Genomic DNA, 70,565 nt, shown 5'->3' on the forward strand with positions numbered 1-70,565 from the left:
TCGGACTCAGGTCCCGCCCGGGGTCTTCGTGCAAGAAATTCTCCAGCCGAGCATCTCGGCGGATCAAATAGAAGAATGCAACATCATAGATCAACCCGAGTCAGACTCTGATGACTGGAGACAACCGATTATTAAGTATATAAAGAATGAAGAAGAACCAGATGACAAGAACTCGGCAGAGCGCATTGCCAGACAATCAGCTCACTATACACTCATTGGGGAGGTATTATACAGGAGGGGCGCGTCAGGCGTCCTCATGAAGTGCGTTCTCCCGTCCACCGGGAAGCAACTTCTGGAGGAAATCCACGCAGGGCAGTGTGGAGTACATGCAGCATCCAGAACACTAGTCGGGAAGGTTTTCAGGTCAGGATTCTATTGGCCGACGGCGAAGAACGATGCAGCCGAGTTAGTTCAGAGATGCGAAGCTTGCCAGTACCTGTCAAAGCAACAACACATGCCAGCGCAGCAGCTACAGACCATACCAGTAACTTGGCCTTTCGCGTGCTGGGGATTGGATATGATTGGACCTTTCAAGAAAGCTCAAGGAGGATACACCCATATACTGGTGGCAATTGACAAATTCACTAAATGGATAGAGTTTCAACCCATTGCCTCTTTAACCTCTGCTAAAGCCGTGGAATTCATACAAAGCATAATATTCAGATTCGGGATACCAAACAGTATCATCACTGACTTGGGATCCAACTTCACCAGTTCAGAATTCTTTGACTTCTGCGAGCAAAAAAGCATTCAGATCAAGTATGCATCTGTAGCCCATCCGAGAGCCAACGGGCAGGTTGAGCGAGCCAACGGAATGATATTGGAGGCACTCAGGAAAAGGGTCTTTGATAAGAACGAAAAATTCACAGGAAAATGGATAAGAGAATTGCCTTATGTTGTCTGGAGCTTGAGAACCCAACCTAGCCGGGCCCTGCATGGAAACACTCCTTTCTTCATGGTCTATGGGTCGGAGGCAGTGCTACCTGCTGATCTCAAGTTTGGGGCGCCAAGAGTGATCTTCGAAAGCATAGCAGAGGCCGAAGCCACCAGGCTGGAGGATATTGATGTACTTGAGGAGGAACGACTGAATGCAGTAATCCAATCAGCACGATACCAGCAGACTCTAAGGCGCTACCACGACAAAGCTGTGCGGCAACGTTTCTTTTCGATAGGAGACCTCGTCCTCCGCCGAATTCTAACAGGGGAGGGACGGCACAAGTTATCACCCTTATGGGAAGGGCCATTCATAGTAGCAGAGGTCACTCGGCCCGGATCGTATCGCCTCACCCAGATGGATGGCACAGAAGTTGGGAACTCCTGGAACATAGAGCACCTCCGAAAGTTTTACCCCTAGCTGTATTTCAAAACAGCCGGGGCGACCATGTATTCTGTATAATGGAAATACGTCATCAATAAAGAGAAGATTTCAAAGGCACTTGACTCGTTTACGATTGACTTGCACGCTTACTTAACTCGGGGTGACCACTATGCCCTACAAACGGAGCAATCGACTTAAGTCGGCAACGACTTAAGGCGGTGCAACATGCTCATGCTTACTTAACTCGGGGTGACCACTATGCCCTACAAACGGAGCAATCGACTTAAGTCGGCAACGACTTAAGGCGGTGCAACATGCTCACGCTTACTTAACTCGGGGTGACCACTATGCCCTACAAACGGAGCAATCGACTTAAGTCGGCAACGACTTAAGGCGGTGCAACATGCTCACGCTTACTTAACTTGGGGTGACCACTATGCCCTACAAACGGAGCAATCGACTTAAGTCGGCAACGACTTAAGGCGGTGCAACATGCTCACGCTTACTTAACTTGGGGTGACCACTACGCCCTACAAACGGAGCAATCGACTTAAGTCGGCAACGACTTAAGGCGGTGCAACATGCTCACGCTTACTTAACTCGGGGTGACCACTATGCCCTACAAACGGAGCAATCGACTTAAGTCGGCAACGACTTAAGGCGGTGCAACATGCTCACGCTTACTTAACCTAGGGTGACCACTATACCCTACTAACGGAGCTATCGGCTAAAGTCAGTAGTGGCTCAAGCCGGTGCAGTTTACTCGCGCTTGCGCAACCCAAGGGATGACTTCCATATCCCGAAAACAAACTTCATAATCATCAGGCAGAGTTACCACAAATTCGCAATTCGGATACAATAAGAGAGTGATGATGTCATTCGAATGATAAGTCGATAACCTCTAACGAGTACTTGATCATGCTAACCGCGCGCTAGTAGCACGCGAAATGTTTCTTTATTTTCCAATGTCTTTCTCAGGGACGACTGACGAAGAAGGGCGATTCGAAGAATCGGGGGCAGCGTTCACATCGGCTCTTATATCTTCGGGGACAACCACGCCGGGTCTTCTCATCAGGATTCGTCCCGCACGAATGGCCTTGTCCAGGGCTTTATCGCGCTGAGCTTTGAAAGTGACAGCAGTTTCTTCGGCAACTCTAGTAGCCAGCTGAGCAGCTTCTAACTCCTGAGCAATGGATTTCTTAGAAGCTCGGAGTCCCTTGATGGTGGCATCCTTTGCTGATAGCAACTGTGTAAGGCGTGTCACTTCGTCCGAAGATTCTTGCAGCTGACGACGCTGATTGTCCAGTTCTTCCATCGTAAAACGGTGGCTCCTTTCCAAGATGGTCAGCGAGTTGCTGGAATCTTGGTACAATCTGTCCAGGTTGTCACGAGAAGCAGCAAGGATGCGTTTTTCTTCCTACAAGCAAAAATCAACTCATTCAGAATCCAAAAGCATGACAAGACGAAGCACGGTTTCGCAAGTTACCTTTTCAGAGTCAAGCTGAGCATGAAGAGAAGAACTTAGAGCGTTGGCGTCATCCAAAGCCGCAGAGACCTGACTCAATTCAATTTGGCTCTGAGAATACTTCTCCTCGGAGTCAGCGCACCGTCGAGCCATCTCAGCTTGATCTTGGGAATGTTTTTCTTCAAGAACTGTAATCTGCCGAGTCATCCCTATCAAGAGGTATTCAAACGAAATGAGGTCAGAAGGTAAAACAATCCACTAACAAGAACAAAGAAGAAGAAGAAAGGACACTAACCAGCATTATCTGCCTCCAACTCGGATACACGACGACGAAGCAACACCGGATTCCAATGCTCAAGAGATGAAGCCACTTCCGGGATGGAAGCACCCTGCGACTTTAGCTGGCTGGCCATTCCATCCACCAAAGCCTGATAAGAAGAGTGGATGAACATAATGACAACAATTCATGCAACATAAAGATCAAACTAAAGCATAGCACAGCACCTGGAAGTTGGAGAAGAGCGAAGGGATCCCCAAGTCAGGAGGAATCAGCTGGTAACCAGGTGACAGACCACCACCTGAAGCAGCTCGCAGCAGACCAGCAGGAACGAGCTCAGTACATTCAACAGATCCTAACGCCAGACCAGTGGGGGTGCTGCCCTCTAAAGCGACCCCCTGATCCGGAGTTTGGGCCACCACCATACCGCCAGAGTGCGGAGGTGAACCTGCATGAACATCCATGGAAGTGCTGGAAGGAGACCTCGCTCGGACATCCTCGGGGGCTGGGTCGAAGTTGGCACTGCCCACTTGAGCCGGATCATCCCCGGCAACACCCTCGGGGGCTGGGCAGTGACTTGTACTCCTCACCCGAGCTAAGTCTTCCCCGGCGACATCCTCAGGGGCTGGGCACGTGTTAGCACTATTCAAGGGATCCAAGCTATCTGCCGTAACCACCTCTAAGGTTGACGGGCCTTCAGCTACTTCCATGGGATCAGGACAATCCAAGTCAGCATCCCGACCCTCGAGATCATGCTCTAAGGTCGACGAGGCACGGGATGACCTCAACCCAGCATCTGGCACGGCTGCACGAGTCTCTGTTGCATCAACATCCACAGGTTCTGTCAGCAAATCCTCTGGGACCATATCCTCTAGAGTTTGATCAAAATTGGCCATGGACAGCTCTTGCAGACCAATAAGGGCAGACAAGGCAGGAGAAGGAACTCCACTACTTCCACCGCTAGCGACGAACTGCCGACTGTTTTTCCGAGTTAGTGGAGTTTCATTTTCTTCCTCCTCATCTTCCACAGTAACAGCACAAACAGCATCCTCATTGGGGTCAGCAGCAGGCGGAGCACACCCATTGGGATCAATGTCAGCAAGGCCAGTTGCAGTCATTTCTTCAGCAGCAGGAGCTAAGGTACTGGCGTCCTCGTCAAAGCTGGATACTCGCCGGAGGCGTCTTCTCTTCTTCTTCTGCTCATCAGCAGAAGGCTCGGGCTGACTGGTTCGGCTGGGGCGCCTCGGGCGAGTACTGACAGGTTTCGGGACATCCAAGGTTGCATCAACCGCTGGAAGGGGCACCACTGCCAATGTACCATCAGGAGCAGCATCAGATGAATCCTCAGCTAGCAGATCAAGCATGTCATTTATGTCTGCATCACTAGGGTTCAGGGGCACTTCAAAATAAATCTGCCGTTCATCATCAGGTATCTCCCCGAGCGAAGCAACCAAAGTACGGACCTCTTCAGCGGAGGGTCGCACTCTAAGACCCAAATTGCTATCAGTCACGGGCGGATTGGACACAAAAAGGGTGGAAGCTTTGGGAGAAGGTAGGTTCCAAGCCGAGTATGCCACTGGAGCACCAACGTTTGAAACTTTACCCCTGAGGATCATCTCAAGTCGGCTTACCAAGTCAACAGAAGGAATTCTCCTATTGGTAACTCGGGTTGAGTCGGCCAGCCCTCGATAAAGATATGCCGGATAGGCCCTGTCTTTCAGCGGCTGAATGTTTTTGAAAACAAAATCTGTGACCACAGCTTCGGCAGTCAGACATCTCTTTCAGTAACCCGACTTCAGTAAGCAACACGCCTGCCTCGGCCACTTCTTGATCCGTGGGAGACTCAGTCCAACTCGGAGTACGAACGTCTGGCTGTCTCCCTGACCGGGAGGGGAGAGAATTTCCATAATTGTCAACTATAAACCACTCCAGACGCCAACCTTTAATGCTGTCTTTGAGGGGTATCTCGAGATACTCGGTCTTCCGCCCACGACGCATTTCCAAACTGGCACCTCCAACCAACTGATGTTGCCCCCCGGCCATCCCAGGACGGCAGTGATACAGATACTTCCATAAACCAAAATGCGGCAGCACGCCGAGATAAGCTTCGCAAAGGTGAACGAAAATAGAGATTTGGAGAATGGAATTCGGGTTCAAATGAGTCAGGTTGATGTGATAAAAATCAAGGAGGCCACGGAAAAAAGGAGAGATGGGGAGACCGAGGCCGCGGAGAAGGAAAGGAGCATAAACTACTGACTCGTGGGTATCTTCGGTTGGGACAGTAGTCCCGTGGCAAACCCGCCAAGAACAGAGTTCCCTCGGAGGAAGAACCCCGATGGAGACGAGGCGGAGAAGCTCAGCTTCAGAAATTACAGACATGTGGTTACCTGCGAAGGGTAACTGACTGTTGGGGTCGATTGCGGGGATCACTGCAGCAGACGAGTTCGCAGTTTTCCTCTTGGGCGCCATCTTGCTTCTCACGGGCGGACAGAGTAAGAGGCGAGTGGCAGAGAAGATTCAGATGCGGAAATGCAAGAACTAGGGCACGGAAAGCAAAGGCGGCTAAAAGCGCAACTCTTATGGGATATTCTTAAGCCAGATACCGTTTCAAAAAGTGCCCAGTCATCACCCGGCGGCTATTTCTGAAACCTCAGCATGCCACGTGGACATCCGGCAGTTATTTCCGAAAAAGCCGACGTGCCACTTCGTCACTCGGATATTATCCTCAAAATAACCCGCGCGCCTGGCTATTACTCGGCGTTGCCTCTAAAACGCTGAACTCATGTTCAATTGCTCGGCATTACTTCTAAAATGCCGACACCGACCTTCAAATCACTCAGCGTTGCCTCTAAAACGTTGACCCTGTATTCTATCGCTCGACATTACTTCTAAAAATGCCGACGCCGACCTTCAATCATTCGGCGTTGCCTCTAAAACGCTGAACTCATGTCCAATTGCTCGGCATTACTTCTAAAATGCCGACGCCGACCTTCAATCACTCGGCGTTGACTCTAAAACGTTGGTTCTGTGTTCTATCGCTCGGCATTACTTCTAAAACGCTGACGCTGACCTTCAATCACTCGGCGTGGCCTCTAACACGCCGACCTCGTGTTCAATCGCTCGACGTTACTTCTAAAACGCCGACGCCGACCTCCAATCACTCGGCGTTGCCTCCAAAACGCTGAACTTGTATTCTATCGCTCGGCATTACTTCTAAAATGCCGACGCCGACCTTCAGTCACCCGGCGTGGTCTCTAAAACGCCGATCTCGTGTTCGATTGCTCGGTGTTACTTCTAAAACGCTGATGTCAACTTTCAATCGCTCGGCGTTGCTTCTAAAACGCCGATACCAACTACAATATTACCCGGCAGCTACTTCTGGAAGCGTCAATGTGATGCGCAAGTTATTCATCTACTATATCAAAAAGAACCAGTTCAACAATCAGAGAAAGCAAATCATCGAGATGGGGCCAACGACAGTTTTTCATTAAGGGGAAGTTAATAAGTTTACAAACCAACTCTTCGCGAGTTGGTGCTTCCCTACTTCTACTCTACATTACTACTACTACTAAACTACACTATACTACTCTACATTACTACTACATTATTCTAACTATACTAATATTTAAAGACCAGTGGCGTTTAGCCACTAGCCCTGTCGCCGCTGCCCTTGCCGCCGCCGCCTCTGGTGCTGCCCACGCTGCTGCTGCCCTTGGTGCCGCCCTCGTCGCCGCTGCCTCCGCCGCCGTTGCCGCCATCACCGTCGCCGTCGCCTCCGTCGTCGTCACCTTCGCCCTCGCCGCCGTCCGAGTCCTCCTCGTCCGAGGAGAACTCAGACTCATCCGAGCCCTCGAGCCCGGAGCGCTCGACGGCCCGGATGTACGTCCAGACCTCCGCCGCAAGCCCCTGGGAGTCGTCTGAGTCATCAGACGACTCACGCAGGGGGATGGGAGCCGGAGACCCCTCGGACTCAGAGGAGAACTCCTCCTCTGAATATTCCAAGTCACCAAACTCCTCCGATGGAGGAGTCGGCTCACGCTTGCGCTTGTTGTTCTTGCCCATGGTGGAAGCAGACAGAAGGGAGGAGAAGAAGGCAGTAAAGAGCAGCGAAGAGATGTGAAAAAACCAGAGAAGCAAAGGTGTTATTTATAGAAGGGAAAGGCAACCGCTCACTCCTAACCGCGGTCACTGAACAGTCGTAAGGCATTCAATAAGCACTCCCACCCATCTGAAGACACGTCAGACGGCGGACGCCGTTTCATGCAACACCACACCCATTGGGACTCCAGTCAACAGCGCAAAGGATATGATTACACTAGCCGTCCCATCGCATTACTACTCAGAAGCAGCCGGCTAAAACACTCAGCGTACCAAGCCGTCCCTTGCCCACACCCATTGGGGGGGGACGCCCAGGAATTATCAGTATATTTTTCAAAACGGTCACGTCCGTGCAGGGCATGCAGTGAATACCTCAAGACAAAAATGAGATATCAGTAAGGATCAGAGGAAAACCAAATATAGCCAGCAAAGTACAAGATATGGCCGATAGAAGTGACATGAAGACTAGACGGAGAACGTCCGTCAAACGTCCAATCAGTCGCAGAAACAAATAAATTGCACTACCTAGCAAGATATGGACGGATTGCAAACTCGGCTGCTAAAGACAAAATATACGCTGATCTCTGCAGCAAAATATTGATGACATAATGCTGACCTCCAAAGCATAATGCAAAATAGCTTCATGCCAGTTTCCACAAACGAAAGGAAGACCTTCGAATGGATTATCCTTAAAAAATCCATTTGAAGGTCGGGGGCTACACCCATTGGGTGCACCTCCGGTGCACCCCATGGATTATCATTCCAAACCAAGATAGTGCCGACTTCTAAGGCGTGGGACAAGATTAAAAAGACCAATCCTCAACCGAGGTGCAGCATTATAAATGGAGATAGTTCCTGGGAAGGACCTTTGAGTGGATTACCTTCTAAAATCTACTCAAAGGTCGGGGGCTACACCCATTGGGTGCACCTCCGGTGCACCCAATGAAGTCCAGAATCTTATAATCCAAAATGCCGACCTCTAAGGCACCAGCACAAAACTAAACTTTTGTCGAACGAGTGATCAGAGCAAGAGAAGACAGCAGGTAATCATTTTTTGGACCTTGGATCTTTGAGTTGATTACCTCTAAATCAACCCAAAGATCGGGGGCTTGTGGGGGATAGATATCCCCTGGGTCCACTAAAGAAGTAAAAGGCCTCACGAAAGGCCCAAGGGCCCAATAATTCGTAAGGTCATTCTTTCGTGGGCCAAGGGAAAGACAACCAACGAAGAAGAGAAGACGTGAGACTGGATTGTGCAAACCCGGACGGCCCACAACGTCGAACGAATGAATCGCAACAGAGACCCGACTTTCCCGCGCTGAAGCCCCCATGCAACGGAGCCATGCGAGGATAAGTCGGCGAGGGTTACGTAGGGATAAACTCAAGAGGTTCACTATCTTTTAGCTACTTGTTGTTATCATACCACATGTACTGCCCCACGGTCGAGTATATAAGGCCTAGGGGGCACCCCTTCAGAACGATCGACCCTATTTTACTTAGCCACCCACGTAAACTCTCTGCGCCCTCTATCCAGAGACCCCTCTTATAAACAACACTCACATACTCACCAGGACGTAGGGTATTACGCACCTCTAAGCGGCCCGAACCTGCAAATCTTGTCCATTGTCCCTCGTGCGATCGGCACGAACCATTTTGCTACAGTCGTCGACACCGTCCTACTCCTAAAAACACCTTGAGGGGCAACCCCGGGTGTGCGGTCGGACCCCAAACACCGACAGAAAGGGTTGAAAGAGACCCGGTCTTTGTGACCACCTCAACGGGGACTAGGTTCTTTGGAACCGAATCTCGGTAAAACAAATCACCGTGTCATCCACTTTATTTTCTTGGTTGATTTGTTTTTCGCTCTCTCTCGGACTTAACTTTTATTCTAACGCTAACCCCAGCTTGAAGTGTGCTTAAAGTTTGTGAATTTTAGTTTCTGCCTATCGCCCCCCTCTAATTGACTTTCATTATCCAATGATCTGAATCCTTGATTTTGATGATGTGTGTATGTCTGTGTACAATTTGTTTGGTGGATTTAGTAGAGGTTAGTATGAGATGATTTGGCATTTTGGCTGGGCGTGTTTTGTAAAGTTTAAACTGGTGGATTATATAGTGGTATAGATTAATAGATGGATCTAAACAAACTTCTGCTAAAAATAGTAGATATTAGCTATCAACTAGCCAATTTTAGTGGCAACAAATCAAACGTTCTTCATTTTTTGCTAAAGTATTAGCTTAACCCCTTTATATTAAATTCAAATGAATTAATTAATAGCAACTAGGAGGCTAAAGTCATTTTTTAACTCTTCGATCTTATTCTCTATTGTTTTTAAAATTACAAGTTGTTCTAACTTTTTCTACATATATTGTTGGTACGTGTTCAGATATACACTACGTCAAGGTACATAATAAAAACTATAATAATTTAATGAAATACAGTGATTTACAATTTAAAATAGGATTAGCTAGTTAATAGCTCATAGCTATTATTAGCTAGTTTGACTAACAAGGTAGGATAGCTGTTAATGAGTTATATATTGTCTAATTATTAACTAGACTATTACTTGAGATCGTTTACAGCCATACGACCTATGGATCAAACCTGGCCTAATTAATTTGTGATAAATAAATAAATTAATGCAGTTGGACATAATACCATACAAATAGGGATACAAGGCTGGTTAACCATAAATCCACAAATAAATTAAACTATTTTTGTGGGTTATCTACAAACCCATAAAAATTTAATCTATTTGTGAATTCACACATAACCCACCTTATATTACTATATACAATCTTACCTTGTACTTTCTCCATTGTTTATTTGTCACGTTTTAGTTAAAAATAAACTAGCGGACAACAAATATTCAAAGTAATTACCTTTATAACCAAATCATATGTGTTGTTTCTTTCAAATCAAAATCGTGCATAATATCATTCTTATACATTGAGCGGCAACACATGAGTGAAAACTCAACAACATCTATCTACTAATTTATATGATGGCATAGACTAATCTAGTCTCAATCTATAAACTAGATGATTTCTATATTCGCTAACTATTAAGATATCAATTATAAAACCACAAAAAATATTGCAAATTAAACAAATTTGAACTTTATGGCAGGTCCTCAATTTAAGAGCCTATTTGACAGTACTTCGGCTCTGACGCAGGAGGAAAGGTAGAGTCTTGGCAAACACATTTTTTTAAATAAATGGCTTACTTTGAAAAGTACATAAAAGCTAGAGCCATTTTTATACTACGGTAAATAAGCTATAAATAGTAGCTACACCGATTCTAGCTCTGGCATTTTAATACAGGAAGATGGCTCTAGCTCTAAGATATGTTGTTTTTATCAAATGATTTGCCAAATACCTTCAACTCTAAAAAAAGTTGATTTTCGGAGAAATCTAGAACCATAAATGTTTTTAGAGCCCTGCCAAACAGACTCTAAGATCCTAAGACGTACGCTTCTACAAACATGTACGTTGTTGTTCTCCTTTCTATTTGGTACAGCTTAACTTTACTGGTAAAACAGTTTATCTCATCTTTGAGTAAAAAAAGAGCTTTACGAATGAAGATGAATGTGTCTTGATGAACCCTTTGGTAAAGCAGCTTGTTTCATTAGATAAAAAAACGATCGCAATGCTCTTTCAATTTTTTCTCTTCTTTTCTTTCGTATTTCTTCGCATCTCTCCTTGTCCTTTCCGGCCGCCTCATCCATCCATTCCACGCGCACGCGGCACGCCTCCGTGTCACTAGCTCTTCGGCCATCTAGCACCTTCGCTTGGCCCGATGTGGCCCTCCACACCCATCATAAAATGACAAGTACGCTCCTCTTCGACATACGTGGCCCTTCGATCAGTCTGACGAGAGTGCCCCTCTGGCCCTCTCTGACGTTTGTGCTCCGACGAATGTGTGTGAGTGACTGCATGACATGTCGGAACACAAAGTTGATTTATCTCGGATTGATGATAAGTAATTATCAACAGTTAGCACTTTAGGATAGTCACTAGATTGATCAAAATGTTAGATTATACTTGTGTAAACATATCGGTGGGCTTATGATGTGCAGATGTGGAGCACAAAGACGGTGGTTGACGGTTGAGGTGAAAATCATGCGGGCTCGTACTGATGGACTGAGAGCGAGTGCTAGATCTGATAGACCGGAGCAGCCGAGTGACTAGTCGTGGTGACTGACACCTGGAACACGTACTCGCACGAGGACATGGTGGAGTGCACCGTGTTGCCGGTGTGGTTGAGGACTGGCGGGACACGCGTCTGGTCATGGAGGACGCGCACGCAGTGCGGTACTCACGATGGGTTTGGTGGCTTAGGCCTCAAAACCAACCAGCGCTACGGATGACAGGTTTTCTTGACTTTAGGCCTTAAAACTCAGCGGTGGCAGTTCCGGAGGGAGCCAGTGGCGACACGTGGCATGATCGCGGAGGGCACGTCAAGGCGAAGCAACTCCGTGTGAAGAAGGTGGTTGTCGTATCGAAATCTTTGGAGTTGGTCCATTTCGCCCCGATGGAGGAGATAGGCTTTATGTAAATAGGGCTAGTTTAGAAAATGTAGATAGTCTTTTATAAATAGAGGGATGTGCTATTTAGCTAGTACTACCTCTATTCTCGAATATTTGTCGTCTGCTAGTTCATTTTTAACTAAAACTTGACAAATAAAAAAACAGAGGGTGTATCTCTTGGCTGCATTTGTTTTGGCTTAGTGTTTTAGTGCTCTTATATCTTCATCTTTAAACTGCTCTAGTTTAGCTAGAGGTCCACAACGATTTTGTACTTCGACTGTGTTCTTGATCTTCAAGTTTAATCAGAGGAAGGGTCGCCGGTCCGGCCCATAGCGTTCTTCAACTTCAAATCTCAGTTTGTTCTCTTGCTGGAATTTCTAAAGCCTTATGTTTTTTGTTTATCCCTTTCCCTTCTCTTATGGTCTTGTGGGGAACCTTTGAGTTCTTTTGATAAGGGTTATGTCTGGGGTTGATTTGTGGAGAAGTGGACTCTTTGGATCACTATGTACGCTCATACGATGTAGTTCTTGGTCGTGATCCGAGTAGATTTCTCTTTGAGTTCGTTTTAAGAAAACCCCATCCATCTTCGGTTTTCTGATCTGCGATTTGATTTCTTATTTGTTCGGGTTCATACTTCAACAGAGAACTTTTTGAAGCCCGCGCAAACTTTCTGTCAAATTCAAGATCATTTTGGGCATTTTTCTTGCCCGACACTGTTGCCCATGTGCACGATGTTGCTAGATTTTAGGGCGACACTTCTGTTCGAACTTTATAGTGATTTTGACTCTGATATTTTCTAGAAAGTTAGGTCTGTAGTTCTTAGGGCTTTTGGTGCATACAAATGACATTGGTTTGTGTTGCACTTTGATCTGCTGCTCTGGCTTTCTAGAGGGCTTTTGGGTTGAACTTTAGAATCAAAGTCACGTACTTATAGGACGAGAATTTTTAGTGGCTCTCATTCATCACCTCTAGTCACCTCATCGTTCCTACACATTACAACTCCGTTCATCTTCACCTATGACTCGGTGAGTAGGCTCCTACTCTCGGGCCTCCTACAACGTCACCTCTTGTTACACAATCTTTTGGGTATGTGTGGGGATAAGACAAGAATTTGGAAGAAAATTCCGGACTCTATATTAGAACCATGGATTCGAGCTCCGGTTTTCCAATTTTTTCTTTAGGATTCGTTTTTTCCTTGATTTTGAGGAATTATAATCTAACCAATGGAGTAGGGTATTTTTTAGAATGTGACAATCTATAACTTTCCAAAGTTTATATATAAATCTATCTCAAATTTATGGGGTAAGAGATAGAAATTGATTCTATAGATTTACATGCTACTTTTCTAATGTACAACTTATGATACACTCTTGTACTTACTTCTTTATAGTATAAATGTAATGTATAAATATCTCTCTCATATGATTTAGGATAATATACAAATAAATTGTATATACAAATATATTAACTTAATTAGTTTGTGTCTACATTCTGATTGTTAGAATGGAATTCAATTCCAACCAAACAAATGGGACCTTAGAGAAATCAAATTCTCGAGTCAAGCCACCTACCCCATACATCGTCTACACAAATTGCTTGTGCAATGTCAGATGAGTTACTAACCATGTGTCAGGAAATTGATAAACCTAAGGTGAGGTGATGTATGCTCGTATAATGCAGCTAGCTTATATCATAAACCCTATGTCATGAAATTGATGAATTAGTTTAGTTTCTTAGTGAACGTGCTCACAAAGGTGAACATCGTAGCGCGACGATGACACAGAGTTATATGGGTATGGTGGTAGCGACTAGTGAGGGTACAAGGTCGTCGATTTATCTCTTGGTTCTACATCGATTTATTTCTCAACCTTACTTGATACCTTTAGAGGTCTAGGGCAGCTGCCCCTTGTCCTCTCTACAGGTCAGATCTGTATGAGATATATTTCTAGGAAATTACTATGTAAAAACTATTGTCATCGACCCGTTTAGCCGTTTGTAGAGAAAATACAAGAATATCTATTTAGACCTTACTTTGTCTAAAATTCTTTAACTAGGGATAAAACATATACTTATATAAATATCATGTTTTTGTCCATTTCTTAGGTGGTGAATAAATAGGATATAGATTCTACTATGCAAATTCTTATTCTTGTTTTAGTATTGAGATTTTAAAAGAGAAACCTCTAATTTATCTTATATCTTTTCAAATAGTAGATTTAAAATTTGGATTTAGATACACATATAGATTCAATTTTTTCACTTTTTTGTAGGAAACAAATAATACATAAACCAATTAATGCACAATTTTAATTTTATTTGAAATAATATGCTTGATAACATAAAAAGATCAACATTAAATTTCATACAAATATTTTTAAAATATTAAACTTGTCCTAATAATTTAGATATCTACTTTTATCCTATCTTTAACTACGCCTTCCTCTGTTCTAAATTATAAAAATAAACTAGTGTCGTGATTATTTAGTTATAATGTATATTTAAGCACGAAATAAAAATATATATATATAAAAGTAAAGTGTTTATGCTTAAAGTAAGAAGTCAAAAAGTTTTATAATAATTTGGACGGCTGGAGTATTTATGATCCGTTCTCGTATGCCTATTTTTGTACGAAATCCACCTCACAAGCCACGGTCAGTACCTAGAAAATTCGTCACCACGTCGGTGGATGAGTAGTACCCCGCCCGTGGCCCACGTGTGCACGCAAAGGAGACAGGGAGAATCGAGTCTCTATCAGTTTTTTTTTATTTTGATCATAGTCTTTTTAAAGAAAAATTATATTTCTTTCTATTCTAACACACTGTCCAGATATGTGTGCGGTCTAAACATGTGCGTACTGCGAAACGCTTAGATCTATTTCTCTCTTCCATTTCTGCTAGACATTGTTTATGAGTTATGATAAACCATCTCAGCCCAACATAACAGTAAGCCAAGCCACACGTATCACTCTTACATATGATTCTTTTTGGGATAGCTCTACCTCCTGGAAATTTGTGGAGTTGGTGGAGCAGATCATTATATGCTCCAGAAAAACGTGGAGCTAAACCTGTAAGCCTTTAGAAGACATTTAGATAAGTCAATTTATTTATTATTTAGATTAAAAATATTTTTAAAACTATTTAAATTGATATTATAAACTACAACTTCACACTATAGCTGGAACCTGAAGCCATCCTAAATATTTTTAAAACTATCCTGGCACGATTTTTCTCCTCCTGCGTAGGTTTCACTCGTCAATGGCTTGTAAAATCATGACAATATTGCCTTAAGCATACCACAATGCGCCTACGGCTATCTCTAGCAGCTATCCTATTATATCTCTAATCATATCCCTATTTCAAACTTCACTCTACAAACAGTGTCATCTATAGTGTAAATTCCTTATTTTACACAATTTGCAATGGACAAGCTAATCTTAGGCAAGTGTGAAAAAAATATATGGCAATTTTTAGCACTTACACATACAACAAAACATGCCCTACTTCCACGCAGGGCCCTATAGAACCACAAATGGTCCCACGTGTCGCGTTTTTCGTGCTGTAAGACTGGCTGCAACGTAGTCCACAGGGCGCCCCTCCACTACTCCTGTCCGTGTTTAGGGTCACGCTTTCGGTGCAATGGCTACCGCTAAGACCTCCCATACATGCTACAATACACGGGGATTACACAGTGCTACGCTAGATTTGGACGATCTGCAGCCAACCCACTGCCCTCGAACGTCACGCACGATGTAGTTTTTAGTGGAGGAATAAATGGTAATAGATGATGAATAAGTACGGAAAATAATGCTTAATGATTGGAGTGGGATATATGGGGATAATTTAGATGAAATTGTTGCGGGAGATAAAAAAGTAGGGGATGGAATCTTTGTGACGTGATGTAAAACTGGGATATAGGGGGAGAAATTTAGGGAACTGTTGCGGACAGTCTAACATCGTGGACATGAGTGACCATTCCTCTAGTTGGGCGGACCCCCCTCGGCCGCCTGGTCGTGCATTGCTCTGGTCCTCCTGCCGCCACGTCGCCTGTGGTACCGCCGAACACAAACCCTATCCCAAGTCCTAACCTAGTTGTTGCTGCTTACTCCTCTCAGTCGTGGTCTCGTGCCCTACTTATCCCTTTGCGTGCCAACGAGGCCCTGCGTCCCTGAACTAGGGTTTAGGCCCCAGGTCCATGGAATTCAGGGCAGATGGCTTCGGGTGGCCGCCACCGCAAGGCAATGTCGCCGAATCATTGCCGCCGCCGATGGGAGACCGCGGGGAGGTCGCCTCGTCCCACTTCGATTCGTCTCGTGCCCTAAGGTGAGCCCCTGGGACTTCCTTCCTATACTTTCGTATCGGAATGATGCCATCTCGTGGGCATTCTGGCAAAATTTAGGTTCACTATCTTCATCAATTTTGAGTCTTGTGACTGTTTTTAGTTGAGTAGACGTCATTGAAGTTGCTGGAATTATTATACTAGGAACCTTCATAGATCTGACATGCTCTGTTCTGCATCCGTGTACCTTCTACTGTTCTTGCAAGTTTCTTATGAGCTTTGGCTTGGGCCACTTATGATTTTTGTTTGTCGCACAGCTGGCCTCTTAAGGGTCTCTAGGCATTTGTTTGTCTAAGTTGGAACTTAGGGCATGTTTGGTTTGTGGCTAAACGTGTCATACTTTGCCTAAGGTTAATCGTTCGAATTGAATAACTAACCTTAGGCAGAAAAGTTAGGCAAAATGTGGCAATTGAGGTAACGAACCAAACATGCCTTTAATTCAACAACAACATGAAAAAATTAGTCGATATTTTGCATTAACTAACAATATGCCAGAGAATGCTCAGTTCATCTAGCTTGACTTCGCTGATACCATCAGGTAGGAGGGCAACACAGTGGTGTCAAAGTTTTTTTTTATATAACTTTCATTATTTTTTTAAAGATGGAGCTTGGAATGATGAAGAAGAAAATACATGCTTGTGGGAAGCCACACATTTGAAGTTTTCATGATTCATGATATTATACAAGCTGAGTGCCCGTGCGTTGCAACGAGAATATATAATACCAGTATACTACGATAACTTATATACAAAATGTGTGTTATACTGTTATGAGAAAATATTTCATAATCAATTTATGATCCTAGCCATACGTAAATTTTGTTATTTTAATCTAGTTGTTTCACCACTACATTGCAACCATCAGTATCATGCAGACTTCGATATATGACACGATTTGTATGGTCTCATCATTGGAGAGCACGTTCCACACATGCCGGAAGAAATTTCCTCGTACATCGTTAGTCATCAGACACGCACCACCATACGCTCTTGCTTAAACAAAAAGGCAAGTGTGTGTTTGCGAAGAGAATTAAAGGCATGCCGGCACAAAAGCTACCCTGACGGTGGCGAGGATGACGAATTGGTCACTGTTGTTGATCCTCCTCTGCGTCACCTCCGGCGCCAAGATGACAAAACAATCCTCGATATATTAGTCGTCGAACGCGCGCGACATGACGAGTACTGATGACTCTTGGTTGGGCTGCCAAACGAAGTGCACCCCAGACTCATCAGCGAGGTAGTACCCTTGGTCGTTGCACCACCGGATGCGCTACTCCATACATACATCATGTTCGAGGACAATCACACAACGTCAGCAACGTCCATCGTCCCAGCGCACAAGAATTCATGTCCGGTCAGTAGCGACTTACGTGGCAGGTTGGGCTTCAGGTGGACGATGAGCTGGACGGCGTGATGGCGTCGTCGTCGGATGCGGTGTCTAGAACAACCCGAGAGTCGTCAACGTTGGTGACAACCATGAGGCCCCCCTGCTTAACGATGGACAGCGCGGTGCAGCTGTTTTGGACCGCGTCCAAGAGGCGGCTTCGCGGGAGCTTGTCGTACATAGCGGCGCATGCGACCATGTAGGACTGCTTCTTGAGGTCGAACTAAAAGTCGTCAAGCTTCTTCTCGTCATCGATGAGCGACGCCAACGCGAGCGCCTATTGCTCATGATGTTTGTTCGGGGTTTGAAGTAAGAAACATAGATTCATGCTTGGCGTTGGTTTATGAAAATGACTCACAAGTCTGATCCATGGGAAAATTATTACGAAGAATAAATGTCACGCATGCAAAAAAGAGAATTTAAGTATAAAATATTATTCAAATAAAAGAAATTGCATGCAAAGCTCTTATTTAAATAATATTACCTCCATCCAAAAATATAATTAAAGAATCTCGGTGATACTTAACTACTACTACGCATTGTGCAAGGGTAGCAAGTGATCTTGGTGAGAGATGTAGTAGATGTTTTCCTGTCATAGATACAGACATAAACACACATGTGGTGTAGCGGTAGCTACTCTTTTGCTTGAGAGGTCACAAGTTCAAATCCCCTTGAGAACATGCGTTTTTTTTAAATTTTAGCTAGACGTGGGCTGTACGGGGGAATGAGAATGGGCTTTATGGGGAGGGGGAATGAGAACGACAGAACATAGAATGATGACAGAACAAGGATTGTGAATGGTGGCAGAACACGGAATGACAGACTACTCTTGCAGCCTTAATAAGTACTAGAGATATATTGTTATTTGGTCAAACTCTGTCAAGGACATCTTTAAATCTGTATGTTGGTTTTGATGGCTTTTGATTCGAGTTTTTGTTTCTTTAAGTGCCACTTATTTGTGGTGGATAACTTTCTGAAATTCATTGAAGTGGAAAAAATGGATATGATCTTTAGCTTAGTGTGAATTAACAAAAAAATGTGTTTATTTGTGTATTTCTTGCTTTCTGTTTGGTAAAATTATTGTGGTGGTTCTCATGTATCTGCTTCTTTGTAACAGATTGATGAGAGAGCTTGACACAAATGTCACAGAAGATTTGACTATGTTGATGCCAAATTTGTTGTCATGTTTGAAGCATGATGATCCTGCGATTGTTAAGCAAGCTATAGCCAATGGAACAAATTTATTTGTTGTTGTATTATAAGAGATGAAACTACATGTGGTTATTTGCAAACAGATATTTATTAATGAATAAATCCACTATTGTTGTAACTACATATTATTGTGACGTTACTATGGTCATTGGATGAAGCTACTTGTTTATATTAATTGTGACGGGAGCGTCTCATAAAGTCCATCCGATTGGAAAACTATGCTACAAGAAATGCCTATTTGCTAACATAAAACCTAGTTTTCAAACAAAGAGTTTTAGCTCCAAACGACAAGCATTTTGTTGCAATGTATGTTCTAGTTGACTTATTATTGAAAACAATGTAAAATCTAGCACTTTGTTGGTTTTACCTGTTTCTACTTTGTTAGTTCATGAAGAAAAAGAACAAACACTGATTATCATAAAGTGCTGCTGATGAAAGCACTTTTGCTTGTTCTCGATTTTCAGCATGTCTGAGTGCAGGCATCTTCTGTAATCACCAAAGAATCGAAGATCAAAGACTTATTGTGCTACCATTAAAAGATCAAACATTTCAGTTATTTGCAACGAGTTACTATCCAATGATCAAAACCTCCAAATCCTTGTGAACTAAGTGTGGGAAACTTACCTCTTTACTATATTTTCTCTAGGATGTGCAATATGGCCAAAACCAAGTCTAAAATGCACATTTTGCTACACAAAGAGTTAGAACCCAAAAGCAAGTGCTAGAAACATTGTAATGGACCTATGTAACATTTCTAAGGGTGCAAACCTCACAGATTTACAATTTCATTCTAAATTGCATTTCTGGCCTCCTGTTTAGCTCAACTTAAGTCGAAATTGCACTTTCTCACAGAATTGAGTTAGAGATCAAAGTAAAGTGCTAGAAACATAATATTAGGCATATGCAACTTATTTAAACACTCAAACCTCATGTTCTTACTGTTTTACCACAAGTTGCACTTTCTAACCTCCAATTAAGCTCATATCGACTTAGTGCCTTCAATTGAACCTGTGCTTATACTCATATCAAATAGTTAGTCCAATGTGGTGTGTTAGACACTTAATCACCAAAACATGTAGAAATGACTATCTAGCACATTTCTCTTTCACATTTTTACGTTAGATGGCAGTATCTGACATGTTTTGCAATCTAGGAATGTAGACTAGGGGTTGAGTTTCATAGAAGTTAATTATTTCCAACTCTATAATTTCTGCAGCAGTATTGTAACTTTTACTCTATGGTGTAGAGAGAATGTTCTAATATTCTTTATAGTGTCTTAAGGCTATCTCCAGCATCTTACCCTTCTCCATACCTATATTTAGGAATAATTTGTTGCAGTCTATATCTGGCAGCAACAAAGGTCTCGGATGTCTTTATATGCTGGTGATGTGGTCATATTTTTGAGACCCAATCAAAAGGGTCTTTGTGTGGTACAAGACCTGTTAAGGTGTTTTGGAGGAGTCTCTGGCATGAAGATTAATTTGATTAAAAGTTCAGCCATACCAATCTAATGCTCCGATGAAGATATTGAGAGAACATCGACAATTCTTTCATGTTCCATTGGAAGCTTACCTTTTTCATATTTGGGCATTCCCCTTTCTATTCAGAAACCTTCAAAGGTTTTCACACACTATGTGTAGAAATCTAGCCGATCTATATTGAAGTTCTATGATTTTATGCGAAGGACACTTAAGTTTCTACACATAGTGCGTGACAACTTTATCGAAATAGTTACAAATTTTTATTATAAACTCTACATATGATATCATGATATGTCGACAAGTTTCATGTTTTTTTATTTTGTTTGTCTTTTATACAATTTTAAAACAACGTTCACGACCATGTTTCGTGAACATGGTTCTCAAAAATTCCGGCCTGTTTCTGAAATAGGCCGTAACTTGTGTTAAATAACATGAATATCATTTTTGCATTCACCATTTTCCATTTTTCGAGTGACTTACAGTTCAAATCTAAATCGTCCAAAGAAATTCAATTAAACAAACAAAATCAAATAGCACATATAGGTCTATATATTGTAGGAAAACACCAAAAAAGTTTTATAAAAAATAAAAAAATGCAAATATTCTTTATTAAGTGTCAAATAAAGACATTCGACAAAGTATATTGTGCCGAGTGTCAACATCTGGACATTCGGCACATTATTTTTTTTTAAAATTAAAATAATCTCTGCCAAGCGACCACGATCTGATACTCGGGAGAGTATTCTTTTCTAATTGTCTAACCCAGAATACTCAGCAAAATATATTTTAAAATTAAAAAAATCATTGTCGAAGATCGCAGGCACCCGGAGAAGATATTGTAGTATCTAGAGATGGCCAAACGGGCCGGCCCGGGCCCGGTGAAGCCCGGCCAAAACCGGGCCGGGCCTGCTGAACCAGCGGGCTTAATTTTCTGTCCAAGCCCGGCCCGCAGCGGGCTTAAACGGGCCGGGCTGGCCCGTTTAGCACGAAAAAACGGGCCGAAAAGCGGGCTAAACGGGTCGGTAAGCACGTTTTAGTGTAAGAAAACGGGTTTAACGGGCTTAGAGGTAAACGGGCCGTGCCGGGCTAGCGCGTCGTGCCTAGTTTCCTGTCCAAGCCCGCCCGCTTATTCTACCGTGCCGGGTTTGGACCGGGCCCAAAAAACGGGCTTCGTGCCGGGCTCACGGGCCTCGTGCTTTTTGGCCATCTATAGTAGTATCCAAGTCCCAGCTTATCTTTTCTGTCTCTCACCGTCGCTCTCTCTCACTTCTCTCTTCTCTCTCACCGCACTGCCGCCGCCTCTGCCTCTCACCTCCGCCGCCGCCCCAACACGCCTCACGCCGCCGCGTCCGTGCTCCGGCCTGTGCTCCGCCGCGCCCGTGCTCCGAAGGTGATAATAGAATCAGTTTAGTGTGTCTAGTGTTGTTCATTTTAGATAATGTGTGTTTAGGATCGCAAATGTGGCGGACGGAGATGCAGATCGTTACGAAGGACTTGGATTAGGTTTGGCAATGCGCTTCGGTTCTGGTTTGGCGGAATCACTGTAATCCGCAATACCAGGCCTGGTATTGAAGAACCTCAGTTTAAATCCCATTGACTTGACTAAATCGTATCCTATTTTCCCTGCCCTCGGAACACAATCAACGATAGCGGGAAACAGTGAGTTGGAGAGTGTAAAGCATCAATTTGCCCTTTATCAGTCAACGATATGGTTTTTAGCATCATTGGTGTATAATTCAAGTTACAATACACGCTCACGTCATTACTTTTGCTTCAGAAACCTGACATCACAAATGTGCTATTTTTCTTAGGCGATGCCAGGAACTGCAACCATTGATTTTCTAGGAAACTGTGCAGCATGTTTCGTTATGGAATAATAAGGAGTTCCAAAGCTTTGCTCAAAGCCTGTGGCCACCATCTCCCTGCACTCATTTACTTGTAGTGGACAAAATACACCAAACAATCTTCCCTGACGTTCCAATCTTGCACAGTTAGTATTTCTGTCGTCCGGGCACTTGTTTTGAGGATCTGGCAATTCAGTAATTTGCTGCTTCTAGTTATGAACCGAAGCATTTCTTTCTTGCTGACAGTACGGGTGCTTCAAAAGTGTTGTAAATTGCTTGGACCTGGATCATTGCCCGAATAGGGTAAAAGCTGGGAATAGAAGGTGTTGTGATAAATATGCCTTTGTTTTCCAAGCTGTGAAATGTAGTTTGACTTGATCTTGTTTAACTTCACAACCACATCACTCATTGGGATCCTTTCATCAGGTGCAGCACTTGAACAAAGCAAGGCCAAATCAATTATGGACGCTAGGCAGGTATCCAAGATGGTGAAGTTCCCAGGAGGTTTATTTGCGTCTTGGATACCAGTATTAAGCTCCTCTTGTATGCTACTGTCAACGACATTTCTGAGTTGATGTGGGAATGCTTGACTAACCCACTCCCTCAAGCTGATGTCACTGACAAACATTGAATCGGTCGGCCTTTTCCCCACGAAGACTTCAAGAAGAACGATTCCATAGCTGTAAACATCAGTGGCTCGTGATGCTTTTCCTGTTGATCCGAACTCTGTTCAATCCATGTCAGAAGAAAGCTGGTTACCTTAAATAAGTATAATAATGCATATAGCGTCATGCATTGCAAGAGGAACTAAAAAAAATACCTGGAGCCATGTATCCTACAGTTCCGGGCATGCTTGTTAATGTGATGGAGTTGTCATCTCCAACTAGCAACTTGGAAATGCCGAAGTCAGAAACATGTGCAATCATGTCCTTGTCAAGCAAGATATTGCTTGGCTTCAAATCACAATGCAGGACAGCTTCAAAATGTTGGTGATGCAGATACTCCAGTGCCATTGCAACATCCAGCATGATTGCAAACCTTTGGAGGAAACTGAGTTGCCTCCCACTATTCGAGTACAACCAATCATCCAAGCTACCATGCGGCATATACTCAAGAATTAGTGCTTTGAAGTCAAGATTGGAACAAGTGCTAATTATCTTCACCAGATTCCGATGCCGAGCCATTCGAAGTGCACTGCATTCTTTGTCAAAACTCTTGGAAGCTGATTCGTGCTGCATGTTTAGTACCTTCACTGCTATCAAAGATCCATTATCTAGCTCGCCTTTGAAGACCTTACCAAAGCTTCCTTTCCCTAGCAAGTTGTCATCAGTGAAGTTGCTGGTTGCACGAACAAGTTCATAGTATGAGATCAGCTGATAGTTCTGCAAGCCTGTGTCTGAGGGTACTAGTATCTTTCTTCGGTTGTTCACCTTCATTCTTACCAACATATACAAGGACACAGATAAAGCAAAAAATGCCAGGAGCGAAGGTAATAAAACTTTTATCAACAAGTTCTTTGATCGTGAATGATTACTGATATTGTAGCACTGTGCTATACCTAGGCGAGGAAGGCCACACAGCGCATTGTTCCCCATTAATGATTTGAGTGTGATATTTGAGAACACTCCTCCTTCTGGTATCTGTCCATCCAATCTGTTAAAAGAAAGGTTCAAGTTGGCAAGGTAAGTGAGATTGGTCAAGGATTTTGGGATGGCACCGGAGAGTGCATTGGAGGATAGGTCCAATTCCTGGATATTAAGTATATTGCTGAATGAACCTGGTATTGATCCTTGGAATAAATTTCTGGACAGATTGAGATATATCATCATGTGGAGTTCACCAAAGGAGACTGGGATGTCACCTGACAGCTTGTTTCCTGATAAATCCATCATGGTAATTGCTGTCAATTTTCCAACATCAGCAGGCAGGAACCCACTTAAAGAGTTCTGTGACAAGTCAAGCTCAATAAGTTTCTGAAGATCCCACAGACTTGTTGGTATGGTTGAAGACAATGAGTTTTGGGATAACGTCATAATTTGCAGCTGGCTTAGGCTACTGATATTGCTTGGAATGGGACCGGTTAGTTTATTGTTGTCAAGACGTAAACGAACTAGGTTTGTTAATCCACTGATTTCTTCTGGGATGGTGCCAGACAAGCTGTTGTTGGAGAGGTCCAATTCTTGGAGACTGTTCATGTCAGTGATTGGTGTAGGGATCTTCCCACTCAGGTTGTTTCCACTAAGAGACAGTACTGATAAGCTGGTAAGGTTAGCAAATGTACCAGGGATGCTTCCATTGATGTTGTTGTTACCTGCTTGCAAAATTTCTAGGAGCGTGCTATGGTTTCCAATTGAAGTTGGTAGCATCCCTGTGAACTCATTATTTGAAATGACAATGGTAGTCAGGCTTCTGCAATTGGATAATGCAGCTAGGAAATCTAGATTCCCAGAGAGACGGTTCCCATCAACAAAGATGCGACCGAGATTCAGCAAGTTGCTAAATGACATTGGCACTGATCCTGTCAATCTGCTTCTAGATACGTCTATTTGGGTAAGGTCCGATAGATTGCCTATGGATTCTGGAATGGCACCGGTTAGTTGGTTGTTTGCAAGACCTAGAAACTGGAGGTTTGTCAACTGTCCCAGTTCTGGTGGAATCCCCCCTTGTAGATTGTTTTCACTGAGGTCCAACACAACAAGCATGGTATTGTTGCTCAGCTCAACTGGGATCATTCCAGTCAGGTTATTCATTGACAAGGCTATTGCAGTAAGGTTTGGAAGTGTTGCCAGCCATGACGGCACAGGGCCAGTGAAACTGTTCGCAGCAACGTACAGTGAGTCAAGGTTCTTGCATGCAGAGAGTCCTACAGGGATTGGCCCGCTGAAATGGTTTTCTTGGAGAGACAGCATTTGCAGCAGAGGGAGGTGAAAGCTCCCATTTCCAGGAATGGGACCTGAGAGATTGTTCCGTCCGACATACAGTGCTTGGAGCTGCGAACTATTAAACAAAGAAGGCGGCATGGAGCCCGAGAGGAGGTTTTTTTCTATGGTGAGCACCTCCAGCTTTAGCAATGAGCTGACGCTATCAGGAATTGCTCCCGTCAAGCTATTCGAGCCAAGATATATTTCACTCAGATCGGGTGTGCTGTTGAACAGGCTCTGTGGGATCGGTCCGCTTAGATCATTGTAAGCAAGATCGAGAACCTCGAGCCTAGTGATGTTGCCAAGGCTGGGAGGGATGGTACCTGACAGTCTGTTGTGTGATAGATCAAGGGTCTGAAGCCAGGGCAGACTGCCGAGCTCGTCTGGCAGGGGACCCATGACGCTGGTGTTGCTGAGGACAAGGGTCGAGAGGAAAGAGAGGTTACCGAGCTGTGGCGTGATGCTGCCCTGGAGCGGCACGTCGCTGAACTCGAGGCCAGTGACGCGTTGCCTGCTGTCACAGGAGACCCCCGCCCACGAGCAGAATGATGCAGTAGCAGTCCAGTTGCTGGCAAGGATGCCAAGGGGGTCCTTGAGCATTGCTTTGAAGGCGAGCAGCGCAGCAAGGTCTGTGGCACTGGATGGTGGTGGGGTGAGTGCGGTGGCGCTGCGTGCTGCGGCGACGGCGAGCAAGATGAGTACCATGCGGACGCGGACGAAGAAGGCCATTTTGGTGAGAGTCTATGAGTATGATTGACAGAATATGGATGTGGTGACGACTTGACTGCTGCTCTTATAAGCAGCTTTGGACGTCCAGTTGGCTCAAGTGGTTGGAAACGTAGAGCGATCTGAAGCCGATTTGTGTTGAATATGGTCAGCAAGCTGTTTCCTTTTCTTACTCACAGAGTCACAGGCTGCTGCTTCTTGGAAATAACGACTTCGTTCTTCGAAGGAACTGCTTTCAGACGTACCAACTGGCGAGCAACTTGTGCTAAATTAAGCTCTTTATTCTACCCGCACATTGGATTTGTGTGGATTTGGTACAAAGAAGTCCATGTATGGGCTTTAGTTTGGAGGGTTTTTTTTTTTCATTTAGAAACTACCTGTGTGGCTCCTCTCCTTTGACTACTTTCAGCGCTAAAAAATGGATGGAAAAAATCTTCTGCAAAGCATATTGATACCCATCTCCTCCGTAATGAAGAGAATATATAATAGAAACTACCTGTGAGAACGAAATGAATTTGTACTGTGTATTCCATTTTTTAGATAATGGAAAGTATTAAAACGATCCGGCTTTTCCCTTTTGCGAGGTTAGGGCGAGTAGTTTACATCACTCGGAAAAACACTCCCAACAGACAGGAAGGACACAACCTTCAGCCAAAACCTTAAAGACAAACTAATTGCTTTACCTTAAAGAGAAACTAATTTAAAGCAATTATATTCGAAAAACGCCAACCAAAATGAGCAAAGATATACATGGCCACCGTCTCTAACGAGTTTATTGGAACCAAGATATCACGAACACAGGGCTTCTTAAAATTGGTATCCCGAACACAGGTATTGGAAATTTAGTATTATAATCCATTCGAATTCAGAATTTTGCTATCGGGGTGTGATTTAGTCGATCCGCGGTCGCTGTTACGGTAGTCCTTCTCACTGTCCCGTAGCTTAGAACGGATCTTTGCTCACTGCCTCCTCTCCTCGACGGCGCTCGTCCTCTCCTCGACGACGCAGGAGCTCTCCGGCTCCTCTCCTCGACGACGCAGGAGCTCTCCGGCACGTCGCTCCTCTCCCTGCTCGGCCCGACCAAGGTACAGAGCTCTCCTCCAGAGCGGCCCCTTTCTGTTTCCTGGCTGCCAGCTCGCGCTCCCTGCTCTGTTCTAGAATCCAGTGGCGCGCAGAAGAGACTCCGCGCAGAAGGTCTGCGCCGGCGCGCTGAAGGTCTCAGCGGTGTTGTACCAGTACCCGTGCTGAAGGTCTCAGCGGCCCCTTTCGTTTAGCCCTGACGGCAGTTCCAGTTAGCTCATTTCAGTGTCTTGTTTGCTTAGCACAGGTACCAATTTCAGTTAGCTGTGAGAAATGAGCCTGAAATGAGCAAGCTGCATTGGCATGCCAGTTCAAACCTGTTGCTGGAGCATTTTAGAATGACATTTGAGAATTTAAACTAACTTCACACATATTGCTGAGTGAAAGCTAATTTAACTTCACACATATAGCCGTACAGAGCTCTCTCTTCGTCCCAATGCAAACTCCGGCAGTCCCCTCGTCGGACGAACTCTCGCCGGACCTCGCAGTCCACGCAGCCGGCGAGTTAGCCTCGTCGTTGCCTCCAGGCGAGGTCGTTGGCAGCGACACAGGGCTGGCCCTCAATCCGTCGCCGTTGGTCGATGCTCCTCTGACGATCACCGACGTTGACAACTCTTGGTTGGACCTGATCTTCGATGGGATGAAGAAGGGCCTCAACATGTACCCAGTGAGTTAACTATGTATTCGAAACTTGGATTGGCGGCTGAAGATGAACGAGAAAACAAAGAGAGAGAGGAGGCTTCTAATCATTGTGGTCATTCAAATAATCCAAATGAGTTTGGAGTTGATTCTTCATCCTCCATGCCCTGTGTTGATTTTTTGCCAAACGAGAGTAGAGTTTTGTATGATTCTAACCATCCAGTCATGGCGGTTGGCTGCATGTATCCATCTATGGCTGAATTCAGACTTGCTATGAGACAGTATGCCATAGAAAAAGAGTTTGAGTTAGGCATTGAGGCTAGTACCCCGAAGAAATACAGAGGATTTTGTCGAGGTGGTGATTGTCCTTGGAGCATACATGCAAGAATTGAGAGGGTTGGGTCACCTACCATAATTGTACGGTTTTGTCAAAGTTTTAATTTTGTTGAAGTTTTTTTATGCCTTAGTAGTAATGTGCATTTCATTTATACTTCTGTAGGTGACTGTGATGAATGATCATCACACTTGCACTTCTAGTGGCCGGAGGAGGACAAGCACACCAACCAGTGCTTGGGTTGCTGCTAAAGCTTTACCTATCCTTGCGAAGAAACCACACACAGGTGCAAAGGATTTACAGACTTTCCTTCAAGATACGTACAAGTGCACCATTTCTTATGATACAGTTTGGTATGGAAAAGAGAAAGCCTTGAAGGAGTTGTTTGGGACTTGGGAAGAGAGTTTCCAACTTCTATTCTCTTGGAAGGAGGCTGTATTGCAGCGGTCACCTGATAGTGTCATTGAAATTGATGTACGTGTTGAGGATGGCAGAGTTTATTTTAGTAGGTTCTTCTGTGCACTTGGCCCTTGTATTAGTGGTTTCTTACATGGATGCAGACCTTACTTGAGTGTTGATTCGACAGCTTTGAATGGTAGATGGAATGGTCACCTACCATCTGCAACAGCCGTCGACGGCCACAACTGGATGTTCCCTGTTGCATATGGATTCTTTGAGTCCGAAACAAAGGACAACTGGCATTGGTTCCTTCTACAGTTACGCAAGGCCATCGGGGATTTACCTAACCTAGCATTGTGTTCTGATGCTTGCAAAGGGCTAACAAATGCAATGAAGGATGTTTTTCCAGAAGCAGAGAAAAGAGAGTGTTTCCGGCACCTAATGAACAATTATGTCAAGCAATATGCTGGATCAGAATACATGTACCCTGCTGCCAGGGCGTACAAGGCAGAAGTATATGACATGTACATTGCAAATGTCAGAAGCAATCCTGATATTGCTGCTTGGTTAGATAGGTTTCATTCCTTGTTGTGGTACCGAAGTGCATTCAACCCTACTATCAAATGCGACTATGTAACAAATAACATTGCTGAGGTGTTCAATAACTGGATAAAGGACTACAAGGACCTCCCTGTTTGTGACCTGGCTGACAAAATTAGGATAATGATCATGCAACTATTCTACAAGAGGAGGCGGATAGGAAGGAGGTTGGAGGGAAAGATTTTACCTTCTATCATAGCACAACTCAATGCAAGAACTAGAGGACTTGGACACTTGGAGGTCATAAAAGGCGATGACTATGTTGCAGAGGTGAGAGACAATGGTGATTGTTTTTCTAGATATGTGGTGAAGGCTCATCTTAGAGAATGTTCATGTAAGGAATGGCAACATACGGGGAAGCCCTGCCACCATGCATTATGTCTAATTACCGCACAGCAATATAGAAATGTAATGATGGAGGAGTTTGTCGACGATTACTACTCAGTTGACATGTTTAGGAAAGCTTATGAGAGATTGGTGGAGACAATTGAAAGCAAATTATTTTGGCCAAAGGTGGATTTTGCAAAGGAGGTTGGTGCTCCACTAGGCAAGAGAGGCGTGGGACGTCAAAGGAAAAATAGGTTCAAGAGTTGTCTAGAAGGTGGGAGTAGTAAGAAAAAACCTGCCAACGAAAGTGAGAAAGCTAAGAAGATTATTCGAGGCAAATTCAAGTGCCCTAATTGTGGGGAGTTAGGGCATAGGAAGACAAGCTACAAATGCCCACTAAATGGAACGAAGAAAAGGTACTATTATAATCTCATATTTGTTTTTATAAATTAATTTTGGTTGTTTATCTAATAATCATCTGCACAGGAAAAGGAAACCAAGAAAGAACTCAACAAAGAAATGGTTTCCTAAGGAGCCAGCTGAAGCTTCTTCATCACAGCCAGAACTAGGGGAATCTGGTCAACACCAACTTGTCTCCACTAATGTTCCAGAAGAAATAGTTGGTACTACCCCACAGAGGAGAGTGAGGTGTGCTGTCAAAAAGAAGATTACTCCGAAGAAGAAGATCTGCTTCTGAGTAGCTGCTTAAGTACGACAGTTGTGTCTGTATTTTAAGTATGAATTATGGCAGTTGTGTTTGTATTTGAAGTATGAATTATGGCAGTTGTTTCTGGCAGCTGTCAACAATAGAATTATGGCAGTTGTGTCTGTATTTTAAGTATGAATTATGGCAGTTGTGTCTGTATTTTAAGTATGAATTATGGCAGTTGTGTTTGTATTTGAAGTATGAATTATGGCAGTTGTGTTTGTATTTGGAGTATGAATTATGGCAGTTGTTGCTGTTTCTGGCAGCTCCAACAACGCCTTCAGTTGCTTATCTGCAGTTTTCAGAAACTGGCCAGTTCCATGTCACATATTCAGGTGCTACTAAATTGCATGGATCAAAAGACAGTAGAATCAAAAGACAGTAGATCTGTTAGCTGCCATTATTTGCCATATTTTCAGTTAGCATTTTCAGTTAGCCAGTTCAGTTAGCATTTTCAGTTCAGTTCAGTTAACCAGTTCAGTTAGCTGCCATTATTTGCCATATTTTCAGTTAGCATTTTCAGTTCAGTCATGACTGAACAGATTTTCTATGTTGGTTGAAGGCTCATTCGGTTCTGCTGGTTCACTGGTTATCATTCGGTTCTGCTGGTTCACTGGTTATCATCGGGCAACAGTTTGGAGATCAGGCTAGACCTATGTGTGATAAAAAAAATGACAATATATCATGGGAACAATTCAGGTGGACCATGTTCTCTGAGAAATATTCAGGTGGAAGAAGAACAGGAATCAGCTAATCTTCAGCAACTAGTACCAGCATCATCCCATGCAAAAGGGCCTATGGACCAGCATATTCATGGGAACAATTCATCCTGGCAAGGTTCTGAATCACCTCCATCGAGGGGTAACGAACTCCTCAAAATGACTTCTCATGTTTCCAGTCACTCCACTCCTAATTCGGAAGAGTATCTGTTTTGGGAGCCTCGTGAGCATGCAAAGCAAGATAAGTATGTTCTTAACTACGGGCTCAACTTTGTCAGCTTTTCTTCATTCTTTTTATTAATGAAAAAATGGACCTTCTTGCTAAGCTTATACCCTCTGGAAGCAAAATTATGACTGATATACATTAAATTGCACTGTAGCCATTTCTGTTTAAGTTAATCTGCATCTAAATCTTGCCAGTTTTGTTTTTATTTTCTTGCTTGGCGTGGCAAGAGTTTGTTAATAGAAGAATTTCAGTTCAGCCATATTTTCAGTTAGCATTTTCAGTTAGCTCAAACGCACTGTAATGGAAAGTATAATTATCCCTACTGTTAAAGGAATGTCAACCGAAGGTTGCAAGTTTGTTGGTGTATTATATGCTGGGCTTATGATCGAGAAGAAGTCTGGGCTGCCTAGGCTTATTCAGTACAATGTAAGATTTGGTGACCCAGAATGCCAGGTTAGTTACCCATCTCCAGTATCCAGTATTCATTTTTGTAGAGGAACGAACAACAAATTCCACAAAATTGATTTTAAAAACAAGATCTGAACAAAAGCTTCATACAATATAAGTGTATAAGTTCAAGATACATTATGGCCGAAACCAAGTTGAACTAAAAATACATCATGAACTACAAGTCTCACAAAATACATTGCCAATAGAATACTACATCAAATTAAAACATGGCTATTGTCCAATAGGCAACTCTCTCACAGACAAATAGGTCAGATAGGCTCATTCATATGTGATAAACGGCGATCATTGATCTCATCCGAGTCAAAAGAAGAGTTGTCTTCATCCGAACCACACTGCTCATAACAATCACAATGAACATCAGATTTGAAATCATCGTACATTCCAAGGGCTTCGTAATCCTCAATTAGAGGTTGCGGACCAATAAGAACTTCCTCCAAATTCCTGCTCATAGTGTCTAGACCTTTTGCAATTTCACTAACATCACTCATGGCATTAATCAAGCAATTCTTGTGCACCATATCATAATACTCAGGCACATGATTGCGGCGGCTCAACTTCCTCAACTCATCGGCAGATAACTGCATCTGTCTAATGGCGTCTAAAAGACCATCCCAAACTCGATTATATCTCTGCGCCTACAACCAAATGAATAATGACATTTAATATCACATTATAGTATTGACTGTTACCATAATAAGACATTATGTTAGTTACAGTAAAAACATACCGGATCATGTGTGCTACATAATCGATGGCGCGGACGTAATCTACTAGTGCCATAATCAATTTTGCTCGTGTCGACGATGCATGTGCGCCTAATCCCATCTGCAGCTTCTGCGACATCTTTGCGTGTGTCGGCCCTAGCAGGTCCAGATCCGATACGAATTGATCTTGGTGATTTATCCATGGCCGCAGCGAAGGATCCTACGACGAGCTGCTCAAGGGGCGCCAGGAGAAAGGTGAACTTAACTGAAACTGCTAATGAACTGAAAACACCTGAACACAGAAACTGAAAACTGAACTGAGACTGAAACTTAACTTAAATCCTAAAAACAGAGACTAAAAACTGAACTGAACTGAAACTTTTCAGAATGTAATTTTTAGATGAAACTGGAGAACAGGAGGACGTAACAGCAGCCGGCGAACAGGAGGACGAAACTTTTCAGAATGTAATTTTTAGATGAAACTTTTCAGAATGTAGTTTTCAGAAGAGCACTTGAGAAAGGGGCGCCAGAGAAAGAGAGAGCTGCTACTCACCTGGAGCGCCGGGCAGAGGGACCAAGACCGTCGGGTAGGAGACTCGCGAGCTCGACGAGGAGCACCGCAGACTGGCGAGCTCGATGAGCGCTGGGAGCAGTCGGGGAGCCAGACAGAGAGGGAGAGGAAGAAAGGAGCGAGCTCGCGATCCGTTCTGAAGAATAGAGGAAGCCCGATCCGTTTTGACGAACGGGAAATCCAAATCTTCAACGTAACAGCAGCCGGCGATGGATAAAAGTGCCCACGATGACAAATTTTCAAACGGAAGGCTATTATAATACTAAGATTCCAATTGCAAGGTTGGGGGTACCAAACTTCCGAAGCCCGCCGTTCGGGATACCTCAGCTCCAAATAACTCGTCTCTAACTGGCGACAAGCATTCTTCAACAAGACATCATCAGCTTCACTTTTTTGGAGTTGAGCCCAAAATCAGAGCCAGTATATTCCTCTAAAAAGAACCTTTAACAATACATAAATATATACATACTAAACGGACGACATCGCGCCAGTGCATCCGTTCGGCTTTGATCACGTTTACATTATGGCTAATTACGACTAGAGGGTGATTAGTAACTGCTAATCTTGTAGAGTCATCTTGTTATCTCTGGATGAGATCACTGCCATCCTTTGTTCTTCAACAATAGGAACTGAAAACTCTAGGTCTTGTAACGGTTTTATATGGCTAGTAATCTAGTCGGTCTTACTTTTTCCATATCTTTTTTTTTTAAATTTACCATGTTTGGTTGGGAATGACTTAGTTTGAGAATCGATTAAGCTGTATTGAATATTTAAGAAGATTTACGTATGTACCATAGCTTAAAAGTTACTCACTTACATGTAAGTGTGGGGGTGTGGGTTAGAACCCATTCTCAGCAAACCCGCACCAATCCAGGCTCGTATAAAATTAACAGCCCCCTCATATAAAATCGATTTTATATTTTTATGGTTTATTCGTGACGCATTTGAATACGGTCCCTTCACCTACCGCGTAATTTTCATTTCAACTTGTAAAAGTTACGAACAATTGGGTTGCGGAAAAACAGTATACTTGTATAAATAAATGCACAAACTGTACTCTATAAAGATACACCAGTGCTATTCAGTCTTGGAGCGGAGCTCAACAAGGGAAGCATAGGCTCCGCCGCTGATGCGCATGAGGGCTTCATGCCTTCCTCTCTCCACAATCTTGCCTTCCCTGAGCACAGCAATCACGTCGGCCCCCTTGATCGTGGAGAGGCGGTGCGCCACCACGAGGGTGGTCCGGCTGACCATGACGCGGTCCAGCGCGTCCTGGACGACGCGCTCCGACTCGGCGTCGAGGGCGCTGGTCGCCTCGTCGAGGAGCAGTATCCTCGGGTCCTTCACTATGGCCCTGGCGATCGCCACCCGCTGTTTCTGCCCGCCGGACAGCTGGATCCCTTTCTCGCCCACCATGGTGTCGTACCCTTGGGGCAGGCCCGATATGAACTCGTGCGCGTTGGCCGCCTTGGCTACCGCCACCACCTCTTCCTCTGTGGCGCCGCCGTGCTTCCCGTACGTTATGTTGGCGCGGATCGTGTCGTTGAACAGCACCGGCTCCTGCCCTACCAGCCCCATCTGGTCCCTTAGCCAGCTCACTCTTAGGCTCTTGATCTCAACGCCGTCCAGGGATATTCTACCGGAATCTGGGTCGTAGAAACGCTCCAGCAAAGCGATTATCGTCGACTTGCCGCTGCCACTCTCTCCGACAAGCGCCACTGTCTGCAGACAAAAAGAAGAAAAAAGAAGGGAAACATTGCGTCCAATCATTTCCATTCCACAAGATGGTAAATGGCTGCAGGGGCTAACTGTACCTTTCCAGATGGAATGCGCAAGGTGAAGTCGCTGAATATCTGGACGTCAGGACGCAGTGGGTACTTGAAGCTGACGTTGCTGAAATCGATGTTGCCACTGACAACCTCCAGCGTCATCCCGTCGCCGCTGCTCGAGTCAATTTTGGACTCCCTGTCCAGAACGCTGAAGATGGAAATAGCAGAGTCCCTTGCTTTGGTCGCATCAGAAGCCAGCGCACTCGCTTGCGAGACTCCAATAGCTGCCAGAACTAACGCGAAGAAAACCTGGAAAAACATACGGACAGTCAGGCCTAGTTTCAATGAATGGGAAAACATCAGAACTAACCGTTAGTTGGATCGTTTTAATTTCTCTAAATAACTTTAGAGCTCTAGTACATTTGAACATGCCATCAGCAAGTGAATAATTTACAAGGTGAATGTTTTATTGGTTATCTTACCTTGAAAACATCTGGAAAGGTAGTTTTCCCCTGGCGCACAAACTGCGCACCGACGTAGAAGCAAAGGCCATACGTGAAGAACAACATCAAGAACGAGAAGCCGTAACCAAGCCCTCCGACGACTCCGCTTCGGATGCCCTGCTTCCTCAGAGCCTCACACTTGTCGCTGTACGCTGCGACCACTCTTTTCTCTGCGCAGAACGACGCCACGGTTCTGATACTGCCGACAGCATCAGTCGCCACTTGGCTTGCATCCTCGTACATCTCCTGCGTAGTGATTAGTGAAGTGAAGCCACGCCATCATGATAGGCAGCTCAGGGATCATAGCAAATATTTTGCAGCTGCTATTATTATGCGTCACCTTAGCATCTTCGCTGAATCCCTTCAAGAACTTCACCTGGGCGTAACCCTGCGCACCCACCAGAGGAATCACGCACGTGATGATCAGGGCAAGTCTCCAGTCTGCCGCGAAAGCTATGGCAAACCCAGTTACCAGTGTAGCTATGGACTGCATTATAAGGGCCAGGTTGTCTCCTGCTAGGCGCCGGACGTTTAGCGCGTCGACCGAGAGCCTCGTACCAAGCGCTCCACTGCATGCAAACGAACGATAAACAAATATATATATATATATATATATATATATATATATATATGCATTGGAAAATGAACAAATAACAAATCTTTATCCTACTAGTCCTACCTGGAATTGGAGGCGTTGTCGAACCAAGAGATCTCCTGGCGCACGATGCTCTGGAACGACAGGGCACGGATGCGCTCGATCAGCTTGCCCCCGGCGACCGCGAACAGGAAGTACTGCGCTGGGACCACGACCAAGCACGTGACGCCCAGAGCGACGGCTATCAGCGCCCAGAAGCTGCTGTCCTCTCGCAGCTTATCCGGCGGCTCGAAAAACGATTTTATGATGCCCGACATGAGCAAACCAAACAGCGGGAAGACGACGCCATGCACCGACGCTGCCACGGAGCCTAGCAGAAGGACCGGCGCTTCTGGCACGCTGAGCTTCAAGAGCCGTCCGATGGGTGCTTTCTTTGGTACCACCACAACGTCGGAGAGCTCCTCCGTTTTCTCCCCGCCTATGGTACTCCTGTCCTCGTGTAAATCGACCGCTAATCCTAGGGGGTTCTTGAAGGAGTATCTGTTGCTGCTGCTGCTACCGAAGGAGTCTTTGTTCAGTAGTGACCGCCTGGCGAGCGACTGCGACAGGCTGGTGCTCTTTGATCTGGAGTGATCTGGGACCCCAGACCCAGAGTCTGCTGTCTTGCGCCTTTCGTCAGCACGCGTTTCTTGTAGCCTGATGAGCTGAGAGTATGCCCCGTTGGGATCCTTCACCAATACGTCGTGAGGGCCTGTGTGTGTAAAGATTTATGCTTGTGAGGCGAATTGGATCACGGCAGCTTGTTGACAAGGGGAAGTAAGTATTCCAGAAGCAAGAAAAATATAAGAGATTCCACACACACCTTGTTCAACTATTTTCCCTTGACGGAGTACTGTGATGCAGTCAACGTTCCTTACGGTGCTCAGGCGATGGGCAACGACAAGCGTGGTCCTTTCCACCATTATCCTGTTCAGCGCCTCCTGAACTACCCGCTCAGACTCCACGTCCAACGCGCTCGTCGCTTCGTCGAGCAGGAGTATCTTGGGGTCTTTAAGGATGGCTCTTGCAATCGCGATCCTTTGCTTCTGTCCTCCAGAGAGCTGCGTGCCACGCTGCCCAACCATAGTATCATAGCCCTGTGGTTTGTCAGTCAAGAAAAAAAATGTTTTCAGTTGCTCATTAGCATAAGTTGCCAAGAAATTATTGGAAATATATATTTTTTTTAAAAGAGGGGGAGATTCTTCCATACATCCGGCAACTTGTCGATGAAGTTCGCTGCGTTTGCAAGCTCGGCTGCCCTCCTGACCTCTTCTACTGTCGCGTCTCCCTTACCATACATTATGTTGTCTTTAATGGAGGTCATGAAGAGCAGTGGTTCCTGACTGACCAGGCTGATCTTCTCTCTGATCCAACTAAGCCTTAGGTTCTTGATGTTGACGCCATCTATCAGAACCTCACCACCATGTGGATCGTAGAACCGCTCAACAAGGCTGATGACGGTCGACTTGCCACTCCCACTCTCTCCGACCATGGCCATTGTTGTCCCACTGCCTACTCGCAACGTCAACCCGTCTAGTATCAGCTGCTCCGGCCTCGCAGGGTAGCGAAAGCGAACGTCTTTCAGCTCAACGTCACCCTTGATGTCTTCTAAAACCACACCGCTGGTGTCACCCGAATCTATCTCCGGCTTCCTCCCAATCGTTTCGAACAGTCTGTACGCCGCAGATTGACCCTGAGCGATTGAAGACACGGAGGGCGTTGCGCCGCCTAAAGACCTGTTGCGAAGAATTGAATTATAACATAACATCAGAATTGTGCAGAGATAGAATTATGTAGAGCTTCACGAGCACAGAGTGCTTTAAGCTGTGCAATTTCCATGTTTCAAATGTTTTTCTCTCTCTCTCTCAGAAAACTCACATTGCACCAGTCAACACAGCGAACAGAACCGTGATGATCTTCCCACCAGTGTATCCTTTGTCAACGACTAGCTTCCCGCCGTACCAGAACGCTAGGCCATAGCTAGAGAACAGGATGCAGAAGACAGATCCCATGCCGAAACCGTTGATCAGGCCTTCCAAAACGTCAGTCCTGTAGGCCTTCTTTATCAAGCTCTTGTACGCTGCAATGGCCTTGTTCTCTCCGTTAAAGGAAACTACCTGCGTATTGGAAACAGGACAGCATACTAACTCGTTATCTTGCGATGTAATTAGTCCATAGACGTTGAAATAGTCGGCATAGTTTGAACTCACCGTTCTTATAGCTCCGATGGTCTGTTCAACGGTGTCCCCAGCATCTCCGTAAGATGCCAGCTTCTTGCTAGAAATGTTTGTTAGGAAGTGAGAAGAAACTATGCCGGCGACTGCGATTAGCGGTAGCGATGTTAGCATGACGAGGGTGAGGAGCCAGCCTCTTGTGAACGCTATTATAAAACCACTGAAAAAGGTCGACGAGAGCTGTATAAGCTTTCCCGCCTGTAAATGAATGAATGATAAGGTAGTAGTTAGATTCATGAGCTTTTTTTTCAGCACCAGAAGCACAGGGTGAAAGTGAGACTAGACTTGACGCAGAGCGCATGAAAACAAAACAATACAGTCACCTTCTCGCCAAGAGCATCCTGAATCACGAGGGTATCGCTGGACATCCTGGAAACCGCTTGGCCTGTTGTCAACTCTGTGTCGAAGTAGGCAATGTCTTGCCTCAAGACCGCGTTAAGGTACAAAGAACGGATACGAGCCGACTGCCGTTCTCCTGCCGTCGTCCAACACGACACCTCTGGGAGGACAAGTGAAGAGCTGAGCCTTTTTTTAGTTCATCAGCTGTACAAGCAGAAAGTACGTAGATTCTAATCTAACAAGGAAATAGCTAGGCGGAGGAAGAGAGTGTGAAATCCAAACTTACGAAGAAATGAGACAACAGCCGTTCCGATGCCCAAGTATACGAAATTCATAACGACCTGGAGGAAAGAAGAGCTACTGTTAAAACTAGCTGTTCCGTTCCGTCGATGGTGTTTCTAAGATTAAAATCTGGTTGTTGACGATGATGCTGAAGCGCGATGGCTCCCTGTCTGTCATCGTCGCTCGGGTGACGGGTGCACTCACCTTTCTCACGCTGCGGACGATGTCCTGCGAGGTGCTGTCGCCGAAGGAGTCGATGGCGTTGCCGAAGAGGACGGTCATGAGGGGGTCCGCCACGCCGTTGGTCAGGGCCCCCACCGTGCCCACCGCTATGAGCAGCAGGTCCAGGCGGTCGGCGTACCTGAACATGCCGAGCAGCGACACCTTCTTGGCCGGCGCTGCGCCCTTCTTGTCCTCCTCATTTTCTTTGCCGTTCAGGTCGCCGCCGCCGGCTCTGCTAGCCGTCGCGTCCATGGTGGCGGTGGACTGGTGGTGGTGGAGCTTGCTGGCGCGCGCGTGCTGGAATCTGCGCGCGCTTGTGGACTGCTACAGACAATGAACGGCCTAGTGGGGTGGGGGTGCTATATATGCGCATTAGTTTTGGTGCGACGGTGCAGGCGCTCTCGACTTGTCGCCGGTGATTAGAGCCCGGAAGCCACGCGGAACGATCATTGATCACGATTCACGGGTAGATAGCGACGGAGGGGAAAAAGAACAGGTCAGGCAACAGAGCATGCGCGGTTTGCAATGCGAGAAGCATCAGTATCAGTCAGTTCCACAACGCAAGGTGCGGTTTGTACTCTTGTTGTAGGAATGCGTTGTTCTCACTTCGGAATATAGTAAAGACTAGAGATGGCCAAACGGGCCGCCCGGCCCGGCCCGGCCCGGGCCCGGTGAAGCCCGGCAAAAAATCGGGCCGGGCCTGCTGTGCCAGCGTGCTCAAGTTTCTGTCCAAGCCTGGCCCGCAGCGGGCCTAAACGGGCCGGGCCGGCCCGTTTAGCACGAAAAAAACGGGCCGAAAAGCGGGCTAAACGGGCCGGTAAGCACGTTTTAGTGTAAAAAAACCGGGCTTAACGGGCTTAGAGGTAAACGGGCCGTGTCGGGCTAGCCCGCCGTGCCTAGTTTCCTGTCCAAGCCCGCCCGCTTATTCTACCGTGCCGGGTTCGGACCGGGCCCAAAAAGCGGGCTTCGTGCCGGGCTCACGGGCCTCGTGCTTTTTGGCCATCTATAGTAAAGACTGGACCCCCTCTTTTTTCCACAAGCCACCGAGGCGCTGCAGCCCTGCAGCCTTTCAGGTCGTGGTTTACCGTTTACCGACCTGGCGCGACTTGGGGTACAAGCTAGTAAATATTAAGACAGTATCAACCTCAATTCATATGTATTGAGGCGGATTGATGGATAAATTAAACTAATTTATACTTAAGTGAATATTACAATACACAAACAAAGTCTAAAGGAGTACGAAAAGCTCACTACCGGACACAACTGATTTGCCGAGTGCTCCAGTCACTCGATAAAGATTGAAAACACTCGGCGAAGTTTTTGCTGAGTGTGACTCTCGACGAATTGTACATCGGCAACGACTTCTTTGCCGAGTATTTTTTTGTCGGGCACTCGACAAAGTCTTGTCGAGTGTCACCTGGTACTCGGTAAAGAAAAGTCGTCGCCACGGCGTCAGGTGACGGTGACAGAGCCTTTGTCGAGTGCCAGCTGGGCTAACTCTCGGCAACGGGAGCACCAGTGGGCCCCTTTGACAGTCTCTTTGTCGAGTACCAGCTAGACTAGCTCTTGCTAATGGGAGCACCAGTGGGCCCCTTTGACAGTCTCTTTGCCGAGTGCATTACGAGGCACTCGGCAAATGTGACTTCTTTGCTGAGTACCACGGACATAATACTCGACAAAGAAGCTTTACCGGTTCCCGGGTGTATCTTCTTTGCCGAGTGCTATGGTCATAGCACTCGGCAAAGTGCCTAGAATACCCATTTTTATTTGTTTTTTATTATTTCATTCAAACAAACAAAAGATATATCACAGAATCATCACATACATCATACACACCACACATCTTACAAATATCACCACATCAAATAAGTTCAGATAAAAACATAAGTCTCTAACACTCACAAACATAAGTCTCGAGTATCTCACAAAGTATTACCAACGTCAATAAGTTCAGACCAAGTTATCTCACAAAGTATTAACAACACTAACAAACATAAGATCATGTCCACAAAGTATCTCAGCGAGGTGGGCGGTTGGACTGGTTCGGCAAAGGGTTGGACGATCACAAGTTTCGATGCAACATAGTAATAACCAAATGAACTCCGATTGAAATTAAAATTTTCACACAGCTAGACAAATAAGTTTCTAAGGTCTCCACAAATTTTGAGCTCAATCAAACTTGTGAATCAACCGTAGATCTGAAAATACGAGCATAATTGGAGTTTTGTTGTGCTTTTCTAGAACGAACTCAAAACGAGATCAACTAAGATCACAACCACAAACTGCACCAACAGGGCAAGAGGTGATTCTAGGAGTATATCTGACCCACCAACAAATGCCAACACCATCCACAACACAAGAACTCGAAGGTTCTCCACAAATCCTAAAGAGAAGAGAAGGGAAGAACTTAAGAACACAAGACTTCAAAAATTCAGAAAGGAACAAATTGAGATTGAAGTCAACCAAAACATGTGGGCCGAACCGGCGACCCTACCTCGAATTAATTGTTGCATATTACAAGACACCGTCGACAGAACAAAATCGATGCAGATCTCCCTACTAAAACTGGTGAAAACCTAGAGAGGAAAACTAGGAGTTCTAAAACAAGAGCCAAATGAAACTAAGCCAAAGAGGTGCTGAACTAACCAGTCTCTCTCTATTTAAAGAGGGTTATTTCTATTTTCTAAACTACCCCTATTTACATAGATTCTATCCGCTCCACCAGGGGAAAAATAGACCAACTCCTAGGTTTTTGATTTGACGGCCATGCGCTCCACACAAAGTTGCTTCACATTGACGCACCCTTCGTTGTGACTCCACGTGCTGCCACTAGTTCCCTCTGGAAACACCGCCGCTGAGTATCGCACCGCGTGCGCGTCCCCCATGTCCTGGACACGTGTCCTGCCAGTACTTGACCATGCCCACAACACAGCCTACTCCGCCACGCCCTCACACGAGTGCATGTCCCACATGTCAGCCACCACGCTTGGCTGCTCTGGTACGTCAACCAAGACCTAATACTCGTCTTTCATCGCTCTCGGTCCATCAGCACGAGTCCGCATAACCTTCAACTCAATCGTCTACCATTGTCCCTGTGCTCCACACCTGCACACCACAAGCTGACCGACATGGTTGCATATACATAATCTCACGCTCCGGTCAGTCCATGACTCGACTCGAGACGCTACCCGTTCACAATCACTCATCATCAACCCAAACCATAAAGGACAAGTCAACCTTGTTTTCGCAAATTTGTGCAAACAAACATCTCTAATAGAATTATATAAACTGAATTACAAAATTATAATCTATATAAAATAAACTGGATTATATAATCATGTGATATCGAACTGGTCAAAGGAGATGAGATGTGATTGGGTCACTGTTCGGAAGACTGCAAGAAAAACAAGATCGGGATGGATTTACAAAATAGAATGGTTAGTAGGAAAAAACGGACGGAATCGGTCGGGAAAACCTCTGTCTCATTTTCGTTTTCACAATTTATTTTGGAATCTGGATAAAAAAAATGAACCATCAGAAATGGGACTAGCGGGATGACAAAAACGAACCAAACCGAACAGAACAAATCGATAGTTGGATCGGAATCAGACATAAAAAGGGAAACAATGCCGTAGAGAGTACAAAAATAAAATAATATTACGATCAATTGAAATATCTCATCTAGGCATATGTAAACAATATGTTATAATATACATATGGCTATCAAAGAAAATAATCAATTATAGAATAGTTTGTTTTGATGCGACATAGTATTATATGATTTGTTTGTCATATTATCTAAAACGAGATATTATATACGAATAAAAATAGGATATCCCGACTAAAAACGGAAAAAGTGAAAACGGTCGGAAAAACACTCAATACCGTCTCATTTTCACATTTGTCAAAAACGAAAAAATGAAAACGCGAGATGTCCATAAATATGAATTCGAATGGATGTAAAAATCCAAGCGAAATGGAACTAGATATATCCCGATCGTTTTCACCTCTAATGGTTAGTGTGAGACATATGAAGCAGGTGTAAATCTAGATAAACCACTAGATGTTGCTCGTGAAAGAACAGTGGTTGTTGGGACTTGGGAGGGATGAACAAGAAACGAATTTTCATTCAATTGAGATATAGTAGTGATGAATTACTGCCAAGTGCCAACTGAACACTGTCATATTTTGTACTTTTTTCTAGGCTTTAGCATCATCTATAAAATACTTCTTCAATATAGTACAAACACAAACACTCACATAAACCCTACGAATACTTATCTCCAGCCGCCCTCATATCATATTCCCTATCACTTCTCCTATTCTAAACTCCACTCTGCAAACAATTTTATCTACAATGAAAAACATTGTTTTTATACCATCTTATACAAGATCTGTCGGAGACAAGCTTATAAAAATAGAGTTGGACGACTCAATGGATGATACGATGGAGTCCACATCATACCGTCAATATTGATAAGTAAGGTGTAAACGTATCTCTGCTGACTATCAAAGCGATGAGTGGTACCCACCTAATATTAAATTAACTTACTCAACAAAAAATGATTTGTCAGTTGAATATATATTTGAGTTCTTTGGTTTTGCATCACCCAAGTACCCAACACATACTAGGCAAGAACCTAGCAAACGGGTGAGCACCGGTGCTGCGGCCTGTGTTGACTAGGAGACATCACACGACACGACATCACACGAGACCATGTGGATTTGGAGTTGGACTGTTGGTGAATGGTTTTCCTGTGCCTTCGTCTCCAAGAACGGGCCGGGGAACGGATTGGTGGAGCCTTTCTTTGACTTCTCTCTGGCTGGACGGACGGACAGGAGCAGTTTACGTTCCTTGCATGCCAAGCAGGAAATAGCGAAGTAGCGAGCTAGCTAAGTAGAAGTAGCGAGCTAGTTTCCGCACATGGTGAGAGACTTCACCGGAACAAGGCGAGAAAGAAGGTTGATACGGATGATTGAGTATGCATGAAATCGAATATACGAAATTGTTACGGACATCAGAAGCCTAGCAGGAGGTAAGGAGAAGCGAAAGGGTATATAGCTTAATGGTTAGTACAAGGGTTTCAGTGGCACTTGAGATTCTAGATTTAATTTTACGTAGCTAGTCCGGGGGAGATGAGTTCACTTGGGGTCTATCTAAGTCACGAAATTTCTCAGTTAGATCGCTCTATCAGGCCAAAGATCAAAATCAACATCCCAAATCACAATACAATAATTTGGAAGTTAAAGGCCTCCCAAAGATCAAATGTTTCCTGTGGTATTTAAAAAGGAGGTCATGCTGACAAAGAATAATTTAGCGAAACGTAACTAGAAAGATAGTCTTAAGTGTTGTTTCTGTCACAAGGACAAGACGATCAGACATCTTCTTTTTTATTGCCATTTTGCGAGGAGGGTTTGGGACTTTATTTTCCTAGCTTTTGGTATTTCTAGACCTTCTTGCATCCCTAATATGTTTGGGAACTGGATAGGAGGCTTCTGAAATGACCATAAATGTCTAGCTCTGCTTGGGACAACAACAATTTGTTGGTCTATCTAGCTAGGTAAGAATGATTTAATCTTTCAACACAAATTTTCTTTATCTCCTTTGCAGGTCATTTTTACGGTAGCCCATTGGCTTCGCACATTGGTTGTGCTACATGTCGGGGACCATAATTAGGGGTACCCTCAAGGCGCCTAATTCTCAGCTGGTAACCCCCATCAGCATAAAGCTGCAAAGGCCTGATGGGTACGATTAAGTCAGGGATCAGTCCACACGAGTGACTCGATCACGCTTCACCCGAGCCTAGCCTCGGCCAAGGGCAGCCGACCTCGAGAGACTTCCGTCTCGCCCGAGGCCCCCCTTTTTACGGCGGACACATCACCGGCTCGCCCAAGGCCTTGGCTTCGCTCAGAAGCAACCTTGACTAAATCGCCACACCGACTGACCAAATTGCAGGAGCATTTAACGCAAAGGTGGCCTGACACCTTTATCCTGACACGCGCCCCCGGCAGAGCCGAAGTGACCGCCGTCACTCCACCGCTCCACTGGCCAGTCTGACAGAAGGACAGCGCCGCCTGCGCCACTCCGATTGCGGTGCCACTCGACAGAGTGAGTCTGACAGGCAGACAGGCCTTGCCAAAGGCGCCACGACGAACTCCGCTCCGCCCGACCCCAGGGCTCGGACTCGGGCTAAGACCCGGAAGACGGCGAACTCCGCTCCGCCCGACCCCAGGGCTCGGACTCGGGCTAAGACCCGGAAGACGGCGAACTCCGCCTCGCCCGACCCCAGGGCTCGGACTCGGGCTAAGACCCGGAAGACGACGAAACTCCGCCTCGCCCGACCCCAGGGCTCGGACTCGGGCTAAGACCCGGAAGACGACGAAACTCCGCCTCGCCCGACCCCAGGGCTCGGACTCCGCCCTGGCCTCGGCCGAACGACTTCCGCCTCGCCCGACCCCATGGCTCGGGCTCGGCCTCGGCAACAGAAGACAGACTCGGCTTCGGAGGAGCCCCCACGTCACCCTGCCTAGGGCACAGACCCGCCACGTCAACAGGAAGCGCCATCATCATCCTACCCCGAATCGACTCGGGTCACGGAGAACAAGACCGGCGTCCCATCCGGCCAGCTCCGCCGGATGGGCAATGATGACGCTCCACAAACTCTATGACGACGGTGGCCCCCAGCTCTCTTACGAAAGCAGGACGACGTCAGCGGGGACTCGACCGCTCCAACAGTTGTCCCTCCGCCAGGCTCCGACGCACCTCCGACAGCCACGACATCACGCCAGCAAGGTGCCAAGATCTCTCCGGCTGCCACATTGGCATGTACCTAGGGCGCTAGCTCTCTCTCCGCTAGACACGTAGCACTCTGCTACACCCCCCATTGTACACCTGGATCCTCTCCTTACGACTATAAAAGGGAGGACCAAGGCCTTCTTAGAGAAGGTTGGCCGCGCGGGACCGAGGACGGGACAGGCGCTCTCTTGGGGCCGCTCGCTTCCCTCACCCGCGTGGACGCTTGTAACCCCCCTACTGCAAGCGCACCTGACCTGGGCGCGGGACGAACACGAAGGCCGCGGGACTTCCACCTCTCTCACGCTCGACTCCGGCCACCTCGCCTCTCCCCCCTTCGCGCTCGCCCACGCGCTCGACCCATCTGGGCTGGGGCACGCAGCACACTCACTCGTCGGCTTAGGGACCCCCCTGTCTCGAAACGCCGACAGTTGGCGCGCCAGGTAGGGGCCTGCTGCGTGCTGACGAACAACTCCCCGTCAAGCTCCAGATGGGCAGTCTCCAGCAACCTCTCCGGCCCGGGACGGTGCTTCGTTTCAGGACTCTTGAGTTCATGTCCTTCGACGGCAGCTACGACATGATACTTCTTCCACCGCCGCGCGACTACGACAATGGCGGCCGACAACCCGCCCGCCGGCGGCAGAATCGACGACATCTTCCCCGCGTGGTGGAAGAGCAACATTCGGGCTCGCTCCGTTCTCTCCCCCGCCAACGGAGGAGGAGGCGGGGCCATCAAGGCCAGGCGGGAGGCCGCGCTTCGTCGGCCGTCGAGCGAATCGACGCCCCCGACGCCCCGACGGAAGGCACGCCGGACGTCGACCTCGCGTTCAAGACGGAGGCAAGCGCCGTCCCCCCGCGACACGCTGACCCCGAGCAAGAAGACGACGCCGGCGCGCTCGCGGAAAGCCTGCAGGACGTCGCCCTCGTACCTGAGATGACGGTGCAACCAGTCCCCGATGTGACTACGTCGCTCCTCGTCGACCAAAAGGTACCGACTAACTCCCATCTTGCGTCATTTCGACTCGACCTCAACCCGCCAAACGACCTCGTTTTGGCGGGCGCTCTTATTGAGGCGAATGCAACCCCACTGGGGTTTCGTATGCGGTCGCCTTGGGACCGACTGACGGACGTCTCGACCTACGGGCCCTCTGGGTCCGAGGAAGATGACGATCCCAGCGTCTGTTGGGATTTCTCCGGACTTGGCAACCCCAGTGTCGTGCGGGACTTCATGACCGCATGTGACTACTGCCTCTCCGACTGTTCCGACGGAAGCCGCAGCCTTGGCGACGAGAGCTGCGGCCCAAGCCGCGAATGTTTCCACATCGAGCTAGGGGATCCCTCCGAAGGCAACCATCTCGGCATGCCGGAGGACGGTGATCTCCCTAGGCCGGTGCCTCGCGCCGACATCCCACGGGAGCTAGCTGTGGTCCCCGCTCCGGCGGGGGGTTACGACCCACAACTCGAGCAAGTCCGCGAGGCGCAGGCCAGGCCCAACGAGGGAACAGGAGCGCTTGAGCCGATCCGTCGGGACGTCAGACAGGCATGGGTGGGCCAACCCCTGGCCGGAGAAATACGTCACCTGCCCCAAGGTCTCCAGCACCGCGTCGCCAACGATGTCAGGGTCAGGCCGCCGCCCGCATCCAGCGGGGTTGGTCAGAACCTGGCAGCCGCAGCGATGCTCATCCGCGCGATGCCGGAGCCATCAACCACCGAGGGTCGGCGAATCCAGGGAGAGCTCAAGAATCTCCTGGAAGGCGCTGCGGCCCGACGGGCCGAGAGCACTGCCTCCCGAAGGCAAGGATATCCCTCGGAACCTCACGCCGCGACTTCCCGATTCATGCGGGAAGCCTCGGTCTACACCGGGCGCACGCGCAACACCGCGCCTGCGGCCCCGGGCCACCTCGGCAACGAGCACCATCGGCGCGACCGTCGGGCCCACCTCGACGAAAGGGTGCGCCGAGGCTATCACCCCAGGCGTGGGGGGCGCTACGACAGCGGGGAGGATCGGAGTCCCTCGCCCGAACCACCCGGTCCGCAGGCCTTCAGTCGGGCCATCCGACGGGCGCCATTCCCGACCCGGTTCTGACCCCCGACTACTATCACGAAGTACTCGGGGGAAACGAGACCGGAACTGTGGCTCGCGGACTACCGCCTTGCCTGCCAACTGGGTGGGACGGACGACGACAACCTCATCATCCGTAACCTCCCCCTGTTCCTCTCCGACACTGCTCGCGCCTGGTTGGAGCACCTGCCTCCGGGGCAGATCTCCAACTGGGACGGCTTGGTCCAAGCCTTCGCTGGCAATTTCCAGGGCACATACGTGCGCCCCGGAAATTCCTGGGACCTTCGAAGCTGCCGGCAACAGCCGGGGGAGTCGCTCCGGGACTACATCCGGCGATTCTCGAAGCAGCGCACCGAGCTGCCCAACATCACCGACTCGGATGTCATCGGCGCGTTCCTCGCCGGCACCACTTGCCGCGACCTGGTGAGCAAGCTGGGTCGCAAGACCCCCACCAGGGCGAGCGAGCTGATGGACATCGCCACCAAGTTCGCCTCTGGCCAGGAGGCGGTCGAGGCTATCTTCCGAAAGGACAGGCAGCCCCAGGGCCGCCCATCGGAAGAAGCTCCCGAGGCGTCTGCTCCGCGCGGCGCCAAGAAGAAAGGCAAGAAGAAGTCGCAATCGAAACGCGACGCCGCTGACGCGGACCTTGTCGCCGCCGCCGAGTACAAGAACCCTCGGAAGCCCCCCGGAGGTGCAAACCTCTTCGACAAGATGCTCAAGGAGTCGTGCCCCTACCATCAGGGGCCCGTCAAGCACACCCTCGAGGAGTGCGTTATGCTTCGGCGTCACTTCCACAGGGCCGGGCCACCCGCCGAGGGTGGCAGGGCCCACGACGACGACAAGAACGAAGATCACCCAGCAGGAGAGTTCCCCGAGGTCCGCGACTGCTTCATGATCTATGGAGGGCATACGGCGAATGCCTCGGCTCGGCATCGCAAGCAAGAGCGCCGGGAGGTCTGCTCGGTGAAGGTGGCGGCGCCAGTCTACCTAGACTGGTCCGACAAGCCCATCAACTTCGACCAGGCCGACCACCCCGACCATGTGTCGAGCCCGGGGAAATACCCGCTCGTCGTCGACCCCGTTGTCGGCAATGTCAGGCTCACCAAGGTCCTGATGGATGGGGGCAGCTGCCTCAACATCATCTACGCCGAGACCCTCAAGCTCCTGCGCGTCGATCTGTCCTCCGTCCGAGCAGGCGCTGCGCCCTTCCACGGGATCATCCCTGGGAAGCGCGTCCAGCCCCTCGGGCGACTCGACCTCCCCGTCTGCTTCGGGACGCCCTCCAACTTCCGAAGGGAGACCCTGACGTTCGAGGTGGTCGGGTTCCGAGGAACCTACCACGCCGTACTAGGGAGGCCATGCTACGCGAAGTTCATGGCCGTCCCCAACTACACCTACCTGAAGCTCAAGATGCCGGGCCCCAACGGGGTCATCACCGTCGGCCCCACGTACAAACACGCGTTCGAATGCGACGTGGAGTGCGTGGAATACGCCGAGGCCCTCGCCGAGTCCGAGGCCCTCATCGTCGACCTGGAGAACCTCTCCAAGGAGGTGCCAGACGTGAAGCGCCATGCCGGCAACTTCGAGCCAGCGGAGCGGTCAAGGCCGTCCCTCTCGACCCCAGTGGCGACACCACCAAGCAGATCCGGATCGGTTCCGGGCTCGACCCCAAATAGGAAGCAGTGCTCGTCGACTTTCTCCGCGCAAACGCCGACGTCTTTGCGTGGAGTCCCTCGGACATGCCCGGCATACCGAGGGATGTCACCGAGCACTCGCTGGATATTCGGGCCGGAGCCCGATCCGTCAGGCAGCCTATGCGCCTCGATCATCAAGGAAGGGTCGGCCTCGTCTTGGCAGAGCCCGACCCTCCCTCGGGGGCTAAAAAGGGGGAACCCCTCTGCGTCAAGATCTTTTTAATCAAAAAAAGGGGCCTCTTGCGCTCTCCCAGCTACGTTCTCCCGGCTATGTCAGAAGCAGGGTCTCGAGGAGCGAACGCGGGTACATGAAAATGGCAAGGCCGACTGAGCCGAGGAACTCCCGTATCTCTGGGTTAGGGATACCTCACTCATCACCTGCCACGAAGAATGGCCCAACTCGAGAAGCCACCCTATTATTGATGAGCCAGGACGAACATGCAGATGGAAAGAAAGGAGAGTACGACTCCATGCAAGAAAGACAAAAGTGTTCAGGCCTCAGCGGCCGCGGTGAGACGCACATTCAACAAAAAACTGTTCAAACGAGAATCAGGCGCCGCCTTGGGAAGGAGCCGCGCCTTCAGCTCCACCCCCGCCATCGGTGGGGTCCATCTCGGCCTCCGGTGACGTCGCAGGGGGAAGGACCTCCGCCTCAAAGGTGGTCGCCAGCACCACGCTCGGACCCGCGGCGACCGCGTCAAGCCGCTGCACCTCCGCTAGAGCAGCATCGTCTTCGTCGGGAAGACAGTACCCCTCACTAACCCGCTCCAGGTCCACAACATAGTGGGAAGCGAGCACGGCGAAGGCCCGCCTGACGCCGTGGTGTAGCGCTTCGCGGACTCTACCGCGGGCGTGACCACCCAAGGCTCGAAGGCGGCTCTGAGGGGAGCTTCCTGAAGGGACGTCGCCGGAGCCGAGGGCACGATAAAAGTCCGAGACGGCCTCGGACATGGCCGCGAGGTCCGCCTCCCTCTGCTCGGCGGCCCCGGCAAGCGCCTCAGCAAGCGCCTTGGCGGACTCGTCAAGGGCGGACTCAAGCTCTGCAAGCAACCAGGAGAAATACCTCAAGCACAAGCAAAGGAAACGGACAAGAAAAAGAACTAGAGAGGACCAAGACGTACTTCCGGCTCGGGCACGGTGCTCCGAGGCCGCGACCTGGGCCGCGGCTAAGTCAGCCGCAAGGGTCTCGGCTCGGCTTTCGGCCTCGGCAGCCCGGCCCTGAAGTCGGTTTCGTTCCTCAACGACCTGAACAAGCTCCGATCGCTGCTGTTGCGCCTCCGCACGCGCTGCTGCCGCCTCGGCTCTCAGGTCGGCGCAGAGTAGCTGGAGGTCCGCCACCTTGGCATCCTGCTGAGAAAGGCGCGTGGTGGCCCCGGCGAGCGAAGACCTCAGGTATCGCAGCGAGCCCCAGACATCAACCTCGCGGCGGATGAACGACGACTTGGCGGCGCTCCGGTCCGTCAGATCCTGGGGAAAGGAAACAGGGCGTCACAACGAGTATCTCGCTCACAGAAGGAAAAAAGGTATGCCCGAAACCGCTACCTGGAGGATTTTGGGGACGTCTCTGCAGAAAACCTCCAGCGACGACCGGAGCGACCCCACCGTTGCCTCTGCGCACTCGCGGAGCTCACCCCATGACTGGTCCTCCTGCTCATCATCAAGAACGAAGACGGGGTCCGAGGCCTCGCGGGTCCGGAATCGGAGCAACGGGCGCCGGGCCTCGGGGCTCCGCCGCACAGCGATAAGGCTGTCGCCCGGCTGGACGGATTGCGCGACCGCGCCCACCTCTTCTGAGGTCTTGGGCGCCGATGCATCAGCCATCCCGGCGCTGGCGGCAACTGGACACCCTTCGACAGGAACGGCGGCAACCTCGGCGGTGGCAGGCGCCGGCATGACCGGCACGACAGGAGAACTCAGGGCCGCGTGGGCGTCAGCCGCCTCCTCAACCACGATCGCCGCCTCGGCTGAAGAGCCGGCCTCGGGAGCCCGCTTCTCCGAGATTGGCGACGCCCGAGCCCCCGATGGCGGAGTACCCCGCGAAAGGGTCGGCTGAATGGCGCTGGCCACACAGTTCGGCGCCGTCTTGAGGGCCTTCCGGGGTGCCAGGTCGGTCTGGCCATGACTTCGCTTGCTGGATAAAAAAAAAGAGGGGGATCACAACCGAGACATACGAATGGGAAGCCAAGACGAAGACGTTCTGAGGTACTCACCCACTCCGGGCCATGATCCACCGCGCCCGGGGGGAGCCTTCTTGGATCCCGGCTCCCGAAACAGCCGCCGAGGTCCGCTTCGCCGGCGTTTGGGGCGCCTGGGAGGCAGATTCCCCGGGCGCGGCCGCGACGACCTGAGGGTCACCCCCATGCGCCACCGACACGAGCGGTGGCCCCTGGGGAACAGACGCCTTGGCCTGGACCTCCGGAACTGCTTCAGCCCCTCCGGCTGAGGGGTCAGGTGACCTCTCGATTCGCCCCCGTGCCTCGGGTCGGGAGCCCGACGCCCCGACTTCGGGGGCTGACGGAGTCGGCCCGCTCGGGGGCTGGCTCGACGGTTCCTGGCCACACCCCAGGCCGAGGCTGAGGCCGAGACGGGCGGCCATGTCATCATCATTATCATCATCATCGTCGTCATCGTCGTCGGGCGTCTCCGGCGACGGCTCCCTCGGGAGTCCGTCCCTCTCCTGCTGGCGACGGCGCTTCTCCAAGGCGTCCCGAGCCCGCCTCCGCTCACGGGCCCGAGCCTTCTCCGCGTCCTTCTTTTTCTTCTTCTCCTCCGCAGCGACCCGCCGCGCTGCACGGTCCACCGCGTCCTCCGGGACCCGTGGCAGGGAGGGTTTGTGCCATCCCACATCCTAAAAGGAGGGGAGAAAGGAACCCGGTCATAAGGACCCGGAGCGACCAGATATACGAAGAAGGGGGGAGCGAACACTCACCAAAATCACGCACCCCTGGTCGGGGCGCATCCGAAGCTGGGAGTATGCGTGGGGGTCCGGCTTCCCCATCGCGGCCGACACCCGCCATTGGAGGGCGTTGAAGGGGAGAGGATCAGGGGACATTCGTGAGCCCTCCCAGTCAGCTTCCGGGGTCATCTCCCAGAGCGGCAGCCGTCGCTCCGCCAATGGGAGCACCCTCCGACGGTGGATAGCGGCGATCACTCCCGCATCGGTAAGTCCCCCCTCCCGCAACTCCTTCAGGGCCTGGAGAAGAGGCTCGAGATTCTTCTGCCTCTCGTGCGGGGTCCCATGGCGCCAGGCGTCGGTGGCAGCCGTAACTACTCGCTGGGAAAACGGTGGGAGCAACTCACCGTCATTCCGGAGGTAGAACCACCGACGCTGCCACCCCTTGTTCGAAGACGCAAGAATGGCAGGAATGTACTGCAACGCCCGCGACTGCCTCAACAAAAGAATGCAGCCGCCGGCCCGCACCGCTGCACGGATCCTCCTCTCCCCCGTCGACAAGGCAAAAGGCTCGGCGAGAAAGAGGTGAGTCCACAAATCCCAATGAGGAGCGATCCCCAAGTACCCTTTGCATAACGCTACGAAAATAGCGGCCTGCGAGATGGAGTTGGGGGAGAGGTTGTGCAACTCCACCCCGTAGTGGAATAGGATGGCCCGCATAAAGCGGCCCGTCGGCACACCAAAACCCCGCTCATGGAAGGAGACGAAACTCACGACATACCCCGGCGGTGGGGACGGAGCAGCTCCGCCCTCGGGAGGAATCCACTCTGGCCGCTGCTTGTCGGTGAGGGGGCGGAGCAAACCTTCGCCGACCAGCTCCTCCAGATCACTCGCCGTCACCGTGGAGAAGGGCCACGGATCGCGCGGGGGGATTATGGTCACTCGATCCGCCATCACCAAGATGAAGGAGATGGCGGCGCGAGGGGGCAGGGGGGGCGGTTTCTCTCTCCTCCGACTAAAGTTTCCCGTGTTGCGAAAACCTAAAGGGAAAAGAAGGGGGCAGAGCGAAGAACCGTCACCGGACCCCCTCTCAAGTATATGAAGGCCAGGGCGAAACCGTTTCCAGCACACCGCCTGGACCGGACGCGGGATTCGAAAAGCGCGAAGCGGTACAGCCGTTCCTCAAACGGCTCGCGCACGCGTAACGACCACCCTGCCAACCACACGCCCCGTCGCATTTACTCCGCGGCGGGACAGGCGGCGCCTCTGACGGGAGGAGCGCGCGACGCTTCACCTTCGCCGTAATAACCGCGTCAGAAAAGGTACGCCACGTTGTTCGATTTCGTATCCTTTTCCGTTTTCCTCTTTCTCTATCTCTTGCAACAGGGACCGGGAAAGGGGGATACCCCGAAAGGATCCTTCTCCGCGAAGGAACCGGGCTCCGAGCCCCCCCTACTGATCAGGGGTTCGAAGGCTGGCCCTCCGAAGGGTTCAACAGTCGCCTCAGATCGCGTGGGCCCGACACCCACTACTGGTCAGGGGTTCGAAGGCCAGCCCCCCGAAGGGTTCCATGGCCGCCTCAGGCTACTCGGGCTCCGCGCCCATTACTGATCAGGGGTTCGAAGGCTGGCCCCCGAAGGGTTCACAGTCGCCTCAGACACCGAGCGAGGGATGACCAGGGGTACGTTCGATACATAACCGAGGCTCGGGCTGCGCTCCCGAGGTACCCTAGGACATTTCCGAGACCAGCGGGAACGATCTTGTAACGGAATCCCATCGGAGGGAGGCATCGAGCCCTCGGACCCCGTCGCCAGGGGACCGGGTCCGGCAAATCACCCGCAGGTACTTTTGGGCGTGCCTCTGGGCCCCTAGCCGACCCCCAACGAACGGGGCACGGACGTCCACTCGGATTACCCGCTTGCAGCTCACCGGAGACACCATGTTCGGTGCCCATCGAGGGTAACATGGCACACTCCCCCCCTCCTCCTTGCGGAAAGGCGACGTAGGGGCGTATGTAAAAAGTCGAGTCTGTCCCTGATCGACCTCTCGCCCTGTGCAGAGGCTCGGGGGCTGCTCTCGCAAAAACCGGCTCCGGCCAACCCGTTGACAGCGTCAACATACCAGCCCGAGAGCTTGGGCCCCGACCGTGCACCCGGGCTACGGCCAGTTCGCATGAGGGAACGACCAGACCAGCCGAAGCATTACGCAAGGTATTAAGACCTCGAAGGAGTGTAACCACTCCTCCGAGGCCTCGGGGGCTACACCCGGCGGGTGCGCTCGCGCGCACCCACCGGAATAAAATGCAACCGAGAAAGGCTGGTCCCCTTGCAAAAAAGTGCGACGAAAGCCTCCAAGCGAGTGCTAACACTCCCTTCGAGGCTCGGGGGCTACTGTCGGGGACCATAATTAGGGGTACCCTCAAGGCGCCTAATTCTCAGCTGGTAACCCCCATCAGCATAAAGCTGCAAAGGCCTGATGGGTACGATTAAGTCAGGGATCAGTCCACACGAGTGACTCGATCACGCTTCACCCGAGCCTAGCCTCGGCCAAGGGCAGCCGACCTCGAGAGACTTCCGTCTCGCCCGAGGCCCCCCTTTTTACGGCGGACACATCACCGGCTCGCCCAAGGCCTTGGCTTCGCTTAGAAGCAACCTTGACTAAATCGCCACACCGACTGACCAAATTGCAGGAGCATTTAACGCAAAGGTGGCCTGACACCTTTATCCTGACACGCGCCCCCGGCAGAGCCGAAGTGACCGCCGTCACTCCACCGCTCCACTGGCCAGTCTGACAGAAGGACAGCGCCGCCTGCGCCACTCCGATTGCGGTGCCACTCGACAGAGTGAGTCTGACAGGCAGACAGGCCTTGCCAAAGGCGCCACGACGAACTCCGCTCCGCCCGACCCCAGGGCTCGGACTCGGGCTAAGACCCAGAAGACGGCGAACTCCGCTCCGCCCGACCCCAGGGCTCGGACTCGGGCTAAGACCCGGAAGACGGTGAACTCCGCCTCGCCCGACCCCAGGGCTCGGACTCGGGCTAAGACCCGGAAGACGACGAAACTCCGCCTCGCCCGACCCCAGGGCTCGGACTCGAGCTAAGACCCGGAAGACGACGAAACTCCGCCTCGCCCGACCCCAGGGCTCGGACTCCGCCCTGGCCTCGGCCGAACGACTTCCGCCTCGCCCGACCCCATGGCTCGGGCTCGGCCTCGGCAACAGAAGACAGACTCGGCTTCGGAGGAGCCCCCACGTCACCCTGCCTAGGGCACAGACCCGCCACGTCAACAGGAAGCGCCATCATCATCCTACCCCGAATCGACTCGGGTCACGGAGAACAAGACCGGCGTCCCATCCGGCCAGCTCCGCCGGATGGGCAATGATGACGCTCCACAAACTCTATGACGACGGTGGCCCCCAGCTCTCTTACGAAAGCAGGACGACGTCAGCGGGGACTCGACCGCTCCAACAGCTGTCCCTCCGCCAGGCTCCGACGCACCTCCGACAGCCACGACATCACGCCAGCAAGGTGCCAAGATCTCTCCGGCTGCCACATTGGCATGTACCTAGGGCGCTAGCTCTCTCTCCGCTAGACACGTAGCACTCTGCTACACCCCCCATTGTACACCTGGATCCTCTCCTTACGACTATAAAAGGGAGGACCAGGGCCTTCTTAGAGAAGGTTGGCCGCGCGGGACCGAGGACGGGACAGGCGCTCTCTTGGGGTCGCTCGCTTCCCTCACCCGCGTGGACGCTTGTAACCCCCCTACTGCAAGCGCACCTGACCTGGGCGCGGGACGAACACGAAGGCCGCGGGACTTCCACCTCTCTCACGCTCGACTCCGGCCACCTCGCCTCTCCCCCCTTCGCGCTCGCCCACGCGCTCGACCCATCTGGGCTGGGGCACGCAGCACACTCACTCGTCGGCTTAGGGACCCCCCTGTCTCGAAACGCCGACACTACAGAAGCAAGATATATGCAATTTTTTGACAATGACTACTTGTCATTTGACTCAAGTGGCCAAGGAGTTTTTTCCCCAAGAGCATGGCTGACGGTCTAGTCTTCGATTGATAGCCACTAGTGGGTGGGTGCGTGTCCGGTTTCCTCTTTAGTTGTGTGCTCTTGTTGGCAGAGGACGGAAGTGACTTTCACGGACTTGTATCATCTCAATCTACCGTCTTTGAATAAATAAAATTCCTTCCTTTCAAAAAAAGAATGAATATTTTATGATTTAACGGTTTTATGTTTTGCCATCTCCAGCAGACCATGTAAATGGTCGCGAAAAGTACTGTTTTGCACTGTAGATTACACTGTTTGTAGAGTGAAGTTTAAAATACGGAGTGAGATAGGGAGTCTGCTGAAGATAGTCTTAGGGTGTAAAAAAAGGAGCATGTACCAACAACAATTCTTCCCAATCCACACATAGATGTCCATCCTAAAGTGTCCAACAAAGATGTCCCTTGTGATTTTATTATATTTTAGGTATTATTATAATTTTCTATCAGACATAGATACATGCTTGATGAATATCCTAGTAGAAAATAATAGAATACATCATTAAATGTATTAACTATATCAATTACAAATCAATAATCATATGAATCAAATATGCATCATTAGTACTTGATATAAAATGCATGCTACTAATTATTTATAAATGTAGCTTTTAAATAGTTTAATCTTTTATTTAAAGACGAATGATTGTAAGGGTCTTGTTTAGTTTTGGTATGACAACTTAGGCAGTTAGTCCACAGATACACAAGTGTGGTCTACTTGAGGCATAGAGATGAACTAGCTTGGTTATTTGATATGGTTAACGAGTGTGACGAAGGAGCTCATTCTATATGGGACATGACATGCCATCATGTGGTTAGGTGGAGAAGATCACGAACATGGCTTGGCTATAATGGACCGAGTTGCTAATGTGAAGGGCAAGTAGGAGGCTTAGGTGTGATGGACCATGTGGTGGTGAAACTAGAGCAAGAACTTGGAGTTGATGGACCAAGTGCAAGAGTGAAGAGGAAGCAAAGTTGTGATCAATGAACCAATAAGGCCACGTGATGACATGAAGAGAGATTAAGCCAAGTGTTGATTTGTTTGTTGATCAAGTGGCTTGATGAAGAATGATGGATGAACTTCATTTGATGTAATGATCAAAGGTAGCATGGTTGGCTACACTATGGATGATCATTATAGCATTGTTGGATACACTACTCCTTTTTTGCTCTCTATAAAATATGATGGTCGGTCTAGTTTTAGATATAGAGCACCTTAATGGTGTGTTGCTTAAGTGTTATGCATAGTCTAGGGCCTCTACTCATACATGATTGCTAGGGAACACATCCAAGTGTGTGAGAGCGACTCCTAGTGCGCTGTGTTGAGAGATTGCATCAAGCAATACTAGGTGATCGAGTCACAAGCTAGTGATGCTAGTTTCTCGTGGAGGTTGCCACCTTCTAGACAGCCTAGAGGTTGTGGCTTCATGAAAGCCCACGTGAAGTTGTGCATGGCTCCATAGAAATCTTTGTGAAGGTTATTGTGCTCACCCTACGAGATATGTAGAGAGCAACACTAGGAGAGTGAGATGTGAAGAGCACGAAGTGGTCTGGCCAAATCAGGTGCTAGAGCTTAGGTGTGAGCACTTCATGTGGGAGAGTGTGACATGTGGGTCACCACTATCAATAGGATCGTTGGCAACCTTTTGGCTTGTATCAATAGAGAGTAAGTGGTTAGAAAACCACTGAATCTTGGGAGAAAAAATCATTGTGTCAACTTTTGTCTTCCTGTTGTTTTGTAACTCCCTATAACTAGCTTGTTCATCCTTATTTATACTTGAGCTAGTATTTATTGTTGTTCTTATAACTAGTTTACTTGTGTAGTGAAGTAGTTATTCTCTTATGCTAGTAAGTTTGTGTAGCTTTATAGCCTTGCTTAACTTGTGTAGCTAAATTGTTTACCTCCCTAGTTTAGGTTGTGTAGTTTTTGCTTAACTTGTGGATCTTCTAGGAGCCCGTATTGTCCTTTGGGGACCCTTAGGATCTTTCGAGGGCCTTTGAGGGCAGAGGGCCCTTCTGAAAGGAAAATGTGCCTTTGGGCCATTTCTAAGTATTTTGGTGATTGAGTGCCAACACAAGTGCTCAAATGTGAATCTATGCCCATGGATGAACAAGGTGCAAGTCACAAGTAAAGGTATGTTTCTAAGCCTTAGTACATTGGTTTTGTGTACTAATATACTTGTCTAAGTGATAGAAACAGAGAGAAGAAGAAAGAAGAAGAGTTGGCTGTGTACAGCCAAAAGGCTGCTTCGGTCTGGGGCACCGGACTGTCCGGTGGTGCACCGGACAGTGTCCGGTGCGCCAGGCTGCCTCGGGCGAAGACGCCGCTCTCGGGAATTTGCCGACGGCGTACGACTATAATTCACCGGACTGTCCGGTGTGCACCGGACTGTCCGGTGAGCCAACGGTCGACCGGGCCAACGGTCGGCCGCGCAATCTGCGCGAGACACGTGGCCGAGCCAACGGTCGGAAGGGGGCACCGGACTGTCCGGTGTGCACCGGACTGTCCGGTGCGCCATCAGCTCCCAGATCTCCAACGGTCTGCAATGGTCGGCTGCGCTGTTTATGGAAATAAATCGGGCACCGGACAGTGTCCGGTGTGCACCGGACTGTCCGGTGCGCCCGACGACAGAAGGCAAGGATGGCCTTCCAGATTTGTTCTCAACGGCTCCTAGCTGCCTTGGGGCTATAAAAGGGACCCCTAGGCGCATGGAGGAGTACACCAAGCATTCCTACAACATTCCTAAGCACCAAGACATAGATCTCGCGCATTCGTTTCATTGTGATAGCATATAGAGCTCTTGTGGAGTTGTGAACTCTTTGAGTTGTGTTGCGAGCTCTTGTTACTGCTTGTGTGCGTGTTGCTCTGATCTTTTGAAGTCTTGTGTGCGTTGCTCATTCCCTCCCTTACTCCATATTTCTTTGTGAATCTTAAGTGTAAGGGCGAGAGACTCCAAGTTGTGGAGATTCCTCGCAAACGGGATATTGAAAGGCAAAGCAAAACACCGTGGTATTCAAGTTGGTCTTTGGACCGCTTGAGAGGGGTTGATTGCAACCCTCGTCCGTTGGGACGCCACAACGTGGAGTAGGCAAGCGTTGGTCTTGGCCGAACCACGGGATAAACCACTGTGTTCTCTCTGTGTTTGATCTCTTGTGGTACTGTGTTTTGTTGAGACTCCTCTCTAGCCACTTGGCAATAATTGTGCTAACACTTAACAAGTTTTTGTGGCTATAAGTTTAAGTTTTACAGGATCACCTATTCACCCCCCCTCTAGGTGCTCTCAATTGGTATCAGAGCCGTTCTCTTCAAGAAAGGGACTAATCGCCCGAAGAGATGGATCCTAAGGGAAAGGGGATGGTGGTCGACAACAACGAGAAGGAGTCTATCTTCAACGAGCCGAAGAATGACAAGTCTACCGACTTGGGTTCAAGCCACAAGCGCAAAGATGGGAAGAAGAAGAAGACAAGGCGCATCAAGGAGATCGTCTACTACGACAGCGACGAATCCTCTTCTTCCCAAAAGGACGATGACCACAACGACTACGAGAAAAGGAAACCGGTTAATTCGAACTTTTCTTTTGACTACTCTCGTATTACGCAAAGTTCAAATTCGCATTTGCTTCCCATTCCACTTGGCAAGCCCCCTCACTTTGATGGAGAGGACTACGGATTTTGGAGCCACAAAATGCGTACTCACTTGTTCTCTCTCCATCCTAGCATATGGGAGATTGTAGAGAGTGGAATGCAATTTGATAGCTCGGATAGCCCTATGTTTATCAATGAACAGATTCATAAAAATGCACAAGCTACTACTGTGTTGCTAGCCTCTTTGTGCAGGGACGAGTACAATAAAGTGAGCGGCTTGGACAATGCCAAGCAGATATGGGACACCCTAAAGATTTCCCACGAAGGGAACGACATCACCATGCTCACTAAAATGGAGTTGGTGGAGGGCGAGCTTGGAAGGTTTGCGATGATAAGGGGCGAGGAGCCAACCCAAACATACAACCGGCTCAAGACCCTTATCAACAAAATAAGGAGCTATGGAAGCACGAGATGGACGGACCATGACGTCGTCCGACTATTACTAAGGTCCTTTACCATTCTTGATCCTCATTTGGTGAATAATATTCGTGAGAATCCCAGGTACACCAAAATGTCGCCCGAAGAAGTCCTAGGAAAATTCGTCAGCGGGCGAATGATGATCAAGGAAGCAAGGTACGTGGACGACGCCTTGAATGGACCGATCAACGAGCCGCAACCTTTTGCTCTCAAAGCAACAAGAAGCAAGGAGGCGCTACCTAGCAAGGTGGCACAAATTGAGGCGGCCGGACTTAATGATGAAGAGATGGCTCTCATCATTAAACGCTTCAAGATGGTACTAAAGGGTCACAAGGGGCAGCCAAGCAAGACCAAGACAAAGGGGAAGCGCTCATGCTTCAAGTACGGTAAGATTGGTCATTTTATCGCTAACTGCCCCGATAATGATAGTGACCAGGAACAGGGAAATAAGAGGGAAAAGAAGAAGAATTACAAGAAGGCAAAGGGCGAGGCGCATCTAGGCAAGGAGTGGGACTCGGACTGCTCCTCTTCCGACTCCGACAATGAAGGACTCGCCGCCACCGCCTTCAACAAATCAACCCTCTTCCCAAACGAGCGTCACACATGCCTTATGGCAAGGGAGAAGAAGGTATGTACTCGGAACTCTACCTATGCTTCTTCAAGTGAGGACGAATCTAGTGATGAGGATGAAGTAGATTACTCGTGTTTGTTTAAGGGCCTAGATAGAACCAAGGTAGACAAAATTAATGAATTGATTGATGCCTTGAATGATAAGAATATACTGTTAGAAAAGCAAGAGGATTTGTTGTATGAAGAACATGATAAATTTGTAGAAGCTCAAAGATCTCATGCTCTAGAAGTTAAAAGAAATGAAATGCTTTCTTGTGAATTATCTTCTTGCCATGATACAATTTCTAAATTAAGGAGCATTAATGATGATTTGAATGCTAAGTTAGAGATTGCTAGTAAATCCACCTCTTGTGTAGAAAATGTTGTAGCGTGCACTAGGTGTAAAGATATTAACATTGATGCTTATAGTGAACACCTAGCTTGCATTTCTAAATTAAATGAAGAGGTAGCTAGTCTTAATGCCCAACTTAAGACTAGCAAAAGTGATTTTGAGAAACTAAAATTTGCTAGGGATGCCTACACGGTTGGTAGACACCCCTCAATTAAGGATGGGCTTGGCTTCAAGAGGGAAGCCAAGAACTTAACAAGCCATAAGGCTCCCATCTCCGCCAAGGAGAAAGGGAAGGCCCCTATGGCAAGTAGCACTAAAAGGAATCATGCTTTTATATATCATGATAGGAGACAAACTAGAAATGCTTATAGGAGTTATAATGCATATGATGATTTTAACTCTCATGCCATGTTTGCTTCTAGTTCTTCCTTTATGCATGGTAGAAATATGTCTAGGAAAAATGCTATGCATAGAAAGAATATTATTCATGCTCCTAGGAAAGTAGTGAATGAACCTTCTACAATTTATTGTGCTTTAAATGCTTCCTTTGCTATTTGTAGAAAGGATAAGAAAATTGTTGCTAGGAAGTTAGGGGCAAAATGCAAGGGAGACAAAACTTGCATTTGGGTTCCTAAGGATATTTGCACTAACCTTGTAGGACCCAACATGAGTTGGGTACCAAAGTCCCAAGCCTAAATTTGCCTTGCAGGTTTATGCATCCGGGGGTTCAAGCTGGATTATCGACAGCGGATGCACAAACCATATGACGGGGGAAAAGAAGATGTTCACCTCCTACGTCAAGAATAAGGATTCCCAAGATTCAATTGTATTCGGTGATGGGAATCAAGGCAAGGTAAAAGGGTTAGGTAAAATTGCAATTTCTAATGAGCACTCTATCTCTAATGTGTTTTTAGTAGAGTCTCTTGGTTATAATTTGCTATCTGTTAGTCAATTATGCAACATGGGGTATAACTGTCTATTTACAAATGTAGATGTGTCTGTCTTTAGAAGAAGTGATGGTTCACTAGCTTTTAAGGGTGTATTAGACGGCAAACTTTATTTAGTTGATTTTGCAAAAGAAGAGGCTGGTCTAGATGCATGCTTAATAGCTAAGACTAGCATGGGCTGGCTGTGGCATCGCCGCTTAGCACATGTAGGGATGAAGAACCTTCACAAGCTTCTAAAGGGAGAACACGTGATAGGTTTGACTAACGTTCAATTCGAAAAAGATAGACCTTGTGCAGCTTGTCAAGCAGGTAAACAAGTGGGAGGAGCACATCACAGCAAGAATGTGATGACCACTTCAAGACCCCTGGAGCTGCTGCATATGGACCTCTTCGGACCCGTCGCCTATCTGAGCATAGGAGGAAGTAAGTATGGTCTAGTTATTGTAGATGATTTTTCCCGCTTCACTTGGGTGTTCTTTTTGCAGGATAAGTCTGAAACCCAAGGGACCCTCAAGCGCTTCCTCAGGAGGGCTCAAAATGAGTTTGAGCTCAAGGTGAAGAAGATAAGGAGCGACAACGGGTCCGAGTTCAAGAACCTTCAAGTGGAGGAATTCCTTGAGGAGGAAGGGATCAAGCATGAGTTCTCCGCTCCCTACACACCACAGCAAAATGGTGTGGTAGAGAGGAAGAACAGGACGCTCATCGATATGGCGAGGACGATGCTAGGAGAGTTCAAGACCCCCGAGTGCTTTTGGACGGAAGCCGTGAACACGGCTTGCCATGCCATCAACAGGGTCTATCTTCACCGCCTCCTCAAGAAGACTTCGTATGAGCTGCTAACCGGTAACAAACCCAATGTATCTTACTTTCGTGTATTTGGGAGCAAGTGCTACATTCTAGTGAAGAAAGGTAGAAATTCTAAGTTTGCTCCCAAAGCAGTAGAAGGGTTTTTATTAGGTTATGACTCAAATACAAAGGCGTATAGAGTTTTCAACAAATCATCGGGTTTGGTTGAAGTCTCTAGCGACGTTGTATTTGATGAGACTAATGGCTCTCCAAGAGAGCAAGTTGTTGATCTTGATGATGTAGATGAAGAAGATGTTCCAACGGCCGCTATGCGCACCATGGCGATTGGTGATGTGCGACCACAGGAACACTTGGAGCAAGATCAACCTTCTTCCTCAACTAAGGTGCATCCCCCAACTCAAGACGATGAACAGGTTCATCAACAGGAGGCGTGTGATCAAGGGGGAGCACAAGTTGATCATGTGATGGAGGAAGAAGCGCAACCGGCACCTCCAACCCAAGTTCGAGTGATGATTCAAAGGGATCATCCCGTCGACCAAATTCTGGGTGACATTAGCAAGGGAGTAACTACTCGATCTCGACTAGTTAATTTTTGTGAGCATTACTCCTTTGTCTCTTCTATTGAGCCTTTCAGGGTAGAGGAGGCCTTGCTAGATCCGGACTGGGTGTTGGCCATGCAGGAGGAGCTCAACAACTTCAAAAGGAATGAAGTTTGGACACTGGTGCCTCGTCCGAAGCAAAATGTTGTGGGAACCAAGTGGGTGTTCCGCAACAAACAGGACGAGCACGGGGTGGTGACGAGAAACAAGGCTCGACTTGTGGCAAAAGGTTATGCCCAAGTCGCAGGTTTGGATTTCGAGGAGACTTTTGCTCCTGTGGCTAGACTAGAATCAATTCGTATCTTGCTAGCATATGCCGCTCATCATTCCTTCAGGTTGTACCAAATGGATGTGAAGAGCGCTTTCCTCAACGGGCCAATCAAGGAGGAGGTGTACGTGGAGCAACCCCCTGGCTTCGAGGATGAACGGCACCCCGACCATGTGTGTAAGCTCTCTAAGGCGCTCTATGGACTTAAGCAAGCCCCAAGAGCATGGTATGAATGCCTTAGAGACTTTCTAATTGTTAATGCTTTCAAGGTTGGGAAAGCCGATCCAACTCTTTTTACAAAGACATGCGATGGTGATTTGTTTGTGTGCCAAATTTATGTCGATGACATAATATTTGGTTCTACTAACCAAAAGTCTTGTGAAGAGTTTAGCAGGGTGATGACGCAGAAATTCGAGATGTCGATGATGGGCGAGTTGAACTACTTCCTTGGGTTCCAAGTGAAGCAACTCAAGGACGACATCTTCATCTCCCAAACGAAGTACACGCAAGATCTGCTAAAGCGGTTTGGGATGAAGGACGCCAAGCCCGCAAAGACTCCGATGGGAACCGACGGACACACCGACCTCAACAAAGGAGGTAAGTCCGTTGATCAAACAGCATACCGGTCCATGATAGGTTCTTTGCTTTATTTATGTGCTAGTAGACCGGATATTATGCTTAGCGTTTGCATGTGTGCTAGATTTCAATCTGATCCTAAGGAATGTCACTTAGTGGCGGTGAAGCGAATCCTTAGATATTTAGTTGCTACGCCTTGCTTCGGGCTCTGGTATCCAAAGGGGTCTACCTTTGACTTAGTTGGATACTCAGATTCCGACTATGCTGGATGCAAGGTCGATAGGAAGAGTACATCGGGGACGTGCCAATTCTTAGGAAGGTCCCTGGTGTCGTGGAACTCTAAGAAACAAACTTCTGTTGCCCTATCCACCGCTGAGGCCGAGTACGTTGCCGCAGGACAGTGTTGCGCGCAACTACTTTGGATGAGGCAAACCCTCAGGGACTTTGGCTACAATCTGAGCAAAGTCCCACTCCTATGTGACAATGAGAGTGCTATCCGCATGGCGGAAAATCCTGTTGAGCACAGCCGCACAAAGCACATAGACATCCGGCATCACTTTTTGAGAGACCACCAGCAAAAGGGAGATATCGAAGTGTTTCATGTTAGCACCGAGAACCAGCTAGCCGATATCTTTACCAAGCCTCTAGATGAGAAGACCTTTTGCAGGCTGCGTAGTGAGCTAAATGTCTTAGATTCGCGGAACTTGGATTGAATTGTAGCATACATGTGTTTATGCCTTTGATCATGTTCATTCTGCATATTGTTGCTTATTGTGGTGCTCAAGTTGTACAAACACTCCCTGGACCTCACAAGTCCGTTGCAAAGTGATGCACATGTTTAGGGGGAGATGTGTTACAACTTGACCCTTTGAGACTAACCATATGCTTGAGTTTGCTTGATTTAGTCTCGGAGAAGAATTGAAAGGGAAAGGTGGACTTGGACCATGAAAGACTTCCACTGCACTCCGATGAGAGGGTAACTTATTCCAAGTCCATCTCACGTACTCTTATTGCCTTTGTATTCTTATTGAAGATTTTGGTGAGGCAATGGGGTTAAGGGGCCAAGATTGATCCCGTTTTGGTGCTTGATGCCAAAGGGGGAGAAAATAAAGGCCAAAGCAATAAATGGATCAGCTATCACTTGAGAAATTATGAAAATAGTGAAATAGAGCTCTTTGTTTTGTCAAAACTCTCTTATCGTCTCTTTTGTCAAAAGTTGGCTTCTTGTGGGGAGAATTAGTGATTATGGGAAAAGGGGGAGTTTTTGAAATCTTTGATCAATCTCTTTTGGAATGACTCTCTTTATGCTTCAACATGTGTGTTTGACTTAGAGATAGAGATTTGAGTTTTACAAAAACAAACCAAGTGGTGGCAAAGGATGATCCATATATGCCAAAAATGAATCAAAATAGATTTGAGTTCTATTTGAAGTGTTTTTGCACTTGTTCTAGTTGCTTTATGTTGTGTTGGCATAAATCACCAAAAAGGGGGAGATTGAAAGGAAAATGTGCCTTTGGGCCATTTCTAAGTATTTTGGTGATTGAGTGCTAACACAAGTGCTCAAATGTGAATCTATGCCCATGGATGAACAAGGTGCAAGTCACAAGTAAAGGTATGTTTCTAAGCCTTAGTACATTGGTTTTGTGTACTAATATACTTGTCTAAGTGATAGAAACAGAGAGAAGAAGAAAGAAGAAGAGTTGGCTGTGTACAGCCAAAAGGCTGCTTCGGTCTGGGGCACCGGACTGTCCGGTGGTGCACCGGACAGTGTCCGGTGCGCCAGGCTGCCTCGGGCGAAGACGCCGCTCTCGGGAATTTGCCGACGGCGTACGGCTATAATTCACCGGACTGTTCGGTGTGCACCGGACTGTCCGGTGAGCCAACGGTCGACCGGGCCAACGGTAGGCCGCGCAATCTGCGCGAGACACGTGGCCGAGCCAACGGTCGGAAGGGGGCACCGGACTGTCCGGTGTGCACCGGACTGTCCGGTGCGCCATCAGCTCCCAGATCTCCAACGGTCTGCAACGGTCGGCTGCGCTGTTTATGGAAATAAATCGGGCACCGGACAGTGTCCGGTGTGCACCGGACAGTGTCCGGTGTGCACCGGACTGTCCGGTGCGCCCGACGACAGAAGGCAAGGATGGCCTTCCAGATTTGTTCTCAACGGCTCCTAGCTGCCTTGGGGCTATAAAAGGGACCCCTAGGCGCATGGAGGAGTACTCCAAGCATTCCTACAACATTCCTAAGCACCAAGACATCGATCTCGCGCATTCGTTTCATTGTGATAGCATATAGAGCTCTTGTGGAGTTGTGAACTCTTTGAGTTGTGTTGCGAGCTCTTGTTACTGCTTGTGTGCGTGTTGCTCTGATCTTTTGAAGTCTTGTGTGCGTTGCTCATTCCCTCCCTTACTCCATATTTCTTTGTGAATCTTAAGTGTAAGGGCGAGAGACTCCAAGTTGTGGAGATTCCTCGCAAACGGGATATTGAAAGGCAAAGCAAAACACCGTGGTATTCAAGTTGGTCTTTGGACCGCTTGAGAGGGGTTGATTGCAACCCTCGTCCGTTGGGACGCCACAACGTGGAGTAGGCAAGCGTTGGTCTTGGCCGAACCACGGGATAAACCACTGTGTTCTCTCTGTGTTTGATCTCTTGTGGTACTGTGTTTTGTTGAGACTCCTCTCTAGCCACTTGGCAATAATTGTGCTAACACTTAACAAGTTTTTGTGGCTATAAGTTTAAGTTTTACAGGATCACCTATTCACCCCCCCCCCCTCTAGGTGCTCTCACCTTCAAGGCTATCAGGATGTCTAGGATCCTCTAGGCTATCAGGGGCGCTCTAGGGCCATTGGGTATGTCATGGACATCATGACATCTGTGGCCCTCAAGGGCCCTCGATGGCTATTTAGATTTGTTAGGGTCATTAGGGTGTGTTGTGGCATTATCTATGCCCTTATTGTGTGTCAGGTTTCTTTTGCCACTTGGGCTAGTTAATAGAGGAGATAATAGCTACATTGATATAGAGGCGCAATGAACCTGTAGTGTACAAAGTAATGATTATATGTTACTATGATTACTCTAATTTTCATCTTCCCGCAACTCATGCTATCATATTCTGATCTCATGGCACATTTGAGAGAACACCCTAGAATATAAGTTCATGTCTCACTTCTCGGTGGAGTTGCATATGTCTCCCTATCATAATCCTCTCTATCATAGAGTGTTGAGAGAGAAGGCCTTCGAAACCGATGTATCTATGACACCTGCTCGAGTGTGTGGGTTTGGAGAGCATCTCCTGCTTGAGGATAGTTTTTTCATCCTTATATTGTCTTAGATCGTTTTATATTTTTTTATCTTAGTGGACGTTCGAGATATGACACTATGAACATCTGCATACACCGATTGTAGTCCACTACTTCGAGCAACAACATACGATATTAACTCAAGTAAACAGTCACTCGTACCTTAATCATAGGCCCCTCCACTAGATATATTTTACTCTCTAAATTTAATAATTTAATAGACTCATATAAATGGAGTCACTAGCACCAGCTATTATTGCGAGTAGACGTACATATATGTCGTCGTAAATTTATTATGTTAATTTTAAATTAGATTAAACATAAAAAAAGACTTAAATTCTAATATGCTCTAAAGCCATGTAGAGAAGATGTCGCACGTGAGATTACGTGTTTGTCCTCTTCCTTTTGCGCATATTTCTTTTGTCACCTCACCTCTTCCCGATCCACAGTAATTTCTCAATGGCAGCACCGGCAACGGAGCCTCTCAGGGCATATACAACTCTGGCACTGTTGCACGGTATTCCAAGTATAAGACACAGCTAAAACATAATATAATATAGTAGGTGTGTTTAAAACATGTGTCTTACTATATCCTTTGCACCAATTAAAACATTTAATAAATTAAAATAACCAATCAGCTAGTCCTACATCTCGAGCATAGAGCCAAGACACGGTGTCTTTGTCAAGATACGTGTCTTGAATTTTTTATATTTACCCTCTTAGACACACTCGAAGATACAGTTCAAAACACCCATTATATATGTTCTCAGTTTTGCTTCTGGCTGCTATTCACTTCTATTGTCTGGGGAGCTACAATGGTGGCTTGGTGTGGTTATAGATGGCCAAATGGGTCGTGCCTGACGGGCTGGCCCGTTTAATAGTGTCGGGCCGGGCCCGACACGAGAACCGTGTCGTGCTTGGGCCGCTGCCTCGTCCCGCAGTGCCAGTCCGACCCGGCATGATTATATATTTTTTATTTTATAAAACATAATATATATATATATCTACATTTTATATTTGCTATTTACAATAAATGCACTAGAGTTCTACTGGTTAGTCTCCTTTATTTAGTGTTTTCTCTTTGTAGAGGGAGGTCGTGGGTTTAAATTCTCACTCACACACAGTTTTTTGCTATTTTTCTTGATTTAATGGGAAAATGTGGTAGTTAACGAGCCAGCCCGACACGACTACCAGATCGGCGTGTCGTGGCTGTGCCGCGACTGCGACACGCGGGCCAGCCGGGCATGACCCGATTATTCATCAGGTCTAACGGGTCCGGGTCCGGGCCGGGCCGGGCCGCCCGTTTGGGCACCTATAGGTGTGGTGCTGTTGAGGGCAGTTGTCCGTGTGCATGTTGTGGTTGGCGGTGGTGGCGCCAAGCCAGCGTGGAAGCACTACATCAGTTACCTAGGATTCTCTTTGTTTTTCTGTGCAGTATTGTAGATCCATTATTCATTCACAAAATATGATACATTTGCCTATACACGAAAGATTTTCTAGCCATCTAGTTCTTTGGAATAAGGAGTAAGAGCTAAGGTGTTGTTTGGTTCACATATTTGTAACGTGGTGAGTAACTGATAACGTTAAATCATGTTTGTTTAACTCTATCCGTAATTGAATACCACACTAGAAATTGATACCGATCTATTCAAACTTATTACTGTTAGTACTCGAGCATAAATCTTTATTATTGCTATTTATGTTACATTTTATGAACCAAAAGGCACCTAAATGTATGTGTTCTCTTCCTAAATTTTGTTACTATATTGATTCTTGCATTTTCCCCTCACAGTGAAGCACTGAAGCAACACTGTTGTGATAATATTGCCGTACCAGCATGCCGCATTTATATACCGGCATCGTATTAAAATCTCAAGTGAAGTTGCTAAACAGCCTGCTATACTTGGGAAACTGCATCCGTGGAGCCTTGTATTGCGGAACCTAGTTTATGTACCCAACTAGGCGAAGACGCATGCCCTAACTAATCACGCTCACAGTGGTCGATTTGTTTCGTCACCTGGACACTATTGGGCTCGGTCCGCTAGGCTGGGCTCCAACCGTGCCGTGTCGTGCCCAAGCACTACGAGCCGTGCCTGGGCCGAGCGCTGAGCACGCTGGGCCGGCACGGGCACGACCCGATTGGCTCTAAAGCACGGTTAGGCACGCTTAATCCGGTGCCCTAAAATCCCGTCGCCCCCTCCACCATTGGGCCCCGCCTCGTTAGACACTCTCTCGCCTCGCCTGTTGTCTCTCGCCCTCGTTCTCTCCGTCTCCTGGCGATTTGGGGACGATTCGACTCCGCCGCCGCCTCACCTCCGCGCTCCAGCCTCCGGTAGGGTGCTCCACCGCTCCACCTCACGGTCCCCCTGGCTTCCCCTCACCTGGTAGCTGCTTGGCTGGTGGTTTGGTCACGGATTTGGTTACGGTAAGCTTTCAGTGTTCGTCTTCTTATTCCTCTAGCCGACGTCTTTGACGAGGTTGAGACTTCTTAATCTGGTGCTTATTTTTGTGATATGTGCTCGAACCCCGAACCCTAATCTACTCTGCTGCCTTCTTGCTCTATGATTATACACGTGAGGGACCGATCTGGTGCTCCGGCTTTGGTAAGTGCTTAATCTGGTGTTTGTTCTTGTTGATAGTCGCCTAGAGGGGGGTGAATAGGGCTAAACTGAAATTTACAAATATAAACACAACTACAAGCCGGGTTAGCGTTAGAAATAAAAATGAGTCCGCGAGAGAGGGTGCAAAAAAAATCTCAAGCAAATAAGGAGTGTGACACAAGGATTTGTTTTACCGAGGTTCGGTTCTCGCAAACCTACTCCCCGTTGAGGTGGTCACAAAGACCGGGTCTCTTTCAACCCTTTCCCTCTCTCAAACGGTCCCTCCGACCGAGTGAGCTTCTCTTCTCAAATCAAAACCGGGAACAAAACTTCCCCGCAAGGGCCACCACACAATTGGTGCTTCTTGCCTTGATTACAATGGAGTTTTGATCACAAGAACAAGTGAGAAAGAAAAGAAGCAATCCAAGCGCAAGAGCTCAAAAGAACACATCAAATCTCTCTCGCTAATCACTAAAGCCTTGTGTGGAATTGGAGAGGATTTGATCTCTTTGGAGTGTCTAGAATTGAATGCCTAGCTCTTGTAAGTGGTTGAGAAGTGGAAAACTTGGATGCAATGAATGGTGGGTGGTTGGGGTTATTTAT

General features: G+C 48.0%; 4 protein-coding genes and 1 long non-coding RNA gene across 9 annotated transcripts; 3 read left to right on the plus strand and 2 right to left on the minus strand.

Annotated features, from left to right (window-relative positions):
- The first annotated feature begins 15,666 nt into the window (after positions 1–15,666).
- LOC109941468 (uncharacterized) lies at positions 15,667–18,738 on the plus strand. The gene is made up of 2 exons (XR_002264124.2): positions 15,667–16,006; positions 18,523–18,738. It is a non-coding gene; the product is annotated as an uncharacterized lncRNA (long non-coding RNA).
- Positions 18,739–21,340: 2,602 nt separating this feature from the next.
- On the plus strand, positions 21,341–26,142 carry LOC100275694 (uncharacterized). 3 transcript variants are annotated; one of them, NM_001365092.1, is made up of 4 exons: positions 21,341–21,488; positions 21,910–22,088; positions 22,189–22,265; positions 22,369–26,033. In NM_001365092.1, the coding sequence occupies exon 4, from the start codon at positions 23,941–23,943 to the stop codon at positions 24,868–24,870; it is 930 nt and encodes a 309-aa protein (NP_001352021.1). In that variant the 5' UTR covers positions 21,341–21,488; positions 21,910–22,088; positions 22,189–22,265; positions 22,369–23,940; the 3' UTR covers positions 24,871–26,033. The 3 variants fall into 3 exon arrangements, with proteins under 3 accessions (NP_001352021.1, NP_001352022.1, NP_001352020.1); NM_001365093.1 differs by having other exon boundaries at positions 21,364–21,488; positions 21,910–23,431; positions 23,505–26,027; NM_001365091.1 differs by lacking the exons at positions 21,341–21,488; positions 21,910–22,088; positions 22,189–22,265 and having other exon boundaries at positions 23,157–23,431; positions 23,505–26,142.
- On the plus strand, positions 21,347–29,899 carry LOC118473157 (uncharacterized). Its single transcript, XM_035961868.1, has 3 exons — positions 21,347–21,488; positions 27,808–29,384; positions 29,455–29,899. Exons 2-3 carry the CDS (start codon positions 27,817–27,819, stop codon positions 29,663–29,665), a joined length of 1,779 nt encoding a protein of 592 aa, XP_035817761.1. The 5' UTR covers positions 21,347–21,488; positions 27,808–27,816; the 3' UTR covers positions 29,666–29,899.
- Positions 29,900–31,176: 1,277 nt separating this feature from the next.
- LOC103636201 (uncharacterized) lies at positions 31,177–32,600 on the minus strand. The gene is made up of 3 exons (XM_020542459.3): positions 32,348–32,600; positions 31,818–32,024; positions 31,177–31,725 (listed from the first exon to the last, which is right to left on the minus strand). Exons 2-3 carry the CDS (start codon positions 31,995–31,997, stop codon positions 31,339–31,341), a joined length of 567 nt encoding a protein of 188 aa, XP_020398048.1. The 5' UTR covers positions 31,998–32,024; positions 32,348–32,600; the 3' UTR covers positions 31,177–31,338.
- A 666-nt stretch (positions 32,601–33,266) lies between these two features.
- On the minus strand, positions 33,267–38,893 carry LOC103636202 (ABC transporter B family member 4). Of its 3 annotated transcripts, XM_008658554.4 has the most exons (13): positions 38,331–38,842; positions 38,131–38,185; positions 37,829–38,004; positions 37,482–37,703; positions 37,150–37,388; positions 36,482–37,007; positions 36,095–36,368; positions 35,317–35,983; positions 35,110–35,206; positions 34,978–35,025; positions 34,617–34,883; positions 34,180–34,443; positions 33,267–34,087 (listed from the first exon to the last, which is right to left on the minus strand). In XM_008658554.4, the coding sequence occupies exons 1-13, from the start codon at positions 38,598–38,600 to the stop codon at positions 33,443–33,445; spliced, it is 3,750 nt and encodes a 1,249-aa protein (XP_008656776.1). In that variant the 5' UTR covers positions 38,601–38,842; the 3' UTR covers positions 33,267–33,442. The 3 variants fall into 3 exon arrangements, with proteins under 3 accessions (XP_008656776.1, XP_008656775.1, XP_035817762.1); XM_008658553.4 differs by having other exon boundaries at positions 34,978–35,206; positions 38,331–38,893; XM_035961869.1 differs by having other exon boundaries at positions 34,978–35,206; positions 37,829–38,024; positions 38,331–38,515.
- Positions 38,894–70,565: the final 31,672 nt, after the last annotated feature.

Source organism: Zea mays, chromosome 8 (genome assembly GCF_902167145.1).
Source record: "Zea mays cultivar B73 chromosome 8, Zm-B73-REFERENCE-NAM-5.0, whole genome shotgun sequence".
NCBI classification, from domain to species: Eukaryota; Viridiplantae; Streptophyta; class Magnoliopsida; order Poales; family Poaceae; genus Zea; species Zea mays.

Excerpts from the sequence above, each read along its gene's own strand:
- LOC103636201 (XM_020542459.3), bottom strand. The coding sequence starts at position 31,997 with ATGGATAAATCACCAAGATCAATTCGTATCGGATCTGGACCTGCTAGG. Across the intron at positions 31,726-31,817 it reads TATGTAGCACACATGATCCG|GCGCAGAGATATAATCGAGT; the intron begins GTATGTTTTTAC and ends ATTTGGTTGTAG.
- LOC103636202 (XM_008658553.4), bottom strand. The coding sequence starts at position 38,600 with ATGGACGCGACGGCTAGCAGAGCCGGCGGCGGCGACCTGAACGGCAAA. Across the intron at positions 35,207-35,316 it reads GACAACGCCTCCAATTCCAG|TGGAGCGCTTGGTACGAGGC; the intron begins GTAGGACTAGTA and ends GTTTGCATGCAG. Across the intron at positions 34,088-34,179 it reads TGCGCATTCCATCTGGAAAG|ACAGTGGCGCTTGTCGGAGA; the intron begins GTACAGTTAGCC and ends TTTTGTCTGCAG.
- LOC118473157 (XM_035961868.1), top strand. The coding sequence starts at position 27,817 with ATGAATGATCATCACACTTGCACTTCTAGTGGCCGGAGGAGGACAAGC. Across the intron at positions 29,385-29,454 it reads CTAAATGGAACGAAGAAAAG|GAAAAGGAAACCAAGAAAGA; the intron begins GTACTATTATAA and ends TCATCTGCACAG.
- LOC100275694 (NM_001365092.1), top strand. The coding sequence starts at position 23,941 with ATGGTTGAAGACAATGAGTTTTGGGATAACGTCATAATTTGCAGCTGG.